The sequence below is a fragment of the Mirounga leonina genome, unplaced genomic scaffold (assembly GCF_011800145.1).
Source record: "Mirounga leonina isolate KUSES-001 unplaced genomic scaffold, KU_Mleo_1.0 Mir_129, whole genome shotgun sequence".
NCBI classification, from domain to species: Eukaryota; Metazoa; Chordata; class Mammalia; order Carnivora; family Phocidae; genus Mirounga; species Mirounga leonina.
This window is the reverse complement of record NW_023270323.1, coordinates 25,761,844-25,816,062: the sequence shown is the minus strand read 5'-3', so window position 1 is coordinate 25,816,062 and position 54,219 is coordinate 25,761,844. Positions and strand designations below refer to the sequence as shown.

The window sequence follows — 54,219 nt, the reverse complement described above, 5'->3', positions numbered from 1 at the left end:
AAGCAAGGCATCAAACCAAAAGCAGCTCCAGTTTAGGAAATGGAACCTAGTGTAGCTCTCCTAAGGGGTAGTTATTTATCTGTTTCCAAAAGAAAACTTCTGTCCTGGGATGGTTAAGGGGCTGGGATTGGGGATGGGAAAAACTGTGTTTGTATCCTGGTCCTGACAACTACTATATTATGAGCTTAAATCATTCCTAATCTTTCATAACTTCACTTTGCCATGGGCAAACCAGCATTGTTATTAAGACAAATCACATAAAAGACTTTGATCAGAATTGTACATAAATGTCACTCCAGGCAGCCCTGCCACTAAACCTGTGCCTAGATATTGTTTAAAACTTTTCCTTCTAAATCATAATCTTTGGAATAGCTGCAAAAACACCATCTGGGAAATTGTCAGAAATGTAGAGTCTGAAACCACACCCAGCCCTATTGAATTAAAATCTGCATTTTAGGGGCCCTTGGATGGCTCAGTTGGTTAAGCGTCTGTCTTTGGCTCAGGTCACAAGCCCCATGTTGGGCTCCCTGCTTGGTGTGCAGCCTGCTTCTCCCTCTCCCTCCGCAGTGACCCCTGCTTGTGCTCTCTCTCTGTCAAATAAATAAATAATTAAAAAAAAAACAGAATCTGCATTTTACTAAGATCCTTATATGACTCATAACACAATAAAGTTTGGAACTTTGTCTTGGGGATTCTGATGAGCAGTTAGACTAGGGACCACTGCTCTAATACAATACCAACAAGAGGAAAGGAAGTATTAGCAATTTACTTTGGGATGACAATTTTACCTAAAATAATATTGAATGTTCCAAATTCTATGAAAGATTCAATATTTCACTATAATATAATGCAATATTTTTGGAGAAAAATGAACTGTCATGCAATTTAGAATTGAAATAGATCCAAAGGATTTCAATTATTTTTAAATGCACATGGAGAATACAATCACATTGAATTCCCTGTTGTCATTAACGGCAGAACAAAGAATCTGAACTTGACTCCCTAAGCATTAGGTAATAGCGAATAATATTTAATCAAGGAAGGTTATACTAAAAATATTGCTTGGGAGAGATTAACATTCAATAAATGAGTAGGCTATAATTAAGAGGAGGGTGGTGGAATTGAAATAGCTTGGTGATAGACTCTGGGGAAATATGAAAAATAGACCATAAGAAAAAGCAATCAATAGGTTTAAAGTTGGGTTGAATGAAGCCTACAGCAGGGAGGGTGACAAACAAAGAAATGGATGCAAGTTGTCAGAATTGGATTAGGGATTCAAAGTGCTGAGCACTATGGCATTCAGAAAGAGACAGTGCTCTGCTCTTACCCATCAGTTTCTTGATTTTTGTTTTTTTCCCTACAGGAAATTTTCCTTTGTACATGTGTTTTGCTTTGTTTCAGTTAGGGATGTTAAAGACAATTTGGTTATGTTAAGTTTAAAAAAGAATAGCGTTCAAATTGAAAAGCCAAGGGAGCTAAAATGCAGAACTAAACCACTGAATCTCAAGTGAGAAGTGACACAGGGAGAGAAAAGAAGATAGAAAGTCATTCAATCAATTTTTCAATATTCATTCAATACATTTTTTGTAAAGATTTTATTTATTTGACAGAGAGAGAGACAGTGAGAGAGGGAACACAAGCAGGGGGAGTGGGAGAGGGAGAAGCAGGCTTCCCGCCGAGCAGGGAGCCCAATGCGGGGCTCTATCCCAGGACCCTGGGATCATGACCTGAGCCGAAGGCAGACACCCCAGGACCCTGGGATCATGACCTGAGCCGAAGGCAGACGCTTAACGACTGAGCCACCCAGGCACCCCTGTTCAATACATTATTTAACTCTGTGAAATGCTGCAGACACAGGAAATGTAACTACCATCAGCCCGAGTCCCTGTGCTCCACAGCTTATTACGGATATAAAAAGAAGCAACATGCAATCATTTCATAAAGAAGTGATGTGAGTGGATGGGTTATTTAGGGCAATTATAAAAGCAGGAGTATGTCAGTTGAGTGAGAGGGATCTAGACAGACCATGAAGAAGGCCATTGAGAAACTACCAAAATAATTTAGGATGAGAAATAAGAGCTTAATGAAAAAAAGAAGAGAGAGATTACAATTTCCTCTACTGTAAAGTCTGATTGTGCCAGTTCTGTAGAATAATTCTGGTAAAGCTTTTTCCTGTGAATGATTTTAGCCATGGTACTGTTTTTGGTCAGGGATCCTTTGTCATGTCAAACCAAAACAAACCCAAACTTAGATAAAGAGAGACTTTCTTCAAAACAAAATCCATTGCATGGGGAGAACACTTAAATCTCAGAAATCTGCAAGTGTCTCAGAATCCAACAGAAAAGTCTTTTCTTTTACAGGCTAAAGAGAAGTCAGCAAAGATTAGCAGAAACTTTTGAGGGGAACTTGGGCAAGCAGTGGGAAAGGACCAGTAAGGTCTGTCACAAAGTGCCCACTGTGGTTAGCCGATTCTCTGGGTCAGTGGATAAAGGACACACTCTATCTTTAGTGCCTATTCAGACTTGGGGACAAGCAGAGCTCAGAGCCCGTAGGAAGGAAAGAAGCCTGATGAACATTTCATCTGGACCAAGCAAGGTAAAAAATGGGCACCTGCGAACACTTGGTCAGTCTCTGAGGAACGTATCTAGATACAACTCAAAGCCAAGAAAGCATAAGGGTATTGACAATGACTTGAGGTGTAGTTCAAGTTTAATAAAAAGAATGTTTTCTCTTTCTCCACAGGCTTGGCGGAAAGTCCTATTTTCTCTCTTACTCACGATGATTCTTCCTATTCAGAAATCCTCTACCCATCTAGTCACATTTATTAGCCCCAATATAATACATTCACCCAATGTATTTTAAAATTATGTTTTGAAAAGTAATTTTTAAAAGTACAGTTTTATTTGCATTATGTTATGTATTTTATCACTATTTAAAAATGATTAGACCCACCAATAATTTCTAGTTTTTCCAAAACAAAAAGAAATCCAATCAAATAGTGTTATAGGAACAACACACACTGGAGATTAATGATCAATATTTTTAAAACAATAGTAATAGTAGTCTCTGAACTATTTGAAATTTTCCTCTTTTTTTCCTCTATGTTAATAGCACTATAAAAATTAAAAAAAAAAAAACTTGTCATGCATAATGAATTGATTTATCAAGAATATACTGTTTCTCCCTTTGTATTTGTTTCCTGGAGTGGCCATTACAGATTATCAAAACTGGTGATTTAAAAAAAGAAATTTATGCTCTCATAGTTCTGGTGGCAGAGCTTTGTTCTTTCTAACAGCTCTAGGGTATAATCTTTCTTCACCTCTACCTAGTTTCTAGCATTTTTTGGCAATCCTGGAATTCCTTGGTTTGTAACTGCATTATTTCAATCTCTGCCTCTCTTGTCAAAGCAATTTTCTCCCTCTCTCTGTCTCTTTTCTTATGAAGACACCAGTCAAATGGATTAAGGGCCCACTCCATGGGTTATGATGAACTCATCATAACCAATTACATATGCAGTGACCCATATTTCCAGAGAAGGTCACTTTCTGAGGTCTTGGAGTTAGGATTTTAGTCATAAGGGGGGAGGGACACAATTAAACCCATTTCACCCACCTGACTTTTGATTCCCAATATAAATTTTCTGCAGCTATTATAGGTCAATGCTCATAATATGGCATTCAGAAATCTTCACTATGTCAACATTTCTAAAGAAAAGACATGCAGTGTTATTTCATAATCTTCTGGGACATGATTATGGAAGAGTGTAGTTTATGACATACTTGAATGGTTATTTAAGGGGCATGAAATTCATCTAAACAATCTCATTTTAACTTTGAAATATCCTACACTAGAAGACATTCCAATTCATGCAATTTGCATGAAATCACTAGAACATTAATCAAAATCTTACTTTAGTTGTAATCATACTCCTAAGTAAAATGGATCCGTTTTTAGCAAGTGACTGGAAAGAAAATCTCAGCTGTACAATGCTTGTAAATATTGACAGTTAAGTTTACAAATTATGCTGAATTACAATTTTTATGAGATAGAATGTTTTATTCACCCAAATTCATGGAGACAGGGTTTCTCTTCTAGAGAAAAAGAGTCAAAACTAAAGGCAAATTTCTAATCACCAGAGAGATACACAAAAGAGAGAGAACCATGGTGGGACCAAAGACATTTGCAAGGAACAAAAGGAGGGTGCTAAGGCTCAGAAGATGGGGAAAGAACGGGAGATAAAGAAGGTGGTAGAATGCTGAGCTGTATGTATTGTGTGTTCCTCCTGAACTGCCTTTTGGCCCTCTACCTTGCATGATTTGGTGTGTAAAAGACTTCTGAGGTTTAACAAAACAAAATAGAACTCTTTGTTGAGCCCCTCCTCCAGTCTCAGTTTAATTTATGGTGGACTTGCTCAGATTAAAAAACCTAAGAATAGTCATTAATTTTTTTCTCCTCTGCCTTTCACTCTTTACCCATAACGATGTATATCTGGTAGACTGTACCTGTAATACATATACTACATGTATATACTCCACACACACACACACACACACACACATACACACATTATATACACTCATTTGTGACCACAAAGAGAGTTTTATTTGTAAAGTGGTTCGGGTACAGTGCAGTTGCAAATACATATGTCTCAATACAGCACTGTTAATACACTTAGGCACTGAGAAATAACTCTGCACTGTGGTTTTCTTTGAAAAAGCTTACTTTCATGTATCAGCCTTTAAGAGTCAGATCAGTGGCCTAGCACTCAAGTAGACATCCTTACATGTACATCCTTTTTTTAAGTTTTATTCTGGCTCTCTCCCTTTCTGATGTCATGATTCTCCTGTGTGATAACAGCCTAATGGTGTTGAGGGAAGAATTCACGTAGTAGCATACATAAATACAATGTCTGACATAGAGCAAATGCTTAAAAATTGCAGCAAGAGTGATTACCACTTTCCATGCTTGAGAACTGAATGCTTTCCCAGAAGTAATATTATTAAATCTGTACACAATCCTCCTGGATCAGTCTGATTACATCCCAATAAAGAACCCAACACAGGAGAGAATTCAGTTACATGCCCCAAATCACACAATTAGTAAATGGTTAGTGAAAAAATATCAGTATTTGGGTCCACTGGATCCCAAAGCCCAGGCTATAAGACTCCCACATTGCCTGATTTAGTTTCCTATTGTTGCTACAACAAATTACTGTGAACCTAGGGGCTTAAAACAACAAACTTATGTTTTATATTTTAAACCATTTTACTGAGATTAAGATTGAGATGGAATAGCTGTACATATTTAACATATATAACTCGATCAGTTTGGGGATAAGTACATACCCATGAACCACCATCCAGACTGGAGATATATGCATCACTTCCCAGTTCCCTCCTTCCCCCTTATTTATTTATTGTTATTACAGTTTTGTGTGCATGTGTGTAGTAACAACGCTTAACATAAGATCTACTCCCTTAGCAGATCTTAAGTAGACAGTAGAGTTTGTTAGCTGTAGACACCAAGCTGCACAGTAGGTCTCCAAGACTTACTTATCATGCAGGACTAAAACTTACTACTTTTGGACCATCACTTTCCCATTTCCTTATCACTCAGTCCCCCGGGCAAGCATTCTACTCTATGCTTCTTTGAGCTTGACTATTTGAGATTCTCCAAATAAGTGATATCACAGAATGTTTGTCTTTTTAATGTCTGGCTTATCTCACTGAGCATAACATCCTTCAGGTCCACCTTTGTTGTCCCAAATGGCATGATTTTCTTTTTTTTCTAAAGCTGAGTAATTTTGTAATGTATGTTTATACCCCATTTTTGTTATGTATTCATCCATCAAAGCACACTTATTTTTATATCTTGGCTACTGTGAACCATCCTGCAATGTACATGTGGGTACAGTTGTCTTTTAAGCTCCTCATTTCAATTTCTTTGGATATATTCCCAAAGTGGAATTACTGACTCACAAGACAGTTCTAATTTTTAAAGATCAACCACATTGTAGGGGCGCCTGGGTGGCTCAGTCGTTAAGCGTCTGCCTTTGGCTCAGGTCATGATCTCAGGGTCCTGGGATCGAGCCCCACATGGGGCTCCCTGCTCCTTGGGAAGCCTGCTTCTCCCTCTCCCACTCCCCCTGCTTGTGTTCCCTCTCTCGCTGTGTCTCTCTGTCAAATAAATAAATAAAATCTTTAAAAAAAAAAGATCAACCACATTGTATTATTGAGTTATAATTGACATACTGCATTATATTAATTTCAGGTCAATCCTAGTGGTATTGCTGTATCACATGGCATTTCTATTTTTACTTTTGTGATGAGCCTCCCTACTGTTTTCCATAATAGCTGTACCAATTTTTTTCTGAGAGAGAGAGAGCACAAGAAGGGGGGCAGAGGGAGAAGGAGAGAGAGAATCTAAGGCTCCACAATCAGTGTGGAGCCCAATGTTGGGCTCGATCTCACAACCCTGAGATCATAACCTGAGCCAAAATTACACGTGGATGCTTAACCGACTGAGCCACCCAGGGGTCCTACTTTTACCAATTTACATTCCCTCCAGTGCACCAGGGTTCCCTTTTCCCCACATCCTCACCAGCACTTATTTTTTGTTTTTTGTTTTTTTTAAATAATGGTCATACTGAAAGAAACCTTGCAAGGGTAGACTTCCCTCTCCCTCTCCCACACTTTGTGGTGCTGTTGTCTTACATGTTACTTTTGTTTTAAAAATATTTTCCTTTTAGAGTTTTAAGATATAAGTAATTAAGGTGATTCATATTTATCCCATTTCTACCATTTCTTTGTGCTTCCTTTGAGTAGTGACAGATTTCCAGGGGCTATTGCTTCTCCCTGCCATGATTTCCTTTACTATTTCTTGAAAGCAAGTCTTCTGGAATCAGTGATTATTTTGTCTTCATTTAGAAGCATATGTTCACTGGTTATAGAATTTATTGGAGAGATTTTTTTTTAGTACTTAAAAAACTTTTGTCACTCTCCTCTTACTTTAATTTTTTTTTTTTTGCAAAATCAATTCAACTGTCATTTGCATCTTTGCTACTCTGGTTACTTCTAAATGTTTTCTTTACGGCTGTTTGTAAGCAATTTGATTATAATGTTTGATGTAGTTTATTCATGCTCTTGCACTTGTCATTTGGTTGAACTTCTTGATCTGTGGTGTATAATATTCCTAATATTTAGAAAATTCTCAGCTATTGAATCCTTCCTCTTCCTCTTTACTACAATATCATATATATTCACACACAGTTTTTCCACAGATCATTCAAGCAGTTTTTTGTTGTTGTTGTTGTTGTTCACTTTCTTTTTCCACGTTATTCCATAGAGTTTTACTGCTGTATTTTCAAATTCCCTACTCTTTTCCTCTAAACATGCTGTTAACAATATTCAGTGTACTTTTCATCTCAGGCATCATATGTTTGAAATATGCTCATGCTTTCCTCTACTTAAACACATAGAATACAGTTACAAGTAGATTTTTTTATTTTATTATGTTATGTTAATCACCATACATTACATTATTAGTTTTTGATGTAGAGTTCCATGATTCATTGTTTGCATATAACACCCAGTGCTCCATTCAGTACGTGCCCTCTTTAATACCCATCACCAGGCTAACCCATCCCCCCCCTCCTCTAGAACTCTCAGTTTGTTTCTCAGAGTCCATAGTCTCTCATGGTTCGTCTTTCCCTCTGATTTCCCCCCCTTCATTTTTCCCTTCCTGCTATCTTCTTCTTTTTTTTTTTGACATATAATGTATTATTTGTTTCAGAGGTACAAGTCTGTGATTCAACAGTCTTACACAACTCACAGCACTCACCATAGCACATACCCTCCCCAATGTCTATCACCCAGCCACCCCATCCCTCCCACTCCCCACCTCTCCAGCAACCCTCAGTTTGTTTCCTGAGATTAAGAATTCCTCTTATCAGTGAGATCATATGATACATGTCTTTCTCTGATTGACTTATTTTGCTCAGCATAATACCCTCCAGTTCCATTACAAGTAGATTTTTAATATGCTTATTTACTAATTCTATCATTTGTGTCACTTCTGACTCTGTTCATATCAATTGAGATTTCTCTTCACTGTGAGTCATATTTTTCATCTTTGCTCCATGCCTGGTAATTTTAATAGGATGCAGGACAGTGTGTTTTGCTTCTTTTGGGTGCTTGTTTTTTCAGTGTCTTAAATGTTATTGATCTATGTTCTGGGACACAGTGAATTTCCCTGTAAATAATTTTTCATTCTAGAGGCTTGCTTTTAAGCTTTATTAGGCAATCAGGGCATTTAGAGACATTTAGAGCTTAATTTAAGCTCCTATTAAAGCATTCTAACAGTGCCATGTGGTTTACAAGTTAATTCCACTCTGGCTGGACTTAACCTGGTCTATCTCCGCCCCATTTGAGCTGCAGGGATTACACAACATGTTCCTTTTTTGATCAGTGCCCAACCTCATGGGGTTTCCTCACATTTATTTGTACTACTCAAAACTCAGCAGAAGATTAGGAGCAACCCTCTGTAGATCTCCAGAAGTCTTTTCTCTGGGCAGTTTTCTCCTGCCTTTGAAATGTTCTCCTCCTCAGTATTCTGCTACATTAGTTGTAGTCCCGTGCCTCCAGTATTCTCAACTATTTCTCCTCAACTCAAGGGAATTGCCTATTCTTCTAAAGCCCCACATTCTCTTTCCAGGTCATAAGCTGTGACAATCACATGACTTATCTGGCTTCTTTCCCTTTTTGTGGAGATTACATTTTACTTTCCTGTTGCATAATGTCTTAAAATTGTTGTGTCATATATTTTGTTCTTTTTTCAGTTATTTAAAACTGGAGGACGAATCTAGTCCCTGATACACAAACTTGGCCAGAAGCTGAATCACAGAATAAAAGTCTTTTAAAGTCCTGAGAGTGTTCCCAAAACCTGTATTACCTAGCCATTTTGCTTCTATGACCTCAGTTCCACCAAATTTCCTCAACTCCAACCAAACTGTCTTATTTTCTGTATTTTTAAAGAGTATCATGTGTGCTCCCATCCCATGGCCTGGACTGGAGTGCTCTTTTCCCAGCATTCAGTACAGTTGACTTATTATTTCCTGCAGATTTCACTCTTCTGCTCGGGAAGGCATTACCTGGCCACACTTTCTAATATTGAAAACCTATCCCTACCAAAACTTATCTCCTTTCTCCAAATGAAGTTTCTCTTAGTGTGTATCACTATCAAACCAACCACCTATTACATAATTATCTTGTTTTTCATGCCTCCTTCCAGTTAGAGTACAATTTCCATGACGTCTGAGATTTTTGCTGTTGTTGTTCATGGTCTGTTGTATGTGTATAAAAGAGTTCACAGCATATATCAAGTACTCACCATTTATTTGTTAAATAAACTGCAGTTACATATCAGCATCTATCTTCATATTCATTCTTATACATTTTTATTAAATATAAAAAGAAATCTTGCATAAACAATATAAAGAATTGTGTTTCTGTGATATTTGCAGTATATTTTCATAGCTGTGTTCAAATTTGAACTTGACCTAAAAGAACACATAGGAATTTATCATGTACCCCCACAGAAAATGTTAGCGGGGCATTCTTGGTCAAAGGCAAAATGCAGAGTCACAGAGATGTGAATATCCATGGTGTTCTCAAGGAAGAGTGTGAATGACATTTAACAAATAGCAAGAATTGGGGCCAAAGATATCTGTTGTGTAAAATGCAAATTGTCTTGAATCTGATATAAAATATCTTTAATATTACCTTAGACATAAGAAACCGGGGCACCTGGGTGGCTCAGTCGTTAAGCGTCTGCCTTCGGCTCAGGTCATGATCCCAGGGTCCTGGGATCGAGCCCCGCATCGGGCTCCCTGCTTGGCGGGAAGTCTGCTTCTCCCCTCCCACTCCCCCTGCTTGTGTTCCCTCTCTCGCTGTGTCTTTCTCTGTCAAATAAATAAATAAAATCTTTAAAAAAAAAAAAAAGAAACCAAAGAAATATTTTTAGGCAGTTAAGTTACCTGATATATACACTATGTTAAAAAGTTTTGTGAGGAAAATATATTTTTGAAATGACTAATAAATTTTGGAGACCAATTACAAAGCTAGAATGGATTGTCCATACAAGAGATGGGGAGACGTCTGGTGCAGAAGCAGTGGGCTGAGAGGTTAGGGAGAAGAAGCCATGAACATGGAGACTTTCAAAAAGCTGGGGAGTCCGTTAAAGAGTGAATTAGGTTGTGACTCCTGGGAGCACAAATTGATGGGATGGTACTGAGATAAGAAAGAACTAAAGATCACTGTAGATCGAGGGAATGAACAAGTGCAGACAAAGGAAGCAATGAAACATAGAGAAAGACGATAACCATAGGAGTAAGGTCTTAGAGGAACAAAAACAAGTAGATGGGCGCCTGGGTGGCTCAGATGGTTAAGCGTCTGATTTCGGCTCAGGTCATGATCCCAGAGTCCTGGGATCGAGTCCCGCATCGGGCTCCCTGCTCAGCAGGGAGCCTGCTTCTCCCTCTGCCTCTGCCTCTCTCTCTCTCTCTCTCTCTCCCTGTCTCTCATGAATAAATAAATAAAATCTTAAAAAAAAAAAACAAGTAGATGGCCACTCATAGTAATTTGTAAATCATAGACAAGTTTTGTGGAGTTTAGAGAAATGAAAAAGCATGGCTGCATGACCTCCAGCCTCTTTGAATTCAAAAGTAATCAATAAGAGTCAAAAGGTGGCTGAAAAAGGCAAGCAAGGCTGAATGTAAAATTAAAGAAGTTACTGAACACCATGACATGCCAGGTGTCAGGGCAGGGGCTGGAACTACCAGAAGGTTCAGTCAGGTTTCCACCACTTTGGAAGGAAAAGTGATTGAATGAAGTAGTTCCATAAAATGCAGTATGATTAATTGGCAGCAACAAAGAAAATATGAGATCAAAAGAATTTCTTTTAAATGCTGGAAAATATGACTTTAAGAGAAATCAATTTATGAATGGCTGCTGAACTACGTATACTCTAATTGTCCTTTATTGTTCACAGGTACAGTGGTATGTGTGATAAATTTTAGAAAAACTCTTACACAAAATTATATGTTAACATAATGAAGCTTCAACCTTTTCCGGCTAACCAGCAAATTGGCTTTCTAAACATGACTATGACTCCAATAAATACAATTATGTGTAGGCATTGTGCACAAAAGTCATCCTGGTGGCACTTAGGCAAAACCTAGAGTGTTGTGTTTAATCAGCTTCACCATATTTCAAACATATTAAATCAGTCGACATTATATAAAAAGTAGATTCACTTAAATATTCCTCTCTTGTCCTACCCTTAAAAATTATAACGTGTGCCAAGACTGGGATATTATTTGTATAAATCAAAATAGACTAGAGCCGAGTTAACGCTTCCTTTCACAAGAGGTTGCTCTCTTAGGAAGCCAAGGTCTGGCCATATCTTACTTTTTTACACCTGGCTTTCACTTTATACTTTCACCTCACCTGCAAAGTCAATGTAGTCTTTTGCATTCGTAACTTCTATTTTAGAGATTTCCACAAAAATATGTATCTACTTTATACAAATTATTGCCAACTTTATAAGTCTTTACATTATGTTAGATGACATAATTATTTTTATTACTATGATAGCAATTTTATAGAATTAAAAACCAGAGAGAAAAGAAAAAATCCATTCCAGATATTTATTCAGGGTATTTGACAGTTGGAAAAGCATTAGAGAACTATTTTGGTCCAAAACACCATATTCCTGTACAGGAAAGCGGGTGCCAGGAGAAAAAGAAAAAAAAAAATAAAGAAACTTTTATTGAATCAAAAAACTAGTTCAGAGCAGAGGAAGGACACACACAAAATACAGATAATCTTTATACATTGTAACATTCTCATTTTCAGCTATCATGCTCTAAACTTAACTGTGCTAAAGCACTCCTTGGAATCTGTGGGGAAAAAATCTGGAAGAAAAACAATTTCTAATCATAGCGACTTCTTAGAATTCAATTGGCTTTTTTTTTTAAGCCATTTTGAATGGCTTTTGAACCACAGAATTACCATACATGGAGGAACAACATTTAAATAGTACTGAGATAACCCTTCCTAGATCATTCAATGCCTGGTCTCTGGTCTTCTATTTGAGAAACAAGGTAATTTTCATGTATTCTTTCTCTCACATTAGGGCCTTGTGAACAATATTTCAAACATATTAATAAAAATTTTAAAAATTATAAAAAATAAATGATTTGGGGATATTTTCTTTTAATTGATACAAACTCATGATTTATCTTCTTGTTTTTTTAAAAAGGTGCAATTAATATGTAGACACTGCAATATTTACCTTGACTCTAACTCATGAAGGGCAATGTTTGATTCTGATGGCAGGACCAAGGTAACTAGGCTTATAGAAATCCAGCAATCTTTTCCTTTGTGTGTGGTTCCTGGACAACATTTTTCATCTAGAAATTGGAGATAAGAATACTTAAGAGACATACTTACTCTAAAGTTTATAAATAATATTATAAAAAGTCCAGCATAGTATTTGCCATAGAGCATTTGCTGAATAACTACAACTGTTTTAAATTTCCATTTCTAATATGTTCAATATATGTCTATTTCAGAGCTAACAGTTTTACATGTTTCAATGTCTTTCACCTATATAAAATACTATTTCTAAGAAAATTGATTGGAAAACAGTTTTATAAAATGCATTTATTTCAGATGTTTAATAAAAGGCGTTAAAATATACCTTACAATTTTCAATAATGCCTTTGCAATGTGAAATACATCCTGTCCATATTATATGCGTAAAAAATACTTTCATCTTAGAAGAACAAATGAACACATCAGCTACGTGTCATTATTACTCAGTGTAAAGATGAAGAAGTTTATACTATGGGACTGGAAATTATTTTAAAATTCTACGATGCCAATATTAAGAGATAATTTAATACCTGTACGGATATGCCCTTTTCAGTCACATAGGTTGTATCACAAACACATTTTGATGTTGCTTGGGTAAAAATTAAAATTATTCTTTAAAGTAGATTTCAAATGCACATAGTATAATGAGCAAAATGTATGGAAAATACATTAGAAAAACTTTATTTAAATCTTCGCTTACACTTAAACAAAAAAGTGGGGAAAAGTTGAATTATACTCGGTCAAAAACCCAGAGTGAGCTGGCTGGAGGCGACCTCAGAAGTGGCGCCGTCCCATTTGCTAGATGTGGTCAGCGAGGCCCCGTGATGTTCAGAGGCTTGGGAGCTTCAGCAGCCAGTCCGGGGTCAAGCAGAACTAGTAGCACACCTGATGTCCAAGCCGGTTACTTCCACCTGCTACTTCTTAGGAGGGAGCCAGGCTGCATTTCGCCTCACCCGATATCTGATACAAAAGGGTGCCTGTTGTGTTTTGTGTGTCTGATGGTCGTTCTTCACAAAGTGCCTGTCAGTGAGGACAATCCCAGACACTGACTATATCTGAATGGCCCTTCCACACTGCAGCAAGTATGGCTTGAAATTAGGTCCTGTGGAATGAGAACAACATAATGGCCCTTTCAAAATAAACTGTGATATTCATATTCATGAGCGTTCTTTAAAGCATCTGCTTTTGTGTCTCTTCATTGCCCTTTCCCCATTATCTGCTGTAAAGATAATAATAGAGAAATGTCAGAACATGTCATTTGTAGCAGACAAAATCTGTTCTTGATTTTCTATATATGTCTTCACAGCCCCAAGGAACCATGAAGTTTTTCATCTTTACCTGCCTTTTGGCTGTTTCTCTGGCAAAGCATGTAAGTATAATGGGACACATAATGGCACCCATTCTTACTTAGACAATTCAGAGTGAACCTTTAACTACACACAGAATATGGGGCATGGGCAGCAATGAATTGAGATTAAGGATATAACCTTATAATCCATGATCAAATATAGTATTGACATGTCTTACACAGAATGTGTCTTCACCTTCTGTGAAGTGTCTTCATAGTAGGTGTCAAAGAAGCTACAGTTTTAGGAAGAAAGGCATCGATTCGTATCCATCATATATTAGATTATTGTTGCAATTTTCTAGAGGAGCATTCCCACTCCCCACCATGTCTCTGGAAATGCAAGTGGGTCTCACCACCGTAATTTAGAATTCCGAAGTCAGCTGTCCATGAAATGACAGAATTTCACCATTCTTCATAAAAGTAGTCCAGAAACCATGATGGTAAAATATAAAACAAGGACCTGCGACAGAGGACTGAGTTAATAGGTCTGGATTTGAGCGGTAACTTTGTACATGATTCCCCAGTGAGGTTATAATAACATCCATGTCACAAAATAGTGAGTCGATAAGTAGATAATACGTGAAAGAGCTACACAAACACAGATACATATATACACATATATATAATATTATATATGTCAGTCTATCAGCATTCTTAGCACACTGTTCTCAGGGGAACCTGCATACCCACATCCCTCCAACCCCAACATCTCACTCTCCCATTAGGGCAGATTTCCTTGTGGTGCTCAGCTATAACACACACCCCCATTTCTATGAGATACAGACAGACAGGCATTTGTACCTTCTTCCATTTGTACCCAATTTAAGAGTAAACCTAAAGTCAGACCCCATTTCTGATATAAATAAGCTACTTTAAAAAAACAATAAAAAGGCTTCAGTTATCACTACTGTACAGGATCAGTGGCTTCTTCTCTATTAAACTCCACTAGATATAACCACACAGGCACTTGTCCTAATTTAACAACTAATTCAATTGAAGAATATTTATTTATGTATGAATCAACATATTCAGTAAATCTTCCCCAGTTTGTTCTCACAAGGAATAGAGACCTAGAGATCTGGTCCTTTAGTATTTTTAATCAGTTAGACTAATATTTTATAATTTCTCAAAATTTACTCTTTTATGATCAAATAAATTTGCTTTTAATTGAAAGTCTCTGTAGTCTCTACCCAAGTCACTGATTTGATGATTTAATTATGTAATTTTTTATTATGTTCAGTTAGCCAACATATAGTACATCATTAGTTTTTGATGTAGTGTTCAACAATTCATTAGTTGTGTATAACACCCAGTGTGTAATTTTTAATATACATTAAAATAAGTGCATCTTAAAATAAAAGCATGAGGAGTATATCTAAAGTAACTACTACTATTCACTATTAAAATTTTTTAAAAATATACATGGACCACCTTTTTGAATTTTGTCTATTCATTCATTTAACAAACATTTATGAGAAAGAAATATACCCCACACAGTATCCTACGCTCTGGAATGCAACCGTGAATACAGCAGATATAGCCTATCTCTCATGGTGCTGATATTTCAATTTACCACTGTTGGCAAATTTGTTACTAATTCAGAAATGTTGATCTTAGTCATAGCAAACTATAGAAAGAAGATGAATTCATCTTTATGCTGTTCTGTATGCAAGATAGGTTTTCAGTATATATTCAATGGAAGTAAATTATAAACAATGTGTGGAGATAATACGTCTATTTTTTTTTTAATTTAGGAAAGAGTAAAGAAGATAGATGAAATGGTAAGATATTTTTATTTCTATGAAATGTATTTAATTGACAGTATTTATACTAATATTCAATATAAAGTTAGCCTATACATTGTTTCTGTTTTAGTAAACCAGAAAATAATTTTTATTTTTATTTTATTTCATTTTATTTTATTTTACTTTTTGAGAGAAAGAGAGAGAGAGTGCATGCGCAAGCAGGAGAGGAGTAGGGGAGAGGAAGAGAGAGAATCTTAAGCAGGTTCCATGCCCAGCGCAGAGCCTTACATGCAGCTCGATCTGATCCTGAGATCATGACCCAAGCCGAAAACAAGAGGACCTTGGTCCCCAGAAAATAATTTTGAAAATGTTTAAAATTATCACTTCACCCTGCCTGTATTAATTATAGACCCATAAATTTCCCTTATACTCATGAAGGAGAGACCATTACTTAAACAGAAGATAATGTTTATCCTTCTCAATAGTTTACCAAGGTGATTAGCAATAATTATTTATAAAAATTGATTTAAATGTTTTATTTCAATACATTTTGGTGTTTCATACTAATGATCAAGTGGGTAATTAATATGGAACATTTATAAAGTTACTACTGATATTCTAAAAATAATGCTGAAGATTCCATTTCTTTTTGCACCAGATATTAAAAATTATATTAGTTTTTACTATCTCAGGAATCGCCTAGCAGTTTGTCTAGTGAGGAAAGATACTCTTTATTTTAAAGTGAAACAACTATTTTAAGGATAGTGGCTTTCCATAAGTGTTATACAATACTTGGAAAATTCTTAGCAAATCCACATTTAAACATTCAAAGAATGTAATAGGAAAACCATACTCATTCTCAAAATCATTTTTAGGTGGCTCTAATTGACAGTCTTCTAGGAAGAATTATTTATTCTACCCTGTTCTCTCTGAAAATATGCATAGGAATCCATAAGAAATTGCATTTCAAAACAAGCTTGTGACAAATCAAGAACTCGCCAATTGCCTTCACCACAGCTTCACTTTGGGAAACCCTCTCATATCATTTAGAGGAGCAGTTCACACAGGGTTGTCACCAGATTAGTTACATCAGTAGCATCTGGAAAATTAGGAGACATACAAATTCATAGGCCCTGCCTCATACCTATTGAATCAGAAAATTTGAGTTGGAGCTAAGCAATCTGCATTTCAGTGAGGTCTGTAGGTGATATTGATCAGGTTCAACTTTGGGAGCCACTTTCAAGGAGGTTGAGTTGAGGGTTTGGGTAAGGAAATGTGTGTAGGTCACCAGTACAAGGAACACCTCCTGTAGTGGGAAAAGTCACAGTGTGAGAGTGTTCTGAAAGAGCAGGGATCATTAATTAACCAGACTATTTCTTTAATCTGAAGTTCACGCTATGTCATCCTTGTATGGGGGCCATGCCAATCTTCTCTGTATCATTCCATTTTTAGTGTATGTGCTGCTGAAGTGAGCACTGAAATTCACTCTATGAATGTAGAAATTATTACAGTGAATTTTATATTAAAAATGCATTTTGCTTGGTGAATTGGCATCATTTCGATTTCTTCTAATTAAAGTTTTAATCATTTGGTTTTGTCCTTATATGCTCTGGCCCATAGAAAAGATTCCATTCTGATCTTAAATATTGATACATTCGTAACCGACAAAATGGGAGAAGATATTTGCAAATGACATATCAGATAAAGGGCTAGTATCCAAAATCTATAAAGAACTTATCAAACTCAACACCCAAAGAAGAAATAACCCAATCAAGAAATGGGCAGGGGGCGCCTGAGTGGCTCAGTTGGTTAAGCGTCTGCCTTTGGCTCAGGTCATGATCCCGGGGTCCTGGGATCGAGTCCTGCATCGGGCTCCTTGCTCCACGGGAAGCCTGCTTCTCCCTCTCCCACTCCCCCTGCTTGTGTTCCCTCTCTGACTGTGTCTCTCTCTGTCAAAAAAATAAATAAAATCTTTAAAAAAAAAAAAAAGAAATGGGCAGAAGACATGAACAGACATTTCTGCAAAGAAGACATCCAAATGGCTAACAGACACATGAAAAAGTGCTCAACATCGCTCGGCATCAGGGAAACCCAAATCCAAACCTCAATGAGATACCACCTCACACCAGTCAGAATGGCTAAAATTAACAAGTCAGGAAATAACAGATGTTGGTGAGGATGTGGAGAAAGGGGAACCCTCCTACACTGTTGGTGGGAATGCAAGCTGGTGCAACCACTCTGGAAAACAGTATGGAGGTTCCTCAAAAAGTTGAAAATAGAGCTACCCTAAGACCTAGCAATTGCACTACTGGGTATTTACCCCAAAGATACAAATGTAGTGATCCAAAAGGGTATGTGCACCCCAATGTTTATAGCAGCAATGTCCACAATAGCCAAACTATGGAAAGAGCCTAGATGTCCATCAACAGATGAATGGATAAAGAAGATGTGGTATATATATACAATGGAATATTATGCAGCCATCAAAAAAATGAAATCTTGCCATTTGCAATGACATGGATAGAACTAGAGGGTATTATGCTAAGTGAAATAAGTCAATCAGAGAAAGACAAGGATCATATGATCTCACTGATATGAGGAATTTGAGAAACAAGACAGAGGATCATAGGGAAAAGGAGGGAAAAATGAAACAAACGAAACCAGAGAGGGAGACAAACCATAAGAGACTCTTAATCTCAGGAAACAAACTGAGGGTTGCTGGAGTGGTGGGGGGTGGGAGGGCTGGGGTGACTGGGTGATGGACACTGGGGAGGGCATGTGCTATGGTGAACGCTGTAAATTGTGTAAGACTGATGAATCACAGACCTGTACCCTTGAAACAAATAATACATTATATGTTAATAAAAATAAATAAATAAAAACTTTATAGATTTTAAGGCCTTTTAAAAAAATATTGATACATTTGTTTCATTTCAGAGCAAAATCAATCAGTTTTATCAGAAGTTGAACCTTCCCCAGTATCTTCAGGCTTATAATCAACATCATATACTTAGGAACCCATGGAATCAAATTAAGACAAATGACTATCCTCTGTTTCCCCTTCTGGTGAGTTCTACATTTTTGTTTGTTTGTTTCTTACTTTCTTGTGAAAACAAAAAAATTAACAAGGGAGGAAAAGATGTTTCAATCCCTTTAAATTCAGAGAGTAAAACAAACTTAAATATAATTTTTTAATGAAATGAGGTCACAAAGCATATAGTCAAAACACTATAAATTTATAGTTTAATACTATAGCTAACACCAATTATGAGTCAGGATAAGTTGAACTGTCCTAGTATTTATTTCTATGTTATTTTACTTGAATCTGACAGCTGTCTTTGAGGAAGGCAGAGGTAGAGAATTTCATCTCTATTTTACAAGGGGAACTGAAATTAAAGAAATGAAATAATTTGCCTACATACAGTCCAGTTGATATTTCCACTTACATCTGTAATCACCTTTGGCTAGTGGATTTTTCAAACATGAGGAATAAGTGATAGAACAGGAAACTGAATATAGGAAGCAGGCACTTAATTGTAAACAATATGAGAATTGGAGTCAGAAGTCCTGGAATTGAGTCCCAGACCTGCCATACCCAAACTATGAGACTATGTAAATCATCTCCCTTTCTGTGCTTCCTATTTCTTAAATTGTGAATGATTTTCTTAAATGGTCCATGGAGGCTAAAGATATCATGGCCATCGTTAGGGGAAATAAATTTTTGTGCTGTTTGTTTGAATGCCACATGCTTAAGGAACATCCTAAATGTCAAAATGGTTTTTTCATCTGAAATAGAAAAGCTTTGAAACTTTAATATCTATAATCAACTTTAATATCTATAATCAAACACTTAAAGCAGCTCCTAAATACAATAAATACACTAAGTTAGAACAATAATTTCTTTCAATTACAGAGTTATATTTCTATATTACTATTATAGGAAACCACAAGAATTTGGTGAGGAAGCCCAATTCAACTAAATTCCTCCTAAAGAGGGAAGATATCTCACATGCTGGTCATTTCATTAGACCATAAAATTGAAAATTACTCTCTAATTTTATATAGAAAACAAAGTACCACTCTGCCAGTGAGGTGAGGGGCTCTCCTGTGAAGACAACATGGCATCCAGAAGCAGATATTAATTAAGTTCTGTACAAGTTAGTTAGGGAATTATGGAAAATGAAACTAGAAAGTGTGGCAATGATCGGAAACATTTAGGGCAGCAGACTAACCCTACATAATCAAAATTAGCAAGATTCTATTTGTATGCTACCAGACCTAGCAGAAATGTCCAATGCCATTGTCTTTGCTAGAAATCACTAAATAATACTATGACTTCAGGAGTCCTGGTGCCCATCCTCAATTTTATAAAATGGGTGAGAGGAATCCCAACTGGAGTGAGGACTCAAGTTCATACATTAAGCTCCAGTTTCCAAATATCTTCCTACCAATGGTCCATAAGGTAAATGCCTAAAGACACCCTCAGCTACCTAAGGATTTGCCTTCTTTTGTTCCTCTGTGTTTCATTTATGATAAAATGGGAAACTGCTTGGTGGAAAACTAACATATAAATGGATAAGTGAATGAAATGCATTATTTCTCTTTTCTTCTAAGGAATCTATCAGCATCTCCCAGGAAGTAAGTCACAACACTAAAATTAAATCAAATTTTAAAGTTACTTCTAAATTTCTTATTGGTTATATAATGTGTGTTACTTACATTACTTTAATAAATGCAGGACTCAAATTGAGTAAGGGACAGGCAGGACTAAGGAGGGAGGGATAGGTAGAGGGGACTGCATGACTAGACTCATGTAGGGCCTACCTCATCAGGCTCACCAAAAATCCCAGAAATGCTGAGGCATTTCTCAGAGAGATAAGGGAACAAACCAGACCACCCTGCCCTGGGCATCAGAGGGCAGTCACATTATGAACAACAAAGAATAACCAGACCCAAAGAAGTAAGTCATTAAAGAGGTTATCACCAGTCCTTACTCAAACCAAGACGTCACAAGAATGTTAGGGCCACAAGTTCCCTGGTCAATTCCAAATAAAAGACTGTCAGTGGAAACCCACATTGCCAACCCTGTCTGGACCCCTCTCACTCCTGAGAGCTTTTTCTGTGCCCTTGCTTAATAAAACTGTATCACTTTACTCACTCTCCTCTGTACACGAGATTCAATCTTGACTCCATGAGACAAGAACCTCGCTCTCCCGCTTCAAAATGATTAACTAAATTCCTTGTTTCCAGTGAGGAAAGGAGATCTTATCGTTTAGTGGATTTGATTTTTACAAAATCCTACACTTCTCATTTATTGCGATTATATTTGCTTACCTAAGCAAATACTGACCAAATATTTTTCCTGAAATTTACTGTCATGGAAATTTTACATAAAAACCACCCAAAACACTGATTTGAAGGAATAGTTCTACATACAAATACCCACTTAAAGTACATTGCAGTAAACACAGTACCATTTAAATGTTTCTTCATATTGTAAGTAAATTAAACTTCTGTGTATATTTAGTTAAGAAATGTGTATTAAGTACTAAGTTCCTTATATGATTCTAGATCTTAGGGATACAACAATAAATAAAAGAAGGATATCATACCCCATATAGCATACTAGTAAAACACTGATTGTGTGTTTCCAGTTGGAGAATTCAGATACAATTCCAACAGTGGATATGAATGCATTATTCTTCTTTCTTTACGGAACATGGGTTTTCTTGGTGTATCCCAACAGAAATTCTGTATAACTAATAGAATGAGAATGAGCTTACTTTCCTTTTCTTTAAGGAAACCTCAAGGAAGATTGTTGATATGGTAAGGTATTTCTATTTATATACGTGGCTACATCTGGTTTGAAATATTAATGAGAAGAAGTGTTATACTTGCAAATTTCTTCTCTTAACAAACCATAAAAACAACATTTTAATTGCATTAAGAAATGCAATTTTTGACCCCTTGATTGTATTTCCTAAAATTGTTTTTAATTCTCTCATTCAAGCTCTTAATTTATATCTAATTACATTTTTTGTATATTGCACTGCTTTTGAAAATTAGACCGATTTTACAATTTTTTGAAAGACAATTTCTTTTTCCTTACATTATTCCTTATCTTATTCCTATGGTATGTCTGCCATACGAATGACCATGTTGGTACCATCAAATTTTATCCTACTACTGCTGGTCAAAAAGAGGCAATGCAGCAGATTCCACTCCTGGATTTCAGATTTTGATTAGTTTTACCCATTGTTTTAATTTCTCAAGGACACTTTCACAGCTCACTTTTTAAGTAATACTTCCTTTAAAGTCAAGAAAACAACTGATCCATCTAGGACAGCACATTTTCCAGCTGTCATGCTATTTAATGGCAACTTAGAAGCCGTTAACCTTTTAACAAAGTCACATCAAAATATACAACAAAAATAAAGAAAAACTGTGTAATACATATGCTCAGTTCAAAGTTAGTGGGGGTTATAAATTCACCATCACTTAGTGAAAATTAACTGTTCTATTGCATATTCTTGGATAATGCCCGTTTTACTCTGATTCTTTGGAAACTTCATTTTTTAAAAACAGCCCCATATGTGAAAAAGAGCCTGGAAATTGTTTTCACGGGGTTTTCCTCTCCCAACATGAACTAAGGGTTGAGTCGCGCGGTGGGTCAGATAAGCTGTGGGTGAGTGGTAAAAGAACTACCTCTTGTGACAGAAGAGCTGGGTGGGCGAGCACACTGGGAAGGTTGCTGGGAGGTGGTGAAGCATGGATCGTGGCCTGATGTCTTGTGGCCTGTGGCACAGACCGAAGTCTTCCTCATCAGAGCCCTAGGAATCATACTGGGAATCATCGCCTCATGTCTCAGTCTCACACTGAGAGGCTGTGCCACCTCCAGAAATGACATGCAGGCTTCCCTTACCTCACACCTCACCAGCCCCTGTGCTCACCGAGTCATCTGCCCACTCTCCATGCTCCTTCTTCACTGTTTGCACGGACACAGCGGAGACTGTAAGGAAACATCCCCTCGGCAACGTGTTAGTTAGGTTAACACGGAGTGTACTCTCAGAATGAAAGTTTTAGTGCTGAGCGTTTCCTGGTTAAATCCTCCATCAGTAATTAGGACTGTATTTCTCAAAAGCAATGGGTTGGCTCTGAACTGTTCCCTTAGCCCTAGCTCCTCTACTATAGTTAGTTAGAGCAATTACTGTTGTGTCATCCAAGTAGAGCTGATTTGTGTTTTCTCTCCCTAAGGCATCCACTGAAGTAGGCCCCGAGGTAAGTAATTTTTATCGAAATGAAATACGTGCAATATTACCCAGTAGTGATTTCTTTTGTACTTTTATAACAGTTGCTTTGGGTTCTTAACAGGAAGTCGAGATGAGTGATGAAGAAAAGAATTACCTGAAACAACTGGTAACTTTCAAATAAACTTATACTTTAAATAAAGGAACAACCACTTTGGCCTCCCCCAAATTATCAGTATAATTTAATTCCAAATAAATGCTTTAAATCACATTCAAAATAAATCATATTTCTGTCACATAGTTCTGTGTCTAAGGTCAATATGAAGTAATTGTTTTTGCAAATAGATATTAATTGATCATTTAAGAAAAATGATTTTGAACAATTAATTATCTGATTGATTTTGAAACAGTTGCAAATCTCAAAATGTGTTGGGTTTTTTTGGTTTCTGGGTCTTTTTTGTTTTTTCTTTTTGTTTTTGGTTTTTCACAAATGACTACTTTGGAAGCCATGTACTGCAAGTATGCTTCACCTTCTCTTTGACAGTATGACATGACTTGATGTCTCAAAATTAAAGTCCCTTAGAGACTATTTTCTTACCACAGGAGTTCTTAGAACCTATATTGTGGCTGGAGACATGTGTATCTCAGTGAAAGGACACAGGCTTTGGAATCAGGAAATTTATCCTCCAACACCTGCTCCACCACTTTTTATGTGTGTAATAATTTTTAAGTACTTAATCCCAGTAAGCTAGTGTACCATCAACTGAAATATAAACATAGAAATACACTGTTGACTGAAGGGTTTTTGTGAAGACATTTCAGGCATTTATGTAAACTATATAACAAAATGCTGGGATACAATAAATATTCTAATAGTATTAGATATTCTAATCATCATCCTATATAATGTAGAAATGTCTTCTAAAGATTTTAGTTTATTTTTAAAATTTTTTTAAGGATTTTATTTATTTATTTGTCAGAGAGAGAGACAGAGAGCACAAGTAGGGGGAGTGGCAGGCAGAAGGAGAAGCAGACTTCCCACAGAGCAAGAAGCCCAATGTGGAACTCGATCCCAGGACCCTGGGATCACAACCTGAGTCGAAGGCAGATGCTTAACTGACTGAGCCACCCAGGCATCCTCATTAAGATATTCTTAATATTTTATATTTTGAATAACATCCAGTGCTCTTAATATAAATAAATGATTAAAAATTGGCAGTTAAGAACTAAGTAAAATATGGGGCGCCTGGGTGGCTCAGTCGTTAAGCGTCTGCCTTCGGCTCAGGTCATGATCCCAGGATCCTGGGATCGAGCCCCGCATCGGGCTCCCTGCTCAGCGGGAAGCCTGCTTCTCCCTCTCCCGCTACCCCTGCTTGTGTTCCCTCTCTCGCTGTGTCTCTCTCTGTCAAATAAATAAATAAAATCTTTTAAAAAAAAAAGTAAAATAATGTATGGGTCATTATTACTTCTTCATGTGTTTGATGATTAAAATTTTTTAATAACCAAAAAAAAAAAATTAAGTGCTAATGCCCATCAAGAGACATGTTCAAGAAAGTTCATAACATTGCTCTTCATAAAAGGCAAAAAAAAAACCAAAAAACAAAAAACAACCAACCCCAATGTCTATGAGCAGGAAAATAGATGGTTTACAGTTTACTCAAACAATGGATTATTCTCAGCAACGGAAATAAAGCAATTATCACCACATGCAATAACATGGATGACTCTCAGAGACGTGAGTGCAAGAAACCAAGTCCAAAAGGATATATATCCTGTATGCCATTTATATGAAGTTCAAAATCAGGTGAAACTAATATGATTTAAACGTTTCTGCAGTCCGTTTCTTAATCATCACCCCAATGCCATGTCTACAAGGGAGCCCTCACAATTACATACCAATCTATTCACACCCTTTTAAACAGTTATCCTGTCTGCTGTTTTGCCCCTCCCTTAGTCCTTTTCTATATCGATGCCATGGTGATTAATTTAAAATGCAATTCTTCTTACATCACATGTCAGCTTAAAGTTTTTCATGCTGCCCTCCGGCCCCAAAATGAGATATAGACTCTTAGCCCCTGTGAGCCTTTACTTCAGCTCCTGCTAATCTTTCTCTCACACTCAGCTCTCTACTCTTCTTCCACACTATAGTCTCTCTCATTCTTATGTCTTCTCAGCGTTCCAACACCTTCCATTTCCTCACGTCCTCATTTCTGTAACCATCCTCATATTGTAGGGTTTGGCACAACATTTACTCCAATCCTTTTACCTAGATGTCCCCTGCTTTATTAGTTTGGGTGATAGGAACATTTCAGGATCTCATAACATTTTGAATTTTAAGTATATTCCCCCTGCAGGATTTTGGGTAACCTATCTTGTATAAATTCATGAGAATTTCAGCTCCTTGAAACCAGGGAATATAACCTTTATTTTGTTTGTACCACTAGTTTCGCAACATTTTGGAACACAGAATGTTCAGTATATGTTTAACCAAGGAATGAGTGAGTTAGTACTTTATCACATCTACTTTATCGAGGCTCAGATAAAATCAAGTGTCTCCTTATTACCTTTATTTTGTTCTGATGGTTGCAATGCCTATAACTACATGAGAAAATTTAGAGGAGAAATTCTTATTCATTACATTAACAGTATCTAATATATTTGTGATCTGAACTATGTTTGTATTTATCTATGTTCATTCAATTATATTTTTCACAAATTTTCCTCAAATTAGCTTACAAAATTTCCTTAAGGTGACCAAATATATTTACACACATAGACACACACACACACACAGATGTATTTGGCTCAAAATCAAAATTGAAAAAGATTGCTCACTACAGACAGAATGCTTTTAAATGCAAAAATCACTGGAATAAAAGTCAGTATTTCCTGACCTGAGTCCAATGGTGTCTGTAGGCCCATCGTATATCTTCTCTGGACCTCTCTTCTGCTTCTGGTAAATTTAGAAGAAACTTCTACCTCAGGTATTCCTTGTATCTAGCTACTAGGAAAGTCATACGTAATTAGAGGCAATATTCCAAATACTAACATGTGCTGTACTCTGAATTTAAAATTACAAATGAATTATGAAACCAAAGTTTACCACCTCACATGGCATGGAAAAGAAAGAGAGAGAGGAAAGAAAGCATAGCAGAAAAGAAAGGGAGAAAAGCCAGAATAATGAACCTATAAGCAAAACAACAAATCTTTATTTATTTATTTATTTAAGGGTTTTTTTATTTATTTATTTGAGAGAGACAGGGCCAGCGAGAGAGAGCACGAGCAGAGGGAGGGGGAGGGGCAGAAGGAGGGAGAGGGAGAATCAGACGCTCCACTGAGCAGGGAGCCTCATGCAAGACTCCATCCCAGGACCCCAGGATCATGACCTGAGCGGAAGGCCACCCAGGCGCCCCCAAAACAAATATTTAAATTTAAGAAACTCTTGTTTTTTGAACTTAGGAAACATCTTCATTTTAATCTATGTTTACTACTAGTTTTATAATAAGTCTTTAAATAGAAACAGCTAGTTTAGTACACAAATTACCCAACGATATGTATCAATTCTATGTTTAATCATAATAATGACTCAGGGTCAGTTGTAATTTTACTTTCAACCACATCATAAGATTAAGGTATATTTCTTTCTGCTTTTCTCGTCCTATAAAAACTAATGATTCATCTGATGAGGTAAGACCTTTTTATTCACAGAAACTATTCACAATCTATTTTTTCAAATATTTATGCTTTACTTCAACAGAAATATTATTGTAAGAAAGGTTACTACATTGTAAGCATTCTCTGAGAAAATAAAATATATAATCTTGTATTGTTTAAAGATACTAAAGATACTTTCCGCTTAGCATTTATTTTATCTTCAGTATAGGCATTTGTCAAAATGCCAACTCGAGGGAGCAATTTATCCTTTTTAAATCCCATTATTTTCAGGAAAAATAAATGGATTCATCTGAAGAAATTCTGAGATTCTGATACTATTATGTATGGTATATACCTAATTCAGGATTCTAATGACATTTGAGGCACTATATATTTTTAGCCTGTATTTTTTACAGGATTTTACATAATTTTACATGTTTTATAATTATTTGAATTGATTGGAATGAATAAAATAGTATAATGCAAAAAGTCATTTATAAATTTCATTTCTTAAAGCTTTTTTCCAGTAACATGTGACTTGGATACCTCATAACACTTTGGTATGGCATAGAAGATACCAAAATCAAAATGTCTTCTTACTAATTGATATACTAAATAGATGAAAATAACTACACTAAACAAAATGTGCAAAATTTTGTCCAGGAATAGTACAATTAAAGCATCAGAGGCATGTGGCTTCTAAGAAATAAATTCTAAAGGATGTAGCAGTTAGTGCTCAACCTTTTTAATCATCAGGAAAATGCAAATTAAAACCAACATGATATACACTCCTATACACATGCTAGAATGGTCAAAGTCAAAGTGACTCAAAAACTAAATGTGCATTAGGACATAGAGTGACAGAAACTCTAACATATTGCCAGTAAGAGTGTAAAATGATCGCAAATGATATCTTGGAAAACTGTTTAGCAGTTTAAGAAAATATTAAATGGGGGCGCCTGGGTGGCTCAGTTGGTTGAGCTGCTGCCTTCGGCTCAGGTCATGATCCTGGAGTCCCGGGATCGAGTCCCGCATCGGGCTCCCTGCTCGGCAGGGAGTCTGCTTCTCCCTCTGACCCTCCTCCCTCTCATGCTCTCTGTCTCTCATTCTCTCTGTCTCAAATAAATAAATAAAAATTAAAAAAAAAAGAAAAGAAAATATTAAATGTGCATCTACTATATGACACAGCAATACTGTTCCTCTGTCTTATCCAAGAGAAATAAAATCCAACATCTCCGAAAATCCTTGTGCAAACAATATTGTAGTATCTTTACTCATGACAGTCCCAAACTAGAAATAGTGAGGGTGTCTTTCAACAGGAGATGGATAAATAAACTGTGTAGATTCTTGCAATAGACTACTCAGCAATAATTGCAACAACATGGATAAATCGTAAAAAAATTTTGCCATGCGAAAAAAGCTACCCACCACAGAGTATACTCTCTATGATTACATACAAATAAGGTTCTAAAACAGGACAAACTAATTATCGATCAATTCAGATAATTGTTTCTGAGAGGGATAGTCAAGCAAGGAAGGGCAGAAGGAAACTCACGGGGGGGTAGAAATATTACATACCTCCACTCTGGTAACCCACCCACCTATACACTTAAAATATCTGTATTCCACTAAATGTAAATTATACCTTAATTTTTAAAAAGCTCTTAGTTAATGAAAAGAAAGATTGTTATCAATACAACTGAAATTTTGTTTTCCCCACTGGATTCCATTTCCAACCAAGCTCTTCAGCAGTAAGCATGATTCCGAAATTTATTTCCTTCCCTGGCATTACTTTATACCTGCACTACACATGCATTTGGCTATTACAATGGGCAGTAGATGTTTAGATTAAAAAATGGGTTTTTTTTCTGTGTATTAAAGCAACATTTTCATTTTAAAATTAGAGGTGCATTTTTTGAGCTTGCATTTATGGATTTCTCAAAACATGCCAAAAATATATTGAATTAAACCTTTATAGAAATAGAAATGGTTATATATATTTCTCACAAATCATTCTTCACAGTGCACATTAATTTAATGTTATTTTTTCTACCAGAGACCACTTCTCCTCAGACTTAGAAATTAATGGAAGTTTCCAAATCATTTCCAATTAGTCAGTGTTCACTAATCAATTATTGACATTTTTAATGATAATTGACATTTTTTAAATTATTCCTAGCTCTTATTAACCTGTGTTTGAGTTTTGCTTCTATTCTCAAAGGACTATTGGCCTTTGTGCTTGTTTGCTCATGACCTACCTCTTAATTCCCTCAGCTTTGCACTAACTTCTCCACACATTATTTTCTTTCTGGACTACCTGATTCTTATACCAGAGGACATTCTGTATATAAGTGTTTTGATGAACTATAGATATAATCACTGTAAAGTATTAAACAGATGACAACACATACATACACATGCCCAGAATTTCCTGAAATAATACAGGACATCCTATAGGACTATAGGACTTCCTTTCTCTCTGTTTATTTATATTCTACTGAGCTTATCTACTCCAAGCTTTTTATTTCTAACTGATGTGTAAGAGCTTCCTTTTCTTTCCATTCTCCTACTAGCTGTACGTTAATAGCATCAGCAAAGGCTGAAATCTTGAGTTGACACTGAGAAGGCACTTATACTCAGTATGTCCTTTAGTATTTTCATTGATCCCATTAGGGAATTAATTATAATTGTACACTGTGTACTCTATATTTCAACTTAAATTTGTAATTGGCACCTGAAACTTAACTTTTTATAAAACCAAGCTCCCGATGTGTTCCCCACAAACCAGCTCCTCTCAGTAAATGGTAACTAAATTATTCCAGGTGATCAAGCCAAAAATCTGGAGTAATTATGGAACTTTTCCTTTCTCTCATGCCTCACTTCTACTCTATTAAATTCCATTTGTTCTGGGGCACCTGGGTGGCTCAGTCGTTAAGTGTCTGCCTTCGACTCAGGTCGTGATCCCAGGGTCCTGGGATCAAGCCCCGCATCAGGCTCCCTGCTCAGCGGGAAGCCTGCTTCTCCCTCTCCCACTCCCCCTGCTTGTGTTCCCTCTCTCGCTGTGTCTCTCTCTGTCAAATAAATAAATAAAATCTTTAAATAAATAAATAAATAAATAAATAAATAAATAAATAAATTCCATTTGCTCTAACTTTCAAAGTATATTCAGAATATAACAATTTCTCACCATCCCCAGTGCTGCCATAATCACGTGCCTGGATTATTACAATAGCCTCTAAACTGCTATCTCTTCTCTCAACCCTTCAGTCTATTTTTCCCCAAGTTATCTTCTGCTTGACATCAGTTTCCAATCAGTATAATTGTTTTCCTGAAGTCCTGGCAACACTGAAGAGCTCTGAATTATGGCCCCATTTCCTCTCTGACTTTGCTTCTACCAAATTCACTATTTTCCAACCACACTGGTCTATTCAATATTTCTGAAACTTGCCAAGTATACTTACATGTCAGGGCCTTTGCAGATGAGTTCCTCCTGAATTATCTGCAAGGTTTACTTTCTTTTTTCTTTCAAGTTTTTGCTCTTCTGCTCAGGGAGGCACTTTCTGGCCATCTCACCAAATAGTGAACACCTCATCCCTACCAATATTTCCTATTCTCTTTCTTCAATTTTCCCCATAGCGTGCATCATGATTGAGCCAGTGATTTATTATTTATCATGCATTAGTATCTTAACCAGTTAAAATATAAACTTCATGAAAACCAAGTTTTCTTTTGTTCATGGCTTTCTTCCGGATGCCTAGGGTAATTCCCAGTACATACGAGGTACTCAAGAATTATTCACTGAATAGAGAGTCTTAACTACATTTTCAACTTCAGCATCTGTCTAAGTATTTTGTTCATAGCATATATGAAAAGTTCAAGTACATAAAAGATTTGGGAGATCTTTTCACACATGGTTTAAATTTCCACTGGAGCTTTTATGAACACACGGGCATTTACAAGGCAGAGAATGTGATGGAAATGCGTTCCCAGTCAGAAGGAACATGGGACATTTCATAGTGTGCTCTGGAAAGATTGTGATAAGCCATAAGACATGTCAAGAAGTGGGGCCAGAAATGTCTCCTGAGAAGATTCTGAATGACCTTGAGTTCTATGTTCAATATCGAACATTACCCTAGACAGTATAAGAAACCGTACAAATGTTTTGCTTTGGTAACCTAATCTATTACATCCATTTTAGAAAGAAAATCTTTGTGAAGAAGGTGTGGAACAGGCGTTTTAGAGATAACAAGAAAATGGAAGACCTATGAGGAAGCCCGTTACAATGATCTAACCAATGGAAGATAAACCCATGCAGAAGCAACAGATTGAAGAGGTTAGAAGGAAAAGCCACAAGTAGGAAGTCTTCCAAGAAGTGTGGTGAGGAGTGAAAGGAGGAATGTGTAACATAGCTAGCGTGGGTGGCCCAGAACGATGAGATGGTGCCTGTAGACTGAAGAATTGAGGACACCCTAGACTAAGCAAAGGAGCCAGTATAAATGCAGCAAGTAAAACTGTTGGAGGGAAAGGGGATAAATATATAGGTAAGTGCTCAGGGGGTTGGAGAGGAACAGATGGACTCCTATCTTATAGAGAAGTAACCGCTAGGAGGAGAGTCATAGAAATCAACAAGCATAACTGTCTGGTTTTCATGCTCTCAAAAATTTAAAGCCATAGGTAAGAGCAGAGCTGTTGCTGCTAAAGGCAAGTAGTCTAGATTGTTAAGTGAAATGAAAGCGTTTACTAAATATCAACCTAAGTGGCAGATAAGCAACAATGAAAAGTCTGATTTCTTCTCCTCCGGAAGGCAAAGTTATTTAAATGATTTCATTAAAAAAAAATACGCAAGATGGCCGATAGCAAAGGAGTCATAAAAATCTGACAGAGATGAAAAAATAGCAATTGCATGAAACATAATCCTACGGGGGAAACAGCTTTATGTGGTACAAAGGGGGGCTGCTACTGGGGGCATTTTGAACGAAGTATAGGAATGCCCCTTATAATAATTAGAGTTCCCTAAAAAGAGAGGTCTTATTTGGAGAGTCCCATTTTTAAGTGTTCAAAGAAAGACTGCTCCTATTATAAAGGTTTTCAAAGGAATGTCTGTTCTGTGTAGGGAGATGATAATAATACTTGTCACTTTTTTAAGTGCATCTATCGACTGTGTTCCGAACATTTGTAACATAATTTACATATATCATCTAATATTATTCTGCAGGGTCAATATAGCTATCTTCACTTTTAGTTGAGGAAACTATAGCTAGGAGAGATTAAGTAATAATTTGTGAAATTATAGTTGGAACACAAGTTGCTGACTCCAAAGCTGGTACTCTTCCCTTGTGCCCACGGCAAACTTCTTTAGTTCACAGAGGATGGGTTACATGACCTCCTATGTGTGGCTTGGAAACCTTACTCTTGAGACATCTGTCTACGATGCCATTGTCAGAAGTTGAGCGGGCAATGATGTGATGCCTCAGCTGCATTGATATCATTCTGCAATAAGGACTCTAGTTCCTCCAAAACCATATAAAGTGCTATTGTCTGCATGTTTTCATGTATATCACAAATGACTAAAGTAATTTTCACATCATCTGAGAAATAGCCTAGTTGTAGTCCTATTTATTTCATCCCTGAGAATGAATAAAAGTCCAAAACAGAAAGGAAAAGAAAAAAAATAACAATTTTAAAAATAAGATTACAATGTATAACTTAAGGAATTTTTAAGGAATCTGGCAGCTTATCTCAGGAAGTAAATCAAAACCACTTATATATTTTTTAAAAGATTTTATTAATTTATTACAGAGAGAGAGAGCATGGGGGGGAGGGTCAGAGAGAGAAGCAGACTCCCCGCTGAGCAGGGAGCCGGATGCGGGACTCGATCCCGGGACTCCAGGATCATGACCTGAGCCGAAGGCAGTCGCTTAACCAACTGAGCCACCCAGGTGCCCCTCAAAACCACTTATATTAAATATGTATTTAAGATATTATTTTTTATTTTGTTATGGCTATATAATAAATATCATTTATGTTATAATTATATAAACAGGAAAAGAATGTGGTTATGCCTAACAAATAACATTTATTTATTTATTGGTTAATTAATGAGATATGTCATTCATCATTCATTTCATAAATATATATTTAGCAAGTACTATATCCCTTACATGATCTTAGATCTTAGGGACACAAAGAGCTACTTTGTGTCACAACAGTGATTAAAAGAATCAATAAAAATAAATTTACATTTATTCTTCCAGTTTATAAAAGAGGGTTTTTTTTCCTCTATATATTCAAGAGGAAATTACATATAACCAATACAGTGAGAATAAAGTATCTAATTCTTTTCTTATTTCTTTAAGGAAACCCCAAGGAAGACTGTTGATATGGTAAGATATTGATTCTATATAAAGCTATATTTAATTCATATTTTTAAAAACTAATATTAAAATAGTAATAGTTAGGCCTATCTAAAATGCTCTTCTTTTAATAAAAAAGAATGATAATTTTAAGTTACTTAAAAATAAAATTTCTCTCTACTTCTTTAGTTTTCTCAATTATCCTAAATTCTTTCAATTAAGTCCTTCCATGTAAGCAAGACCCTTCCATGTAGCATAAATTTTATGTGGTTTCCACTGTTTCTTTAAAAAAAAAAAAAAAAACTGGTTACTATTTTTTGAACTGAAAACTTTACTACAATCCTTTTTCACCTATCATACTAATACCCTTATAATATGAGAAAGATCTTTAATTTCACAAATATTAAGAATATACTGCTAAGGTTTCAATTACCTTGGTCCCCCAACTTTGATGATGGTAAGGCTGCTGCTGATTTTTTTCCTCAAGAATTCTTCTAGCAGCTCATCTAGTGAGGGAAAGGATACTTCTAAAATGAAACAACCTAATAGTTTATTGAGAAATACTGTACTTCCCTGCTGTTGATTAATTATTTTAAGTAAATTAGGTATTGCTAATTTTTTAACAGAGCCACATCAAAATACCCAATAAGGAAATACTGGAAATAAAGAAAAACCTTTATAAAAAAATATACACAGACTCAAAATCATTTTAGAGATTTGAAATGATCTATCTACACAGTCAAGAGTGCTGTTCTATCTCATACTTTTGATCATGTATAGCTGAACTCTGGTTCATTGCAAACATGCATTTTTTTTTTTTAAATAAGCCAATGCCAAATCAGGGTCCTGCAATTACCTTCACCATAGTTTTTACCCCGATTCTCTCTCTCATATCGTTTAGGGAGTTGAATACCGGATTGGGTTATGAACTGGGTAAATCACAGGTACGAGAGCACCTGCTGTGGTAAAAAAGCCAAATCGATGAGCACAATGAGAAAACATCTCAGGAGAAAATAAAGCATGGATTGTAGCCCAGAGTCTTGCAGGCTGAGGCACAGCCCAACATCTTCCTCCTCCGCGCTTCAGAAGCATGCTTTACGCTTTCTCTCCATCTCCAACTGTGGGCCTGTGGCTACTGATAAAAAAACAGAGGTCTTTCTGGAACTGGCAAGCAGGCTTTGCCAGATACCTCCACAGGCCTGCTTCAGTTTTCTTTCTTCTCTCTTTCTCTCTCAATCATTCCCCTTTGTATATAGTTTGCATCTGCCTATACTCCATGAGACTTTGACATTATATGAACAATGTAGATAAACAGAACATTTGGAAATAAAACATATTTTCAGTCAAGTATCATAATGCTGACACAGAATGCTCTGACAATGACTATTGAAACTCACTTAATTCATAGTAAATTCCTATAAAGTAGCACTTTGTTTCTTGGCAGCCATGACTTGGCCCTTAATTATTAAAATAATTAGTTCTAATTCTCTACTATAATGACATAGATAAAATTACTGGTGGGCTATCCAAATAAAGTCGATTCTTATTTTCTTTCCTTATTTTTTTCCTCAAGGAGTCAACTGAAGTACCCACTAAAGTAAGTAATTTTTATTCAAGCAAAATTAAAATATGACCCCATTATATTTTTTTGTATTTATCACAGTTTATTTTTATTATTAACAGAAAACTGAGCTGACTGAAGAAGAAAAGAATTACCAAAGAATTGGGGTAAATTTTCCCATACAAACATTTATAACATAACCAGACTGGATGAACATTGTTGAGCTACATTATTGAGCTCTCAACAAATATTTTTAATAAATTCTAATTTCTATAAAACTCTTCCTTATACTCTGTCAACACTGTTAGAAAAATATTCTCCCATAGTACTAACTGTATCATTGCCATGTACCCACCCATCCATTATTCCCTGGTTATTCTAAAAACCCACCGATTGTCCATTTTGTAAAAACAGGAAATTATTCTGAAGGTTGATGCCACTGTGTTTAATTCTAATTTTAATCCCCATAATAATCTATAGTCAGGTCCATACAGATGGTTCAAAATAGAACATGGAAGAGGGGAATATATATTGATTAATGTATTAATTAATTAATATTAATTAAAATAGGTGACGGCACTATGCAAAGAGCTCCCTTCTATATTAATTCATTTATTTCTACAAGGTCAGTGACACTCAGAAAGATTAATAATGGTTCAGTGTCACAAATTCTACTAAATTAAATCACACATTTATGTATATAACTGTAAGGAAACAATGTTTTCTACCAATCATGGAAATGCAACCACAATCTGAGACACTTATCCTAGTAAATTAAGACATTATCCTCTTGCCTCTTACACGTACTTTTTCTTCTTTAAGTGTTTTGGCCTTGGGATCTGAATTAACCAAAGAATTTTTTCAATTCTATAGTTCATTCTACAAATGAACTATAGAAAATACAGAAAAATTTTGCATGAATTAACTTTCTTTGGTTAGGTCTGTTTAGTATCATTTAGAATTTATCCAAACAAACCAAGTTTTAGTTTCTTTGGTTATGTCCAAGTATCATCTGGTACATGCGATATTAGGATAATTACTTACATTTTTTTCTAGAACAAAATCAACAAATATTATCAGAAGTTCACCTTGCCCCAATATCTCAAGACTGTTCCTCCATATCAGACAACAATGAAGCCATGGAATCAAATTAAGATAAATGCTTATCAAATTATCCCTACTCTGGTAAGCTCTCCCTTTTTATTTTATTTTTTTATTATGTTATGTTAGTCACCATACAGTTTTTGATGTAGTGTTCAATGATTCATTATTTGCGTATAACACCCAGTGCTCATTACAACATGTGCCCTCCTTAATACCCATCACCTGGCTACCACATTCCCCCACCCACCGCCCCTCTGAAACCCACATATTGTTTCCTGGAGTCCATAGTCTCTCATGGTTCATCTCGCCCTCTGATTTCCCTGCCTTCAGTTTTCCCTTCCTTCCCCTAATGTCCTCCATGCTATTCCTTATGTTCCACATACGAGTGAAACCATATGGTAATTGTCTTTCTCTGCTTGACTTATTTCACTTAACATAATCCCCTCCAGTTCCATCCATGTCAGTGCAAATGGTGGGTATTCGTCCTTTCTGATGGCTGAGTAATATTCCCTAGGAAACAAAACTAAGAGGCAACCCACAGAATGGCAGAAGACATTTGCAAATGACATTACAGATAAAGGGCTGATATCCAAGATCTATAAAGAACTTCTCAAACTCAACACCCAAAAAACAAATAAGTCAAAAATAGGCAAAAAACATGAACAGACACTTCTCCAAAGAAGACATACAAATGGCTAGCAGACACATGAAAAAATGTTCTCCCTATTTATTTTTAATTTAAAAAATAGATTTATTTTCTGTAGTAAAAGTAAACTAAAGAAATGAAATAAAGAAATAAAATTTCAACAGATTCTGTTCAGTAGTAGCTAAAACAAAATTAAATAAAAATTTCTAGGCTGGAAATTAAATTATAAATCATAAAGTGCAAACACAGCTATAAAAATAATTAAAATGATAAATTGCATTTACATTGGATTTAAATCTCTGAAGTGTTTGCTTATAAGATTTCAATTGATTCCTATAGCAGTTTTTAGCGGTAGGTTAAGATAGAGAATATTATTTTCATTTTACGTAAGTATCTAAAATTCTAAAAAGTAGTCCAAGCTCTAGTTAACATTTTTCTTTTATTTAATTTTTTTAAATGTGACTTGGCAAACATTCTTTTTCAATACGAAGAGTAAGTGAGAGAGCAAAAAATTGAACCCAGAGAACTAACAATTTAATATAAACAATATAGAATTTAGAATCAGAAGACCTGACATAATAAGCTTTTGATTTTGGGCGCCTGGGTGGCTCAGATGGTTAAGCGTCTGCCTTCGGCTCAGGTCATGATCCCAGAGTCCTGGTATCGAGTCCCGCATCCGGCTCCCTGCTAGGCGGGGAGCCTGCTTCTCCCTCTGCCTCTGCCTCTCTCTCTCTCTTTCTCTCTGACTCTCATGAATAAATAAATAAAACATTTAAAAAAAATAAGCTTCTGATTTTGAGTAAGTCACTCCATTTCTCAGGTTATTTTTTTTTTATTCTTATGTTAATCCCCATACATCATTAGTTTTAGATGTAGTGTTCCATGATTCATTGTTTGTGCATAACACCCAGTGCTCCATGCAGAATGTGCCCTCCTCAATACCCACCACCAGACTAACCCATCCTCCCACCCCCTCCCCTCTAGAACCCTGTTTGTTTTTCAGAGTCCATCGTCTCTCATGGTTCATCTACCCCTCCGATTTCCCCCGCTTCATTCTTCCCCTCCTGCTACCTTCTTCTTCTTCTTCTTCTTCTTTTTTTTCTTAACATATATTGCATTATTTGTTTCAGAGGTACGGATCTGAGATTCAACAGTCTTGCACAATTCACAGCGCTTACCAGAGCACATACCCTCCCCAGTGTCTATCACCCAGTCACCCCATCCCTCCCACCCCACCCCCCACTCCAGCAACCCTCAGTTTGTTTCCTGCGATTAAGAATTCCTCATATCAGTGAGGTCATATGGTACATGTCTTTCTCTGTTTGACTTATTTCGCTCAACATAATACCCTCCAGTTCCATCCACGTCATTGCAAATGGCAAGATCTCATTCCTTTTGATGGCTGCATAATATTCCATTGTCATTTCTCAGGTTATTTTTTTTTAAATATAACTTAGTTTCTTCAATACATATGAACATTAAAATTATCTTCCACATTATTAGATAAAATGTGAATTTAGTATCTGTAGTTGAATGTGAGACACCTAAAATCTGTTCTAAATATTTCCATGGAAGTGTAAATATTATTTTTGCTTGTTATTAAAAACATTTAGCTAAAATATGCTATTTCTTTCTCTTTTAAAGAGGCACCTTTAAGATTCTTGAATTAACAACTTCTACTTGATTTTGGTAAGTGCCTTTATGTCTATAATTTAAACAGTAATCTAAAATAGAATTGCTTTTTTTTTTTAAGATTTTATTTATCTATTTGAGAGAGAGAGAGAGAAAACGAGAGGGGTGAGGAGCAGAGGGAGAAGCAGGCTCCCCGCTGAGCAGGGAGCCAGATGCAGGGCTCAATCCCAGAACTCCGAGATCATGACCTGAACCGAAGGCATACCCTTAACTGCCTGAGCCACCCAGGCACCCCTAAAATAGAATTGTTATGTGAAGAATGTGACCTTAATATTGTTAGGTAATGTTTCAATTTTAATTAAATGATATTTTGGCTTATGAAATATTTTATATTTTGTGTATACCTTCTTGATTCATAAATGTCAGTTACCTGTGTAACTTTTTCATGCATGTTTTATGAATATTTTATAAAATATAATAAATTAAGAAAATAAATTATAAGAAATTTTCTCTGTAGCTGATGATGCATTCAGCCAGAAGCAATAGCTCTGGGTGGAAACTGTCACAAACTTAATGTTCACAGAGATGTGTACCCATGTCCTTGAGTTGAGCCAAGAAGTGCAGACTCAGCATTTCTGTTTGGTGGAAGAGGTATAATATCAACTGAGTTTCCTAGACAAGTCAAGCTACTCTAAAATAAATTCTTTGCATCATTTTCTCTGGAAAAATCATCATTTTTTTAATACCCAAAGCCTATTTTTCATAGTTTCTCTCTTAGATATTTTACCCATTGCTTTAAAGCCGTGGTGGAGATCCAAGGAAATGAATGCACATGGGTGTTGCTTTTATGCACTCACCTTTAACTTTTCTTATATTTTCCTTGCAGTATATAGGATATCTCTTATCTTAGAATTCTGTCTCATTCAATTTATCTCCTTGTTTTTTTTATATGCCCTGCAACAGGACAAAGTTTCAAAGAAATTAGTAATAACATCAATTTATTAAGGATTTTACCATGTGCTGGTCACTGTTCTGAGTCCTTTGCTTATATTAACTAATTCGTGCTCACAAAAAATCTATGAGGTAGTTAATATGATGAGCCGATTTGAGGTAAGGAAACTGAGGCCCAGGGGGTTAAATAAGTTGTTTGTGATCACCCCACAAAAGTCAAAGAGCTGAGTCTAATACAGATTTCTGGCCCTAAGGGTCAAACCCTCCCCTACTGATTCCAAACTATACCCCAAGTCCAGATAGGGTATTTATCGAGAGGATACTTTTTAATGTTAGGTACACTGTCACAAATTTGTTTTGTCATGTCATTTTGGTCTTCCTAATGATGAAAAAGAGTCAGGCAACTTCACAAAATAATCTTTTATGAGGAAAATACTAACATAGCTACTATAGATAAGAACTAAAAATACAGTTGTATTTTATAAATAGCAATATTCCCTTTGCTATCATTATTTATATATTTATTCTACGTTTTTAAAAAGCTGATCATGTGCTCCATCATGTGAGGGACATTAGATAGAAATAAGATACCAAACTTACCCTCATTAAGCTCTGTTCTAGACAAGGACACAGAAATGGCCATACGATGTACTAAATGCTAAGTTAGAGGCATGAGGATATGGTGGTACAGAAAGGTCAAGTGATACATCTGAGTTAAGTCCTAAACTAAGTCCTCTCATATAATGAGACTAACCAAAGCAGTGGCAGCAGAAATAATAAGACAAAAAATCGTGAATTAAAAGAAAAATTACAAAAATTATAAAAGAAACAGAGAAACCAAAAAAAAAAAGGACAATAGATTCTGAAGAATTTAGTAATTGTAAAGTAATTTCTTAAAATATCAGCCCAAAGTCATTCTGCATAATAAAATTCTTTTAATAAAATTTAGACTTCAAGTAGATCAAAGGATTAAAATATAGGAAGCAGTAATATTTTATGTCTAATAAACTATTTCGGAAATAAAAGTAATTAAATATTCCTTCAAAATTGGCTGAAAATGTAAATATTTACCATTTAATAAATAAAGACAAACATTACTTTTGTATGCTAGATTGAAGAACCTGACTATTAACTTTCATTCACTCATTAATTGTTCAACGAACAGTTATTAAAATCCTACTATGTGCTAGATATCATTTGAGGCACTAGAAAATAATTAAGTAATAATAGTTATAAATAATAACATTCTGCCAGACTAGGGTGGGTGAGTATTGGTGTGGTTCTATAACAAACATACATTATTTCAGGAGATAAGTCTAGTAGATAATACAGTATTGTCTTTTTCCTTTTAGGTTTGACCGGAAAATCTATCTTCTACATCTTCTTATCTACCATATTACTTCATATTACCAGCTTAGACAGACCTGTTAATAAGGCAAAAATATTGAGCCAAAGGAAGACTGTGCACAATATTTCCTGAGTCATTTATACTTTTCCTGTTAATTCATGTTGAATATTCTGGGTCTGTATTGTGGTTTCATACAAACTGGGCTGATGATTATTTAAGATGTTTTCATCATTCTTTCTGATTTGGAAAACCACATTTCTTTTCCCCCCAAAATAAAATTTCAATTGCATTCTTTGGTGTGTAATCATCATTTCCATTGTTCATACAGGCCCACTAGGCTACTAATGATAATATAAAGATTCCTTTACCAATTGACTTTATATGAGCTTGGCTATCACTGACATAGCTTTACATTTAGATTTTATTTCTCATAATGGATAACCTTGAACACTACTAATTATATTCCCCAACCACAGCTGGGTTTACAGTACTATTCAGCCATCATCCTACCATCTTTCTGATTTATTCATGCTCATAATGTGCCACAGCCTCAATCCCAAACCTTCACCAGAGCCCTCAATCCTCCTCTCAGTTCACATTGTCCCACTGAAGAAAGGAGCCAGGCATTGAAAATATAAACCTTCCAACGCCCCCTATTAATGGTATCTAACAAATGGAGAAACATAAAGAGCAAATGAGTGGGCTCATGCGTATATTATAAGGAAAACTCTAAGGGGATGAATATATCCAGAAAAGACAGAGGGAAGAGAAGTTAAAGGAAAGTAGATCAGAGGTCAGAAAGGAAGGGATAAAGATGAAGATTATTGAGCTTAGAAATTTGTGTTACACATTTGGTTGTGATGGGAAGACACTGGAGGGGTATTCATAAGAGAGTGACATTATAAGATGTGTGTCTTTGGTGAAAAGATTTGAAAATTGAAGACTTTTTCTTTGACTTCATAGAATATTCCAATCCTTTAGCCCTTCCATTATATTCCATTCTATCCAATCCCACTTAGCTTCATTTCCTTTCTTATTCAGACTGAACACTCAAGGGTTGTTTTTTTTTTTTTCAGAAGGAAGTAACATATGACATATACTTTGAAAGGGTGGAACAGGAAGAACCTAACAGAAGTTTTCTTTGTCTTATAGAACACTCCATGCCTTAACACTCTGATTATATTCCGTTCTCTCTATTCCCTATTAGCCTCACTCCCTTTCTTACACAACCCAGACTTTATCTTTGACTATTTCAAATATTATCTTCATACTACATATAACACTTCTGCCTCTCTGCACTTAATCCTGTCTGGAAAACGCCCAGCCGTGAGCTCAATTTCTACTGCCACTCCATCCAAGCAACTGAATCCTAAAGTAAGTTAGTTTTCTGAACTTTTTTTGTCACCAAAGAGTGTTTATCAAACTTTGTCTTGTTGGCATTAGAGTTAGCTGCCTTCCTCAACTCTCCTTACACTTTCAATTAATCCTAATAAAAAACAACTTTCCTTTCTGTTTTATAGACTATATTGAGTCCATCAAGCCCAAACACTATCCACCACCTACTACAATACTTCAATCACTTGATAAATCTCAACATAACTTTGTCTCCTTCAAGTCTCAAAGAGTATGGTGACCTTCCTTTATGTCAAAGCTAATAGCTCTGTTGATGCTTTTTAAAAATTTCCTCTGTAACCTCTCCTTTTAAATAGATTGTGGTAAAAGTAATACTGATGATTATAATACACGAAACTGACTGAGCAGCTATGTGAAGGGTAATTTATATATTTGCCTCAATTAACCTTACAACTATTACTATTATATTAACTAATAATGATTAATATTATACCTTACAGATGAGGAAATTGTAGTAGAAAATGAATAAGTTGCCCCCAGGCATACTATTCTATTTGGACCTATTAAGATTTACTTCCTGGTAATTTTTATAATTCTCTTTCTTCAGCTATTTCTTCTAGGTATTTTGCATGGATACCTCTTCTCTACACAAACATTGATATTTTCTAGCATTCTGACTTCAGCCACTTCTTTTTAACTCTACACATTTTTCCTATATGATCTTATCCACTTTAACCATTTTAATTGCCACATACAATTAGCCAATTAAAATCAGCTTCTAATTCTCTAGATTCAGCTCTATACCTGTTGTCCCTCAAATTTAGATAGGGAACCAAACTGAGTCCTGATTATCTCCATATATTTGTTGGCTTCCCAAATTAAAATGTAAGCAATATGAGAGGCAATGTGTAAGCAGAATCTTACTTTAATCCCTAGTAGTCAAAGCACCATCCAGTGTTCATGAATTCCCAGGTTATTCCATATATTCCAGACCTAATATTTTATTATAGTAAATTAAACTGGAGCATAGCAGCTATAATAGCTCCTTTTTGAGATCAGTAAATAATTTTCAAGGATTTGTCAGAGTCAGTCTCTCCAGATTCAACTTTATCTCATTGGTAATTGGAAGAGATTTAAAAAATATTAAAGTAGGAAAACATTACAAAAATATAGCCATTGCTTGCATACTTCTGGCAACAATACTTTGTAGTATATCTTTATTATTTCTCTTGTAAGTTAAAAACCTTGACAATTCCAAGAGTGTAGCTGTCAGTAACAGAGGAAAAGGCACCCTATCTCCATTACTACAAAAGCACAGGATATGTTCTGGTCCATCACTATTCTAAAATCACCTACTGTCTGTGGAGTATGATATTCTTCATAACAAAAGAAAACTACTGTTATGCTTATTTTTCACATCCCTTCTTTCCAACTGTCAAATATATCCCATAGGTTTCCTATACAGTTGAATCACAAGATAAGGAACTTAATAATACCCATTTTTTTAGTATAACAATCTGAAATAGGGGGTTAATTAAGTTTATACCTTTTTAACTTCTTCATTCACAAAGAAGTGATATCTCTGGAGCTTTAAATTCTGAAGGCCTTATTTTAATGTTGCCCCCAACTACCTTTTATCCACTGGGTTGCCTTTCTCATATTCTCTAGGGTCTAGAACAGTACTAAGTGACTAAGTAAATGATCAAGTGAAGGAAACAAAGGAAAGAAGAAAAGAAGAATGGAAGGAAGGAAGGAAGTAGATCTTCAAATTCTCTGGTTCTCTCCTGGGCTGTATTGAGTCTAGTGATGAGCTAAATCAAATGCATTCTTTTTCTTTGTTAGTGAACTTTTGATTTCTAGCATTTCCATTTCATTCTTTCTTATACTTTCCCTCTCTGTGCTGAAACTATCTATGTAATCTTCATCTTGTCTACCTTACCATTAGAGTCTTCTATTCAAAACTATTTAAAATCTCTGTTTGAGAATTCCAACAAATCAGTTTAATAACTGACTTTGGTTCTGATGATTGTTTTTTTTTAAATCTGTAGACTTTTTCTGAAGGCCAGACTTAGGCTATACTTTAGTAGATAATAAGGTTAATATTTTAATGGTTGTACATGAACACTTTTCCTTCTGTGAGGCCATTAGTGGGGGGAGGGGTTACATTTATTGATTCTACAGGAAGAAAATTATGTACTTGAAAAAGAGAGTTTTCTCATCCTAACAAACACTGCAGCCCTTACCATGATTCAAGAGGGTACCAAGCTAAATCACTTCACATTACTCTGATTATGACTTGGGCACTGCCAGCCAGTTTTTTATCACTTCTTATTTATATTGCATATTACTAGAAATACTTGGTTGTCAATAATATATTTACAGGACAGAAGAGCTTTTCAGTTTTTAATATTTATTCATAGTAGGTAATTCATGTTTGTAACACTAATACAGAAAAAGACACCACCCTGTTATTTTTTTAAATATTTATGTTAATCCATTTTATTCCATGTTTAACATAAAATGAATCAAGCATAAAATTCCTTCTAGAAATGTCAAAATTCAATCAAGTAATCAATACATGCAAAGTGTATTTAGTAATTAAGTTTTATGCAGTTCCTAAATTTGTCTTTTACTGCCACATAATGGGAACTTCCCTATTTTTAGGATTCTCTGAAATGAGAGGAGTAATTTATAGCCAAATAAGTCAAATTGATAGGTCTTTATTTTTTCAGATATGATGCTGATTTATTTCAAAACAAAAGAAGTAACATTAAATTAAAGACTTCCTATAAATAGGAAGGAAAGTGAGTGAGGCACAGTGTCCAGAGCAAGACCAGATTTACAGCCATTAGTTTCCCTCCTGGAAACAAGGTATCCTTCCCCTAACCCTGGTATAAAGATGCTTCCATTTGTAAAAGATTCTCCCCTAGGTTTCAGTTAGATAGACTTTCACAGAGTGCCTATAAATGCATATTTACATTCTCTCCTGGTTTGGAGAAGTTAGTCACACGGGGTGTTGTGTAAATCTAATCCACCACATGTCTGAATGATCACTTTAAGACTACGTAAGAGAAGATTCATCAGGGGAATTTTTTTTTTTAATCTCTACATTCAGACTGGACTCAGGAGTTCAGATAAACCCTAAAAGGGTGGGTTTGTTCTACTCAGGTACTCTCGTGTTCCTTTGAACAACTGAAGAGTGGAATCAAGTCATCCCCTCTCATGTAAAAGCTAGTTGAAGGAAAAAAAAAACTGAGGAAAAGGAGAAGAGAAAATTATTATTTGAATGAGACATGAATGCTTTGTTCCTTCTGGAGCATTCTAAAGTACTAAATTACAAGTGATATATGGATAGATAAATAAACTGAGACAGTGAGACAAGGGAGAAAAGATTTTTAAATACTGATAAATCTGGGATTTTCCATTCTCAAGTGATTTTTTTAGAACTCTAAAATTATAATTGAGTTATCCTTTGTTGGCTGTTATTTATTCCGATAGGAACACTTTATTTTTTTGTATTCTTTATGAAGAAGAAATACTTATTCATCTTTAATAGAATTGCTGATGCATAAGAGCCTCATTAAATTAATAGTCACATTAAGACAAAAGTCAAATTAAGTAAAACTATGCTTACTGGATTATCTATCATATAATAATTTAAGCTGGTATTATTTGAACCAGTTATACAGGATTTCTGTTCAAAGCACATTAAAAAAACGGCGAATGTGCATTTTCTCACATAGTTTCTTTTATCTATATGTATCTATATTTTTGGGCCATTACATATAATCAAATTGATAGGTTCCCAGAATAATAGTGGGATAAGGGGAAGGGGGTTCTTCTAAATTATTGAAGTGCCACACAATTTGACAATTATTGGATAATTATTAGACAATATGACAATTATTATTATGGCAAATTAGACATTTGCCATATAATAAGTGTATGAAAATCTGGCTCCAGCCAATTAAATCTTCCTATTTCAGAAACCCAGATAAGGCTAAAAGGAATGATTTTAGAGAGATCAATAAATATATCAGTTAACTTTATATTATTAATTTTTAGGTCACATGTGCGGTACAATGAAGTATAGGCTAATTTAAAAATAACTGATCTATATTAAAGAATAAAATATTATCTTCTTTAGGTACAAATTCATATTTTTGTTTCACCAGTTAACATTTTTATTTTCTTTCTACAAAAATGTTAAAACAACACCAAAGGGAAATTTTGGCACTATAAACAATTTTAGGAGATTTGTTAGATTGCTTAATTTGTTCCTCTGTTTGTTTATAATATGACCCATTCTAAAAGGATTTAAGACAGCTTGCAAAATATGTAAAACAGAATTTTTTAAAAAAGATATAAATATTTTGATAAGGGAAAAGCAAGGCTAGGGGAAATAATATAAAGCCAGAGATGCAGTAAGCATTCCCAAATGAGATCATAATGCCCTGTAGAGTTCTAAATATGGCTAAGATATTTGACTCTAAAATTCCTGGTAGGCAAAAAACAAAAATAAATGCAAAAACAAGAGATAAATAATATCAATGTATCTAGGACATGAAAGTTTATCCATAGCTCAAGAAAGGCCTACGTATTGGGACCTGTCAGGAATTTCTCCAGTGTTGTCTATAGGGAAAGAGAATGAGGCACAGATCTTTGTCCCATGCATCTTTACAACTTACAAACAATGGTAAAACCTATCGGTTTCTTTTTTATGTAGTCTCTCAACAAAAAAACAGATGTATAATACCAAAGAACATTATAGAAAAGACCATCCAATATGTGGTCAAAACCATGTTAAACAGGTAAACAGGTGATCTAAAATTAGATTTTTTTTTTTTTGAGAAATGGATGGAGTATATAATTTGCAGGGCTTCCCCCATTAATATAATTTTGCAGCCAAGATCTTGTTATGAATTAGGCACTAAAGCATTCATGGTCTCATCAAAAACTTGAAAATACTTCATTTTATTGGAATATATATACCATACAAGTAATACATTCTCACTTCACACAAAAAAATATACACTATAGAAGATAAAATGAAATTATGGAAATTATTTTAAAAATCAGACATCATCTAATTAAAAATAACCCATTAAATACTTTAGCTATATTTAACATCTGAATATTCATTTGGCAATATATTATGAACCTGACATCATTATTAATAAAATACTTCTTGGCACTTATATTTTTCACATTTTGAGATATTAAATAATGTTATATAAGTGTCTTGTATATATATTTTTAGTTGAGTAGAGATAATTTATGTTTTGTGGGAAGGGAGAAGACAACCAACTAGAGATTGGCTTTACTTTCTTTGAAGAAAATTGAGCCTAATCAAGACACACACCTGAACATAGGGTGTTTTCAGAGAAAGAGGAAAAATGGATGATTAAGAGCCTAAAGGTTTATGCCACAGCATACAGGGGCAACAACATTAGGACTGGAAATTTTTCCAAGCGGTTGATACCAAGCTCCCAATTATCCTGTAAAAAGAAAATACTAATACATCACCCATAGAATGGCTACTAAGCAATTTTATTTCATGGTAAGCCCTCCATGACAAATTAATTGCAAAAATGTATCCCTAGGTAACTAAATGAGTTCACTCCCACTTAAAGAAGTTGAGGTAGAAGCCAATTAATTGTTGAAAGACATTTGCAGAAAAGGGTAATTTTGTTTTAGCATCATTCCTGTTAGGTAACAACAGTAGTTAATAGCAGGACCAAATTTTCTGTTGAGGGTGCTTCTAATCGGACTAATAAAGCCATGCATTCTTTTGTCTCTCTCTAGGAGAAGAGAAATAACTAAGATATATATTGTATGTTTTCTGAAACAACCACTTTATAAAATTAATCTTCATAGGGTCACTCAAAATGAAGTTTCTATTATTGGCCTGCATCTTGTGTGTTTCTTTTGCAAAGGTGAGTGAGTAAATAAACTTCCAAGTTATAGCAATAGTGTAACCATCGAACAACTGTAGATAGGAATTCGTATGATTAACATAAGTTAATATAGCACTGAAAACAATGAAGCCAAGAGACGTGTTAATGGGCATGAGGTTTGTTGTGCCAAACTTTTCAAAAGAAATTTTAAAAAGCAAAATAATAAAGTTGTGTTATCTAAGTGGCTAACCAGCAAGGAAAAGAGGTTAGTTCAAAAATGCAGTGGGCTAGAAGAGGACAAAGTTACAGGGAACCAGAATCCCATGCAGATTGTTTTAACAGAGTTTATGTCTTCAAATTATAGAAAGCTGGATTGGGCTTCTTCTGGCAGTGATGTTCCATTGCTGGAAGTGTTTAGGTAGAGTCCCAAGGAACACCTGATGGAGTCAAAGTCAATGGACATAATGACCTTCAATGTAGCATAAGCAGATGAGACTCTGATGTAAGAGATAGCTGATGGAAAATTCTAAATCCTAGTCAATGAGTGTGCTAAATATCCTCTTTTGTAAAAGGAGAAACTTATGACACTTACCTCATAGAATGGTTTTGAGCATTAAATATTTATCTAAAGTGCTTATTAGAGTACCTAGGAACTCAAATGCTACTTGATATTATTAACTACTATTGCAATTATTGTGATCACCCTGGGCAAATCTTAAGATATTATTCTATCTCCTAAAAAAAAAAAAGAAAGAAAGAAAAAGGGCACCTGGGTGGCTCAGTTGGTTGGGCGACTGCTTTCGGCTCAGGTCATGATCCTGGAGTCCTGGGATAGAGTCCCGCATCGGGCTCCCTGCTCAGCAGGGAGTCTGCTTCTCCCTCTGACCCTCCCCCCTTCTCATGTGCTCTCTCTCTCTCAAATAAATAAATAAAATCTTAAAAAATAAAGATATTATTCTATCTCCTAAAATTACCTGAATTAAACTCTAATTCTTAAAATAGTAAATGATGAGTTTCTACACTATTTTTTATTCTTGGCATAATCTGTGGTGAATTTATAAACTATGTTGAAGCTTAATTGGAGAACAAGTGAATATATGATCCTTCTGCAAGTGTAAACAAGTGGAAATTATACTTGCTTATGCACACACACACACACACAGAATGCAAACAAAACCTGAGAGTGAAAGACAGCAGCAAAACCAGAAATATGAATAACAGCCAGATGATCTTTCAGATTTACAAATTTCAAACTAAAATCCTTCAGCCAAAGTAAAACTTTCTAAGGCAACTATTGAGCTCAAAAACATATGTGGGGCACCCGGGTGGCTCAGCTGGTTAAGCATCTGCCTTCAGCTCAGGTCACAATCTCAGGATCCTGGGATGGAGTCCCGCTTCCGCCTCCCTGCTCAGCATGGAGTCTGCTTCTCTCTCTGTGCCCCCACCCCCTGACCCCTGCTCATGCTCACTCGCACTCTCTCTCTCTCAAATTAAATAAATAAAATCTTTAAAAAAAGGACATATGTTGATCCCAGGTGGAGCCCCGAGAGCCTCCCTGCCCAGTGGGGAGTCTGCTTCTCCCTCCCCCTCTACTCCCCACCCCCCCACCCCTCCCCGCTTGTGCTCTTTCGCGCGCTCTCTCTTTCAAATAAATGAATAAAATCTTATAAAAAAGAAACACTACTAATAAGACTGTACAAATTCTTCAGTAATATGGCAATCTGGGTACAAGTGTTTTCAAATAAATAGCCACAGTGAATTAATTTTTCCTTTGTTTTAGATGGGCTTCCACTTCCCTGATGAGGTAAAACTTTTTTTCATTTACATATGAATTTTTTTTTTACCTTAAAGTGTATTTTACATTTTAAAAGTCCCTGATTTCTTTACAATGCAGTTTTGTGACTACTATTGCTGTTAAAATATTAGTGCTATTAATCTATTCTTATTTGATAGAAAAATGTTTATGGAACACAAATATATTTGTGTTTAACCTATTTCCCATAAGGTATTTATTTCTTTTCAATGAGCAGAAGTTACTAAGTACGTGCACTCTCTCTGCAGTGTGATAAAGTTTTTGCTATGCTCGATTTTCCTCTACGTGCACCTATAAAATTTATGACAATGTACTAAACTTACTTGAACAAATTAAGTGATGAATCTGGAAAGGTTGTGCCCGTATGAAAGATTAGAGCAGAAGAAAGCATGATCTAGGAATTACTAGCAGAAAGAATGTGTCCCAAGGAGCTAGATAACTTCTGGGCAGAAAATACCCAGAGAGCATCCCTATGTAGGAGACCACAGCATTCATCAATTAACTGATAGTAGATTTTTTTAAGTTCTTTGTCATTTTTGCTTCATATTCTGATGACGGGAGTGTGCTAAGAAAATTATCCTTGCACCTACCCACAAGTATGCACTAGAGAAACATGACAATCTAGCAAAGAAAAGCCAAGAGATGTGGTCTGGATATGCACACTTTTGACCTAATACCATGAGACATATGGCAAAGCTGTAGAAAGGTTTTGAAAATAACTATTAAAATGAAAACAGTATGAGATATTCTTCTGAATTTCTTATAAGAGTTAATATTTTACTTATGAGAAACTAGGCCTCTGTGGTCACAATACAAGTCACTGACATTTGTCTCTGTGAACACTCTGAAACCTGTATCTCTTGTGCTCCATGCATCATACTTAAGGATGAAAATATGATGCATAAGGAAACATTTTTAACTCAGTAGTTCAGGAAACCAAACTAAATTGGAAAGAAATATTATATACAATATTAAATTCTTTTTTTCTTCCATGTTTTATTTGAGTATAATTGGCACACAATGCTATATTAGTTTCAGGTGTCTAACATAGTGATTCAGCTTCTCTTATGTTATGCTGTGCTCACTACAGGTATATCTACAATCTGTCACGATAACGTGCCATTACAATATCATTGATTATATTCCCTACTCTGTGTCTTTTTTAGTCCCATGACTTACTCATCCAGTAAGTGGAAGTCTATATCTCCCAATGCCCTCCACCCATTTTACCCTCCTCCCACCCCCTTCCCTCTGTCAATGATCTATTTGTTCTCTATATTTAAAGGTCTTTTTCTACTTTTTGTCTATTCACTGTTTTGGTTTTTATACAATATTAAATTTTAATGAGGAAGCTGGCCTGGCTGGGAGATGTAGTAACTAGGTCTGAACAAAGAAACCTTGTTTGTTCCTTCCAGTACTTAGGATCCCAATATCTAGCACATAGACAGTACACAATAGGCACTCATCTTATACTTTTTAAAAATAAATCCTTGATTATCCATCAAGAAAAAGCTTAAAATATCCCAAAGCCACTGAGGAACAATCTGCATTTATTGAGAATTTATATTACAAAGCCTTGTTTAGTCACAGGGAATTTTGTAATAAACACAAATGATGCTCTAATGTAAATATGTGGTGTAAATAAGCCAATTGTGCCCTGTATATGAAAGTTTATAAATAAATATGAATGAGAAATTTAATGATAGTGTAGAAACACTGGCACTAATAGAATATTAATTTTAGCCATTTCATATCTATTTTGTAAGAATGTATTTAGAAAACAGAAGAGTCTACATAGTCACAGGAAAACAAGGCAAACAAGTCTATCACTTAAGAAAGAAAATTCCAAGTTGCTTGGAGAGTTTTGTCAGTTATAGTCACTCTGAATGTAGGTAGAGCTCTAAAGAACGGTATTTTTTAGTGGCATGGAATTTAAAACAAACATTATTTTCTTTGTTGTTTTAGAAAGTTCTCTCTTCTGGTGAAGAGGTAAAATATATTCATATTTATTTATATTTTAAGATATTAAAATGTAGTCTATATTATTTTCTTTTTAAAATAGTATTTTTTAAAAATGGTGTTTCTATCTAATAATGTTAAATAATTCAGTTTAATGTTTTTTTTCTTGAAAAGCTAAGTAATTTAGAAATGCGTTATTTGTTTGCTATGATGGGCTCATTAAAAATACATATATAAATATAAGCATATGTGTATTTATATATCCTGTAATTTTCCTATTCATAGTGATATCTTGTCTGGTTTCACTGCCAGCACTTTAGATTAAATGATTTAAACTCAAATTTAAAGTTATATATCATAGAAAAGTACTGTTGATAATAACGAAGGCAATATTTTCTAACAAATATGAAAACTGTATCTATGATAAATGGTGTCTGCCATTGACAAATTAACTTGGAATATATGTAAAGAAAATGTCTGTCAACTGCTAGCATTAACATAAACACATAAGAAATATTAAATATAGTTTATAATATTTTAAAATATGTATGTTATAAACATTTAAAATTCTTTAAATCATAATTAAGCTATGCAATGAATCAAATAATCTAGAATCTTGATATATAAACCAATATATACCAAAATTGCTTATGAAACGTTTATGATAGTAAATAAAATTTTTTGGATGTGAGACCAAGAAATGTCTTAATTTTCTGTAAATTCCTACATAATTTTGGGACCTTGGAGCTCCCCGCCAGTCTCACATACGTGTAATAGACAAATGTGGGGCAACTGGAGGTTGTAGAGGTCCTTCTACAGAAAGAAATAATTTGAAATTTAATAGTGAATGCATCAGCAATATTAATAATCTTATTTAAAACACAAACAGCACAGGGAAAGTTAAATGTGAAAAGCCAGTAGTAGATATTGCAAAATGATCACCACATTAAGTCTAGTTAACATCCATCACCACACAGTTATAATTTTTTTCTTGTGATGAAAATTTTTAAGATCTACTGTCTTAAAAATGTTCAAATATACAATATGGTATGAATTATCATCAATTATATCTCAATTTTTAAAAAAAAAAAAGTCAGTAGTCACTCATCCACATCCACTCTGCTTTCCTTCTTAATAACAATTGGAGATGCTTGGCCTTGATGAGTGGACTAGGATGCTATAGGATGGGGGAGGAGACCAAAAGGGCGCCTGGAAGAGGTATATCTAAGTGAATGCTTTGGTGGGGCGCTTAAGATGTCTGGGAGCAATGAGAGCAGTGGGCTGGGCAGAGGGTACAGAGAAGGAGGCCTGCCTGGAAATACCAGTTCTATACTGTGCTCACACTTTCCTTCTATTTTTCTCCTGGCCTAAGCTGGCATATTGTTCAGTTTGTAACACTCTGATTTGCTTAAACACAAAATATTTCTCCCAGAATTGAGATTTATTCAGTTTTCTCAAGAAATTATTGGTTTCAATCACAAAAATTATGGAAGCACATTACCCTTAAGAAAGAGACTAAATTGGAATTCTTACAAAAAATAATCTTCACTCATTGTATAGCATCATGGTCATAACATGGGTAATATATAGATAGGATAGGTATAAACAATCAACTTTAACTGACTTCTTTGCTTCTCCTTTAGGATTACAGTGGCAATCATTACCTTCTTGACCCATCTCTGAATACTCCTCCTCCCACATCAGGCCTTAATTTTGCTCTTCCTTTTCGTCCTTCAAGGAATAAAATCCCCACTTACCCTGGGAATCCTGACCCTGGTTCAGGGGTACCTTCATATCCCTGGATTCTCAATTCTCCAGGAGCCCTCCTCCACCACAGTCCTAGTTTTACCATAACTACTTCGTCAGTCCCCTCTCCTCCTCCTCAGAAATCTTCCTACTTTGTCCCTCCCTTGAGTAGACTTGAAGGACCTTTTATCCCACTCAGTGCTCCCATGCCTATGGCTACTGAGCCTTATATAGCTACACCTCTTGTAGTTACACCTACTACACCTCCCAACCCAAAGCTTATTGCAGTTGAGCCTGGGCCCCTAGAGCCTGATGACGCCGAGCCTGCTGTTTCAGAACCTCAGCTTTCTTGACTAGGTGGGTTGCCTAAACCTTACTCCCATAGAGCATGGAATTTGTAGGAGATAGAAAGAAACTGAATCTCCCCATAAGCAAACAAATATCAGACTAAACATTCTGAACAGCTTTATTAAGATACAATTGGCATATAGCAAACTACAGACACTGAAAAGGTACACCATGGTAAGTTTTGACATATCTATATACCTATGGAAAAAAAAAAAATCCCACCCTCCCCTTTCTCCTATCGCTAATCTATTTTCTGTCCTTACAGATTGGTTTGCATTTTCTAGAATTGCATGTTAACAGAATAATACTGTAAATACTCTTTTTTGTCTGGCTTCTTTCACTCAGCATAATTATTTTGAAATTTGTCCAAGTAGTTAAGTATATCAGTAGTTGTCTTTTTTTTTTTCAGAGTAGCATTTCATGATACAGCCATATCATATTTTTTTTTATCCATTCATCTGTTAGTAAACATTTTAATTTCCAAACTGGATGCTACTGATTTATTTCCATTTATTTGTTAATGCATACTGTACTGGTTTAAACCTCCGGTTCAGTGTTCAATAAAAGTGATCCGACAGACATCCCTGCCTTGTTTCTGATATTAAGGGAAAATACTGTTTTTCACATATACACATGTTCATGAGCTTTATTTTAAGATGGCATTAGATTACTATGCTGTTAAGGCTTTCAAGCAGTAACAAAGAAACATTTTTATCTAAGGCTCCTTTTTCCCATTACAGAGATCAAACCATTCTGAGTACTCAAGTTTATGCCCTGTGAATTTTGAGATTTTTTTACTCTTATGAGATCCAAAACTTTTCCCTGCCTTCTGTGAGCACTAGATATTGTTCCATTTTGTCTTTCAGTGGTTCTTTAAACCTGGCTTCAGGGGGTATCTTCGTATGAATATCTATACTCAGTTGAAAATATGAAGGTATCCTCTTTGGATCTTTGGATCTTTATCTTTGTCCCTCTCTTTCCTCTCCCATGCTCTCCCCTGTGAATCTCAGCTACCTCGTCTTCCTGGACTCCTAGTTCCATCTCCCTCCATGAAGGCCAGGAAACTCCCCAGGCAGTAAG

The 54,219-nt window shown here is 35.4% G+C and overlaps 1 protein-coding gene and 1 non-coding gene across 2 annotated transcripts; one reads left to right on the top strand and one right to left on the bottom strand.

The window, feature by feature from the left end:
- Nucleotides 1-16,895: 16,895 nt before the first annotated feature.
- LOC118010931 lies at nt 16,896-17,003 on the bottom strand. Its single transcript, XR_004679353.1, has one exon. It is a non-coding gene; the product is annotated as a U6 spliceosomal RNA (small nuclear RNA).
- A 5,904-nt stretch (nt 17,004-22,907) lies between these two features.
- PRR27 (proline rich 27) lies at nt 22,908-53,144 on the top strand. The gene is made up of 2 exons (XM_035005569.1): nt 22,908-22,943; nt 52,689-53,144. The coding sequence occupies exons 1-2, from the start codon at nt 22,908-22,910 to the stop codon at nt 53,142-53,144; spliced, it is 492 nt and encodes a 163-aa protein (XP_034861460.1).
- The last annotated feature ends 1,075 nt before the right edge of the window (nt 53,145-54,219 follow it).

Bases quoted from the DNA above. Each gene is read 5' to 3' on its own strand.
- PRR27 (XM_035005569.1), top strand. From the start codon at position 22,908: ATGAGTGATGAAGAAAAGAATTACCTGAAACAACTG. The intron at 22,944-52,688 runs GTAACTTTCAAA...CTTCTCCTTTAG, and splicing joins AGAATTACCTGAAACAACTG to GATTACAGTGGCAATCATTA.